Source organism: Pinus tabuliformis, chromosome 7 (genome assembly GCF_031772625.1).
Source record: "Pinus tabuliformis cultivar Carrire ecotype Pingquan chromosome 7, CPIR1, whole genome shotgun sequence".
NCBI lineage: Eukaryota > Viridiplantae > Streptophyta > Pinopsida > Pinales > Pinaceae > Pinus > Pinus tabuliformis.
This window is the reverse complement of record NC_142293.1, coordinates 2,077,804,052-2,077,876,140: the sequence shown is the minus strand read 5'-3', so window position 1 is coordinate 2,077,876,140 and position 72,089 is coordinate 2,077,804,052. Positions and strand designations below refer to the sequence as shown.

General features: G+C 39.3%; 2 protein-coding genes across 2 annotated transcripts; both read left to right on the top strand.

Moving 5' to 3' along the window:
- Window positions 1–37,846: 37,846 nt before the first annotated feature.
- LOC149256856 (putative leucine-rich repeat receptor-like serine/threonine-protein kinase At2g04300) lies at window positions 37,847–49,785 on the top strand. Its single transcript, XM_089455490.1, has 12 exons — window positions 37,847–37,937; window positions 39,346–39,877; window positions 40,051–40,532; window positions 47,068–47,200; window positions 47,298–47,369; window positions 48,089–48,157; window positions 48,251–48,319; window positions 48,446–48,514; window positions 48,605–48,673; window positions 48,818–48,889; window positions 49,132–49,391; window positions 49,502–49,785. The coding sequence occupies exons 1-12, from the start codon at window positions 37,847–37,849 to the stop codon at window positions 49,783–49,785; spliced, it is 2,202 nt and encodes a 733-aa protein (XP_089311616.1).
- A 32-nt stretch (window positions 49,786–49,817) lies between these two features.
- Window positions 49,818–52,050, top strand: LOC149256855 (putative LRR receptor-like serine/threonine-protein kinase At5g48740). The gene is made up of 5 exons (XM_089457518.1): window positions 49,818–49,938; window positions 50,028–50,096; window positions 51,188–51,377; window positions 51,474–51,606; window positions 51,704–52,050. Exons 1-5 carry the CDS (start codon window positions 49,887–49,889, stop codon window positions 52,028–52,030), a joined length of 771 nt encoding a protein of 256 aa, XP_089313644.1. The 5' UTR covers window positions 49,818–49,886; the 3' UTR covers window positions 52,031–52,050.
- The last annotated feature ends 20,039 nt before the right edge of the window (window positions 52,051–72,089 follow it).

Sequence of the window (72,089 nt, the reverse complement as noted above, 5' to 3'; positions counted from 1 at the left end):
AAAGGGCATATAAGCATTTCGGGTCCGCGACAGTTCGGAGGTTTTACATGTTGGGACCAATGGTCCGCCCCGATGCGATTAAGCACCAGCCGTTGGATCGGCCCGCGTCGGATCCAACGGCTATGATTTAATCTAATGAACAGTGATTGCTCCCGCCCTATTTTTGGTAAAATTTCATGTTTTAAAGCATTTTTGCCTTATAAAAGGAAAACGGCCATTTTTCACAGGGTTTCTTCTAGCGCCCGCGCCCGGCTCCAGTTAAAGAAATTCATGCATCCTTAAGCCATTATGGATTTCTCCAAAGCCCTGTTTAGCTCCGGAAGCCAGTCTCGGCCTCAGCACGATCAGCAGCATGCAATTCCTCCTTTTTTGCGGCATTTCTTCAGAGTTTAATACTATTTTGGATCGGTCAGCGCCGATAGCATTCCAAAGGCCACAGAAGTCTTTGCAGCAGTTATTTTTTCATTTAATTGGCAGATAAAGGGGCGATTAGACAATTTAAAGCATATAAAGGAAGGAAAAGGCCCAGTGTTGCGACAAAGTGTATCAGTGAAGGTGTTCAATGGAAACTTTGAACCCAAAGCAGGAAATCATTAAAGAGCCTCCCAGCAAAGTCAATAAAACATCTCTGAGCCATAAAGGCTCACCAACTCACAGTTTTGGCCACTTAAGGCCGCAGAACCACTTGCAGGCGCAGATGAATGAATTTAAAACACATTTATGGCTAAAAGAGCCAGCACAGAGCCATAAGGACAGATTTTGATCCATTTTTGAGGCAGCTGCCCCAGCGCAGCACTTAGATAAATGCTTTAAGCATTTACTTCAAGATAAAATATATTAAGGCACTCATTTTCCTCAGATTTGCCTAAGATCTGCTGTAATAGATATTTTGAGATGCCAGTTGCCCCAGCGCAGCTGTTAGATAGATATTTCTGCCATTTACTTCTGTACAAATTAGGTTAAAGGCATTTATTTGATGAGATCTGTCTCAGATCTGTTGTTTGTAGATATTTTTTCTATTTAAACCACCCTCTGTTATGAAAAAAGGGTTGGTTGGTCGATAACTTCCTCTCTAGACTTGCATTGTATTTTCTGAGAGTCTCTATAATCAAAGATCGCTGGAATGTTCGGGAGATGAACTGACTGTTGTGTTTTAATGACTGAAGAGTGACTATGGAATCCTAATGCTTCTACATAGCCCAATAATTGTTTCTTATCTCTGTTTACAGTTTATATGTGTTTATGCCATCATTGTTTCACTATCTAAATAGTAGAAAGAAAGAATAGTTCAGAGCTCACTTAGTTGTATTCTGTTCTCAATTTCTGTGATTTATCTATGTTTTCCTCTGAATTAGTCCTGAATATGAATACTGATTTTCTCATATTTACACTAGTTCCTTCATATATGAATGTTGTTTAGGAATCCTTTATTGCTCCTATATAAATGTTCATTCACCTTCCCTCTGTTAGCATAATGAGAGCTACTTAGTTACTTTTCATTCACTGACCTTCGTTCCATCTTTATTCCAGCTCGATATTGTTTTATGTGTAGCTATCCTGCTCTGTATTCCTCTTGTGGCCAAGAAAACACAACAGCAAGCCTAATCCATGACTCCATGCCCAATGGTTTGAACTTCTCACACTATGCATCCCAACTCTGTTTGAAAGAATCCTCCATCCCACCAAAATCAAAACAAAACCCAAGAAAATCATAACTAGCCTAAAATCAACCCAAAAAAAAGCTAAATTATAAAGAGAGAGCCCTCTCTGATTGCAGGTAGGCTAGGACCTGCAGTCCAAAGATTGGTTTGTGGTTACCTCGGCCGTATCCTTTAAGGATCTTTAAGGATAACCTGAGTGATAACATAATGGCGACTTCGCTGGGGACAATCCTCAGTTAATTTCACAAATCAAGTTGGAAAGCTCCATTGGGAAGGAAACAGACCGTCAAAAGTTTCTTTCTAACCCAGATATTCTTAGAAAAATCCCCAAAAAACAAGCTAGAAGCTGGCTCCCAAAAAGAATTTACGTTATACAAGGTCAAATCCAGACCCAAATCCCCCAGCAGCTTTTAAAAATCTGAATTTAATCCCAAGAAACCTCAGGAAGCTAGAGCGAAGAGAATATTTTGCTGATAATAGTCCTGAAGCAGTTCGCCCAAGCTGTGTTCCAACCCCTGTCAAAGTTTTATTTCGTTCAACCCCTAGTTCCCCTTGTTCTTCATCCACCTCTCAAAGCACTCCTTCCACACCTCCATTTACTACACATACTCCCATTACCACTATTATTGCCGTTGTTCCAGTCGTTCCATTTATCCCTGTTGTTCCGCTTATACCCGTTAATATGGCTAATAGATATGCACCCTTACAACTGCCTGCTAATCCTGGGGCTATGCCTCAGGATTACCAGACCAAGATAAATTATTTTGATGGCGCAAGTGCTTGCACAGCCCTTCAGCATACAAAGAAAATGCAGGATTACTTTGAAAGCTATGAGATTGATGATGAGGGTGTGAGAATGAAGATTTTTGTCCAAAGCTTGTCAGGTGATGTCAGGACTTGGTTTAGAGCACTCACAGCCAATTCCATAGCAGACCCAGAAGCCTTATACCAGTCATTTATCAACAGATGGGAGAAAAAGAAAGACCCCTTGCACATATTATCTGAATATGACACCATCAAAAGAGGCCCTTAGGAGGCTGTCTTGGACTATTGTGCAAGATTTAATAATGTTTATAATGCAATACCACAGAACTTAAGACCTCCACCTGATCTTGCTTTGTATAAATTTCCTGATGGTTTTGATACTGACATGGCTTATCAGTTAAGGGAAAGAGCCCCTCAAAGCCTTGCAGACATGCAAAATGTTGTTGTAAGCGTAGAGGCAAATCTAATTGCCAAAAGAAACAGAGCTAGAACTGAGAGAAGAACCACCTTCAAAGAAGAACCCTCAGCCTTAGACCAAAAGCTGGATGCTATTATCACTGGCATGCACAGGCTGGGAGACAGAGTAGAGAGTGTTGAGAGGAAATCATCATGGGAAGGACAACAGCCCAATACCATAAGGAACCCAAATTTCAGGAAAACTCAGAACTCAAACGCTGGTAGATCTAGCCCAGACCGTGATATAAGTCCTCCTTTCCAAGAAAACTATACAGAAGCATCCACATCCAATGATGCCATAGACGACACTCACATGAACTTGGTGGATTTGAAGGGTGAGCAACAAATTTTCCTAACTAAATGATCCGGATTTAGACAGGAACGCAATAGATTACAGAGATAACCATAAATACAGAGATGCAATAACCATAAACACAGAGATGCAGCGGAAATAATGCTTCATTTCATTAATGGAAAATACTGAAATATGCTTACAACCAGAAATGGAAAGAAACCAGCTAGGGCGATGGTAGCTTATCTCTGAGAAGAGATGTGCGGCTACATGCCTCTAAACTGTTCTAAAAAACTGAGTTACAATGAGGCTCGAAGGCCTATTTATTGTTGAGAAACAATGGAAAACCCTTCACATCCCGAAACCTAACCCTAGAAGATGAAACGCCAAATTGTGGGCCCCGTTTGGGTAAATTGGTACATCAATTTCCCGGGGTCGTAACTTTGGCATACGATCTCCGTTTGACGCGTATGATAGCTCGTTAGAAAGATCTATCCGAGTACTACCACTTTGGGAGACAACATCGGTCCATGGACCGATGTTGCCCATAATCCCAAAAAAACGTCATTTAGGGCCTCAAAACGGCTCCGGAAGTTCAGGACTCGAAAAACTGCTAAAAATAGTAAACTGTGCTACAATTAAGGAAACTGAAAAGACTGAAAGAGACAGTTGTGGGGGTCCAAATGGGTTGGTGGGTGGCCACCAACATCCACCTGGATCATTCCTCCCCCCTTAGGAAGCAATGGTCCCCATTGCGTTGAGTTCCTCCCTGAGATGAGGAAGCTTCTGCTGAGTTGGTTCTCTGGTGAGCTGTTCTGCAATCTCTGATGTGTCCAGAAATGGTGGAAAGCATGGTCGACGATGGTCCACATTGAATACTCGGTGCAAGCGAAGGAATGGAGGAATGCTGTGCTTCAAAGCATTGTTTCCCATAGCCTTGGTACTGCTGTGAGGACCATGTCAGAGTGGTCGGAGCTTCTGAAGGGCTCTTGTAAGGCGTTCTTTCTGCAGATGTAACCACACTTTGTTGCCCACCTGAAACTTATGTGCCACCCCTGTGGATGAGGAGAAGTTGTTCCTGTGTTCTGTCATGACCGTATCCCTTTGCTGCTGCTGCTGCGTGGAGGAACCCTTTGCAGGGGTCATGGATGTAGCAACGATCTTCCCCTTACTTTGGGAGTGAACCAGACAGATGAATTTCCTGGTCTGTGATATGAGCTTGCTGCCTTTCTTGGTAGTGATCAAAGATGTGGCGGTAGGTGGGGCTACCTCTGCTATCCTGTATAATGAATTACTCAAAGAAATAATGACAGCACGAGGCCTTTACTCATACACAGCATGTCGCCTCCACAAGTATGGTTGGCCTAATAATACATCGCAAACATCCAGAGGTGTAACATCACACAATACCTCGTCTTTGAAGGGCTTGATGCTGTAGGGAAGGCGGCACTGCTGGCGAACTTTGAGATCTCGTCCTTCATGAAGCCACCCGATACTGTACGGCTGTGGGTGTGGTGTAGTCGGTAGGCCCAACCGCTTCACGACCTCTGCTGAAACGAGGTTCTTTTGGTTGCCACTGTCGACAATGAATTGTAGCGGCGAACCCTTCACCCACATCTGTGAGTGGAAAAGACGCTCCCCTTCCTCTGGATTTTCGGGCTCATCTTTCTGGATCTTGGCGGTGGCAACAGTGGCGCTGGGATCCGCATCAATGATCTGCTTCCCTTTGCCATTCCCCTTGTCGGGTTCTGGCTCAGGGTCGGAACATGCATCTGATTCGGAAGCCTTCAACTCAGCCACCAGCGACTGCTTGGTCCGACACTCACTTGTGTTATGAGTGGGACTCTTCTGGAACTCACACCACTTTCCTGTGTCCTTCTTTGGCTTCGTGGTGTTGTTCTTTTCTTGCGACTTCGACGGGTTGTCTTGGGTCACCGCGCCTTGGCCTTGTCCTTTGGGCTTCGGATTTGCAGATCCAAAGTCTCGCTTCTTCTGTTTGAACTTTTGCTCGATTTTGGCAGCGTATCGGTATGCTGTGCCAAGTGAGGGGATGTTCAAGAACACCATCTCTTCCTGAATGTATTTGTGCAGGCAGCCACGGTATTTGAGTACCAGATGCAGCTCAGAATCTTTGATACCCAACTGTGTGCGAAGGGTATGAAAAATGTTTGTGAATTCTGACACATCTTGGTCTCGTCCCTGCCGCAGTGTGGTCCATTTGATGTATTTGTCCTCATAGCTTCCGACAGGGTAGTACTGCTCCTTGATGGCATCCCGGAAGTCATTCCAAGTGGGTGCGGCTGAAAATAGTGAGCCTGTACTTTCATCCTTTTGCTCGCAGTAGGTTTCCCACCAGTCCTTGACGTGGGGGGCTGCTTTGAGAAGAGAGAAAACAATCTTTTCCCGATTTGAAAATTCATGAACAGAAAAATACCCATCTAGCAGATTTAACCATTTATCTACGACATCTGCGTCTATTTGACCCTCGAATATGGGGATTTCAAAATTAAATTATACCTTGAAGGGTGTGGCATTTCCAGAGTCGTTGTTGGAAGCCGATGCGTTGCCTCTGGGTAGCCGCTGAAGAATCTGCGCAAAGCTATCCATCATCGCGTTCCTTTGCCGCTCGAGCGCTTCTTCGAGCAATATTTTGATAGGATCTCCTGCCCCCTCGTCTTTCTTCTCATCCGCCATGGGAGGCCGTCGGGATTTGCGAGGTTGGTCTTGCAAAGGTTCGACCAGTTCAAGCCCTAACTCCTTATATCCCGACCTCGTTGGGGACATGCAAAGAAAAACAGAGAAAAAGCAGACCGCTCTGATACCACTGATCCGGATTTAGACAGGAACGCAATAGATTACAGAGATAACCATAAATACAGAGACGCAATAACCATAAACACAGAGATGCAGCGGAAATAATGCTTCATTTCATTAATGGAAAATACTGAAATATGCTTACAACCAGAAATGGAAAGAAACCAGCTAGGGCGATGGTAGCTTATCTCTGAGAAGAGATGTGCGGCTACATGCCTCTGAACTGTTCTAAAAAACTGAGTTACAATGAGGCTCGAAGGCCTATTTATTGTTGAGAAACAATGGAAAACCCTTCACATCCCGAAACCTAACCCTAGAAGATGAAACACCAAATTGTGGGCCCCGTTTGGGTAAATTGGTACATCAATTTCTCGGGGTCGTAACTTTGGCATACGATCTCCGTTTGACGCGTATGATAGCTCGTTAGAAAGATCTATCCGAGTACTACCACTTTGGGAGGCAACATCGGTCCATGGAACCATGTTGCCCCAGAATCCCAAAAAAACGTCATTTAGGGCCTCAAAACGGCTCCGGAAGTTCAGGACCCGAAAAACTGCTAAAAATAGTAAATTGTGCTATAATTAAGGAAACTGAAAAGACTGAAAGAGACAGTTGTGGGGGTCCAAATGGGTTGGTGGGTGGCCACCAACATCCACCTGGATCACTAAACAAGACCAAGATGAGCATGACTTTAATCAATTTCAAACCCAGTCAGGTGAGTCTTTTGACTTCAAACAAGGTTATGATTTAGCTGTTTATGAAGTGCACAAACAATATAAATTAAGAACTAGAACAATTGATGTAACCGAGCCTGTCAAACAGAAGGAATCAAAGCAACCCAAGAAGATTAAGGACAGAGCTGCTTCCACAGAACCGACCAAACAAACAATCCCAGATTCGAAAGAAGTCACAATAGAGGATATAACAGACACACCAGACATGCAGCCCTCTAATGATCAGCCTCTGCTACCTTCATCCTCAAAGGAAAATGTAAATAGCACTCCTAAAAGCCTTCCCAAAATAGAAATACCGCAAGGTATCACTCAACATAACACTGATAATCAAGAGGAAAACATAGAAAATACACTTGAAAAGGGGAAATCTGCTATTGCCAACACAAAGACTTCATTGGAGAAACCATTCAACTTAGAAGCAGAAATAAGCAAACTTAAGATTTCCATCCCCTTATCTGAACTTGCAAAGCATGATGTGTATAGGAAACAAATCCAAAGATCACTGCAAATGCCAGGGAATAGGGATGATGTGAATGTTTTATATGATACACCTGAGTTGCTTTTTGGTCCAGAAGTTGATGGCAAATAAGCACATGGAGCTGTTCTACCCTTTTATATCAGTCTGCACATACATGATAAAGTTTTACATAATGCAATGTTTGATTCAGGTGCCTCACACAACCTTATGCCCAAAGCTGTAATGGAGAAGCTAAACCTTGATGTAACAAGACCATACAAAGATCTATTCTCCTTTGACTCAAGTCAAGTCAAATGTTTAGGCCTCATCAAAGACTTGTGTGTCTCCTTAGTCCAATACCCAAACAAGACAATCCTCATGGATGTGGTGGTTGCTGACATTCCACCAAAGTATGGCATGATGTTGTCAAGATCTTGGGGGGAAAAACTCCAAGGATATCTCCAATTAGACCTCTCCTATGCCACTATTTCAGTCTTTAGGCAACCAAAGAGACTGTATAGAGAAACACTGATGAAGTATGTGGTAAGTAGTGAGGAAAAGCCCCAGAATTTCCCTATCTATTCAATCCATTCTGATATGGATTCTTTTATTTTGTTTAATGATGAAACAGGTCCTCCAACTAATCAGAGGCCTTTGCCTTTAGAACAAGAAACATGCATCAATCAAGAATCGGTTGCCCATACCCAGGAAACTGTCAAAACAGTCAGTGCAACCAACATACAAGAAGAACCACATGAAGCACAAAACCTAGGTCTGCCCAATCCTAAAATGACTGAAACTCTTAATATTAACCACAAGCAAGAAATCACATGGTATTTAGAGTTTGATGGTTATGTTAATAAGCTAGGAGCAGGGGCAGGAATATGGATTCACAATACACATAATAGCCATGCAGAGGGTCATGCTTACAGACTTAACTTCAGATGTACCAACAACATGGCAGAGTATGAAGCTCTCCTTTTAGGCCTTAAACTGCTCAAAACTCTAGGAGCTACAAAGGTGTCCATTCTAGGTGACTCTGATTTAATCATACAACAAATGAAGGGCAACTTCGTTACCAATGATAGAAGGCTAAGAGCTTATAGGACTGCTGCCACTGCAATACTTGATACCTTCACGAAATCCAAACTTGCTAAGATTTCTAGAAGCAATAACATGCATGCTCACAGCCTAGCTACTTTTGCTAGCACTTGCAAGCTTCCTTTTGAGCCCAATCACCACTTTACTGCTGAGATAAAGCACAGGCCTGTTGTCCCTAACAATGTTAAGGATTGGCAAGTGTTTGAGGATGATGCTCAAATCAACAATTTTCTTACCTTACATCATGAGTTTTCAGGCCTAAACATTGATATGGATGCCATGGATGATCCACTGCAGGCAATAAACCAAATCCAACAAACTGTAACAGCTGAAACAGCTAGAAAATTGCTACAGCCAACCATCTTTGATGAAGAAAACATAGAAGAGCTGAAACAGATGCATTTGGAGGAAATAGCCAAAACAGAGGCCGAAATCATTTATTTAAAGGATAACTTTCTGCTTGCTGGCCTCACTCCATTAGAAGATAAGTTTTATGCTAATGATGTCCCTAAAAAGCCAAAAATGCAGCCCTTAAACGCTGCCATAGAAGAACACAACATTGGGACAACAGAGAAGCCCAAAATGATTAAATTGTCCAAACATTTGCGTGTTGATCAAAAACCAAAATATGTTGACGTGTTCAAAGAATTCCAAGATGTATTTGCTTGGAGTTATGAGGACTTGAAGTCCTATGACACCTCAATTATTCAACATACCATTCCCTTAAAGCCAAATCAAAACCCCTTCAAACAGAAACTAGGGAGAATCAATCATGTGCTTCTCCCTTTAATTGAGAAAGAAGTGAAAAGAATGTTTGAAGCATGTATCATAGCACCCATTAGATTTTCAGAATGGGTATCCAATCTTGTTCCCACAATAAAGAAAACAGGTGAGATTAGGCTTTGTGTAGATTTGAGAAACTTAAACCAAGTCTCCCTTAAAGACCACTACCCATTGCCCAAAATGGACCACATCCTACAAAGAGTAGTGGGGTCATCTAGAATCTCTTTGCTAGATGGATTTTCAGGTTTTAATCAAATACTGGTTCACCCAGATGATCAAGGCAAGACAGCCTTTACAACACCGTGGGGAACATTTAAATATGTGAAAATGCCTTTCAGCCTAAAGAACGCAGGTGCCACCTTTCAAAGGGCCATGGACATTGCATTTTCCAAGGAAATCCATGATTTCCTAGTTGTCTATCTTGATGATATTACCCCTTTCTCCAAATCTGATCAAGAGCACCTAAGACATTTGAGACAAGTGTTCCTAACATGTAGGAAATATGGCATTTCCTTGAACCCCAAGAAGTCTTTATTTGGCCTTGAAGAAGGAAAATTACTTGGACATATCATTTCAAAAGACGGGATTAGAATTGATCCGGAAAGGATCCAAGCCATTCTCCAAATCCCATATCCAAGAAACATAAAAGAGCTGCAAGCATTCCTAGGAAAGATCAATTTCCTAAGGAGATTTATCCCAAATCTAGCCGAGCTGATAAGACTGTTGAGAAACATGTTAAAGAAGGATGCCAAGGTAAAATGGTCTCTTGAAACCAAGCAAGCATTTGAGAGTATCAAAGTTGCCTTAACTCAAGCCCCAGTCCTCACAAGTCCTCAATTTGATAGGGATTTTATCATATTTTCATTTGCATCTGATAATACCATAGTTGTTGTCCTATTGCAAAAGGATTATCAAGGAAATGAAAAGCCAATTTCATTTTCCAGCCGAGCCTTAAGAGATGCCCCTTTGAAGTACCAAATCATGGAGAAGCAGGCCTATGCCCTTGTTAAAGCAATCAAAGACTTCAGAATTTATATTTCATATTCACATGTGATTGCTTATGTCCCAAATGTTGTTGTAAAAGACATATTAAACCAAGAGGGGTTAGAAGGCAAAAGAGGCAAGTGGATTGCTAACATTCTTGAGTATGACATAGAAATAAAACCAACCAAGCTAATAAAGGGACAAGGTTTAGCCAAACTGATGTCCGAAACAAACTTTCAAGCCTTAGACATCAACCAACTGGACAATGAACAGGAGCTGAAGGTAAAATTGTTGAATTTTCACCTCATGATGTTGTAATCAAGGATCTAAAAGATCCTAAATAGATTCTAGCTACTGGTCTTGCTGATGATTCCACAAGGTTGTATAAGTTTCACAACTTTGGGTCATCAAATCTTCCCTCAGTATTTGTTGCTCATAATGATGAAGTGAGCAAACTTTCGCATGAGCGATTTGGTCACTTAAACTATCGCTCCCTTCAGCATCTATGTAAAGAAAATATGGTGACAGGTCTTCCTATGGTATCTTGCAGAGATGGTGTTTGTTCCGGATGTGTACTCAGAAAACATCATCGGGACAGTTTTGACAAACTTGCCTCTTGGCACGCCTCAGCCCCTGTACAGCTTGTGCACAGTGATTTATGTGGTCCTCTTCCTGTTGCTTCATTCTCTGGCTGCAAGTGCTTCTTAACTTTCATTGATGATTTCTCCAGACGCACTTGGGTATACTTCTTAAAACTCAAGAGCGAAGTATTTAACACATTTTTGGCCTTCAAAGCCTTTGTTGAAAAACAATCTGGACATCAAATTCTTAAGCTAAGAATTGATAATGGTGGAGAATATGTTAAAAACACATTCATCAACTTTTGCACCGAAAATGGAATTCAAATGCAACATACTGTTCCATACACTCCACAACAAAATGGTGTAGCTGAAAGGAAAAATCACACCTTAAAGGAAATGGCTAATTGTATGCTGCAATCTAAAGGACTCAGTCTTAGTTTTTGGGCCGAAGCAATTAATTCTGCAAATTATATAATCAATCGCAGTCCTACTAAGGTTCTAGAGAATATCACTCCAGAAGAAGCTTGGAGTTCCATTAAACCAGATGTAAGTCACTTTCGTGTTTTTGGAAGTGAAGCATGGGCCCATATTCCAGATGAAAAGCATAAAGCTTTAGAACCTAAGAGTGAGAAATGTACTTTTGTTGGATATTCTGAAGATGTAAAAGGTTATAGACTTATTCCATTTAAGTCCAAAAATGTTATCATTAGAAGAGATGTAAAATTTGATGAAAATAAATCGGCCTGCGAGCCTAGTCCGGCGGATGTGCCACCTCTTCCTATCTCTTCTACTTTTGAAAACATTTCTTCTTCAGATGATGAAAGTGAGGATGATAATCCTCCCCCACCTTCTCAGGATCCTCAACTTCCAAGATGGGTCCGTGCTACTCGGGATGCAGCAGGTGATCTTGCCAGTGATCCTACAGATCAGCGACGTACACGTTCTCAGTTTGAAAGAGCCTCTTCTTTACTGGCTCAAGCTCCAGTAAATCATGATCCTGACACTTTTGCAGAAGCTTCAGGCCATCCACATTGGGAAGCAGCTATGAATGAAGAATATCATTCATTGTTGACAAATGATACATGGGATCTTGTTCCTCTACCAAAGGGACACAAACTTGTAAGATGTAAATGGGTTTACAGAACCAAGTATGGACCAGATGGGAAAATTGATAAACATAAAGCTCATCTTGTTGCTAAGGGTTTTTCACAGGTTGAAGGCATTGACTACACTGAAACCTTCTCCCCTATTTCCAAAATGAACTCTATCCGCCTTGTTTTTTCCCTTGCTGCCTCTTTAAAATGGGAAGTCCATAAGATGGATGTTAAATCTGCCTTCTTGCATGGGGACTTGCAGGAAGAAATATATATGGAACAACCCATTGGCTTCATACAAACAGACTCCAACCTTGTTTGTCGACTTAAGAAATCCCTTTATGGTCTCAAGCAAGCTCCTCGAGCTTGGTATGCCAAAATGGATAGCTTTCTTTTAGAATCTGGCTTTTCTAGGTGTCATTTTGACAATACTGTCTACACCAAGAAAGTGGGCAACTCTCTTATCATCCTTGTTCTTTATGTTGATGATCTTATTCTTACTGGCAGTGATCCCAACCTTATAAACCATGTGAAGTCCAGCCTTAAAAAGAAATTTGAAATGACAGACTTAGGACACTTACACTATTTTCTCGGTCTTCAAGTCTTGCAATCCAAGGAGGGTATTTTCCTTTCCCAGTCCAAGTATGCTTGTGATATTCTTCGTCATTTTCACATGGAAGACTGTAAGCCAGCCCCTTCTCCCTTTCAGTCTGGAGTCAAACTTTCAGTCTCTTGTACTTCTCCTGAAGTTGATGCTACCTTATACCGTCAACTTGTAGGAAAACTCTTGTATTTAACCCATACTCGTCCTGATCTTTCCTTTGCTGTTGGCCTTGTTGCTCGTTTTATGCAAAACCCCCGTGAAAGTCATTGGAAATCAGCTAAAAGAATACTTCGTTATGTTCGAGGTACAGTACAGTTTGGGATTCATTATAGTGCCAAAGCAGCTCCTCTATTAGTTGGTTTCACTGATTCTGATTGGGCTGGTGACCCTGATGATCGGAAGTCTACTGCCGGTTATGTCTTCACTCTTGGTTCAGGACCTATTACATGGGCTTGTAAGAAACAGGCTGCCATTTCTCTTTCGTCAGCAGAAGCAGAGTATCGTGGTGCCGTGGAAGCTAGTAAGGAAGCCTTGTGGCTCCGTCAGATCCTATCAGAGTTTGGCTTTGAGCAGCAGCATCCAACCACACTTTGGTGTGATAATCAAAGTGCCATTCAGCTATGCAAAGATCCAGTCCAGCATCATCACAACAAACACATTGAACTACACATGCACTTCATCGGAAAGCTCATTCATGACCATGTTCTTGAAGTGCAATATTGTCCAACAGATGATCAGGTTGCAGACATCTTCACAAAGGCTCTCACAGAGGCGAAGTTCACTAAACTTCGATATATGCTTGGAGTTCAGGAAGTTGTCACTAAGGGGGGATAGGCTCTAGTGCCTCCTTCCTTCTCCTATTGTGTCATATTTGTAAATCCTTCAATCCTATCCCAAGTTGTTCTTAAGGGGGGATGTTAGGATATTCCGACACATAGGATATAGTTAAGTTCAACTTGGTCTAGTATAGAGTTAGGTATAGAGTTAGGTAAAGTGTCTTTCTTTACCGTTGTACATTTTGTAACTTACAATCCGACGGTCACAATATGTAGTGATCCGACGGTTCACTCTCACCTCGGTATTACCGACACTTGATCCGTGGCTTGACACCCGATTGGTCCATGAGTTCTATTTAAAGCGCATGGAGGGTCATTGTTCGGGTAATCCGTGCATGAGAGAAGCTTATGTAAATTTTCATTCTTTGATTAATAAATTTCCTGTAGTACCCACGTTGGGACAGGCCGTGGACTGTTTCCCTCCTTGCACTTTGAGGGTTTTAACCACGTCAAAAATACTGGTGTATTGATTTGAGATTTGGTTGTGAGCGGTGTCCTTTTGGTGTTCTTTCTGAGGAACTTACCCTGTAAATTCCTACAAAAGAAAGCTGTTGCCCTTGCCTCTTAAGCCCATCTCAACCGAAAATCCTTTTCAACAATGGTGTCTTGACTTCATTGGAGAAATCCATCCCTTTTCCTCAGGCCAGCATAAGTGGATCTTAACAGCTACCGACTATTTCACTAAGTGGATTGAGGCCATCCCATGTAGGCAAGCCAATGACACCACCATTATCCAATTCCTTGAGTGCAATATCCTTTCTAGATTTGGCTGCCCTGAGAAGATCATCATTGACAATGCCGCTGCTTTCAAATCCAAAAAGATGATTAATTTTTGCCATAAATTCCATATCACTTTAGGCCATTCCACAGCCTATTACCCTCAAGGTAATGGCTTAGCCGATTAATCTAACAAGAGCCTGATCAGTATTATCAAGAAGATCTTAGAAGAAAACAAGAAGAATTGGCATAGAAAGCTCACAAATGCCCTATGGGCAGACAGATTATCAACCAAGAAATCCATTGGGATGAGCCCTTATGAGCTAGTATATGGCATGGAGGCCAGATTTTCCTTCATCACTGGGCATTCCTATTATCAAGCTGTTGCAAGAGATTCAAGCTGAGCCAAATAATATACAAAGGAGGATAAACCAAACAATTCATTTGCAGTAGACAAGAGAGCAGGTCTATGACAAAGCTCAAATTATGCAAGAGAAGCTCAAAAGGATGTTTGATAAGAGGACTAAGGCTGAGAATTTCTGTGTTGGCAACAAAATTCTAAGGTGGGGCTCACGAAGAGAAGACAAGGGAAAACATGCAAAATTTGATTTCCTTTGGAGAGGGCCATTTGTTATTTCTGTTGTTCAGGGAAATAACACATATTTCCTCAAATCTATAGAGGGCAACACTGCTGAAGAAGGCCCTGTAAATGGCCGTATGCTGAAGCATTATCATGATCCCTTTTGTTGAACATAATGCAGCTTTGTATATATCTCTTTGTACATTGATATTTGTATATATCAGCACTTTTTTTTTTATTTTGTATAAATAGTCTGATTGTTAGAGGAGCAGCAACAAAGTTTGTGAAGACACAGCCAATGCAAGTCCTCTATTTTTAAGCTCTGTCTCTGCAGTAATCTCAGCAAAGCAGCAGAGCAGAACTGTCATATCACAGTGAATTATGTTAAAGAGAAGCTGTTTGCATCTTGTAGTCTTCAAGTCAACAATATCGAAAAGAAAGGAGGATTTTCAGTTTACTTCAGCACCCTTTCAAAGACAAGAAAAGAAGAGCTCCAGTTTTATTCCCTTTTTGTGTTTTTTTCACAAGGCAGTGCTCAAGCAAAAGTGTATGCAATATCAAGCATGCAGAAGAAAGCAGACGATGCTTTAGTTTTCATAGTGTTTCAGTTGAGGAGGAGTGCTGCATTCAGAAGTTAAAGTTCTAATCATTCAGCAGTTAGCACAGAAGAAATTTTCAATTAAGAGCAACTGCAAAGGATCAAGGCATTCTGACCTGCTGTTCTTGGCTTGTCACAAGGAAAAGCCATCCCCAAGTGGAGCCACTGTTAGCCTCCTACTGCAGCAGGTTAATCATCTTTCATGATCGACATTTTTACATGCCAAATATGTCATACTTTGCTTGCTGCAATGCTCCATATTTGCTACAGATGGCCAGAGAAGTATCCATGAGAGTGTGCTCGTCTAAATGCCACTGCTGTGTTCCATTTTTGATGAGTTGATCCATTTTGATGAGTTTTCAGCTAAGGGAGGTCCAAACAGCTTAATCTTGGTCTCCCTAGGTTTCAGTTTCCTGTTTTAGAATATAGAGAATAAACATCTGTCCAAACTATTCAATCTTGGCAGATCTGTAGATAGGTAGAGAAACAAGGGTGCTCAACAGCTTAATCTGAGCCCCTGGATGCAATAAGTGTGGATTTAGATAGGAGGACAGCAAGAAGAAAAGAATGAAAAGTTTGGTATGCTAGTTTAAGTGCACCCAAACCAAAAAGAAGAGAAAATGCTAGGTGAGTAGGCCGGGTAGGTAGCTTTGTGGTTGCAGAATCATGACTTGTGATCCATTTCAGACTTTCAAGTGTCATATCTATTCATATCACAAGTTTGAGGCAGTTTTACATTTGATCAGCTCAAGCGAGGCATGTCTAACCCCCTCCTTCTTTTTATTCCCCAAATCATTCACTAACCTCCCCAAAGAGGTCAAGATATGCTTGATATCTCTTAAATCCATCATTTTTCATTACATTTCCGTAAGAAAAGGTTTACTTTGCTTAGGAATACTCTTATTCACTCTTTGAGTCACTTTCCCCTTTATATAGCCTAAGATCTCAAACTTAGCGCTTTCTCATCACATTTCATATTAACTACTAACTCTATTATGTAATTCCTTATTTTTTCCCCTCCCCCTACTAAAACAATGTTGATAACTCCCCTATATACATATCCCCTCCCCCTGGTTGAAAAATAACCATAAGTGTGCTTGGGAATTACTAAGTTTGCCTGAAACTTAGTAAGAACCCTCATTTTCCTCCTTAATCATCTTCCAAATGCATTAGGACTCATTCCTAAGCATAAAATCCCCCTCCAAATGTATAAAATCCATCTTTTGGCCTTGTTTTACCTTTTCCAAGGCACAAACCCCTTTCTAGCCTTAAACCCTTCTCAAAGTATATAAAATTCCTCTTAAATGCTTTCGGACTCCTTCCAAGCATTAAAACCCATCTTTTAAAGCTATCAGACCCCTTCTCATGCCTTAGAATCCCTTCAAAATATTAAAAGGGCCCCTCCGATTCCACAAAAGCCTCCCTTTAGTGTTAAAACCCTCCTCCGAATTCATTTGCTCCCCTCTGACGCGATATCGCTGTCGAAGGTCGCAGCGCGCATTGTAGGCCCCCTTTTATATACCTCCGATCCATCCCTCGCCGATGCGATTTCGCAATCGGCGTATCGCAACTCATATGTGCACATATATATGCCCCCGACCCCTCCGCTGATGCGATATCACTATCGGGAGCTCTCCGCATCGCAATTTCACATTTTACCGCATATATCACATTTTACTGCATAAACCTAAGTTTTTCATAAAACTTAAGTTTATCACAAAAAACCACATTTTCACCTATCGCAAGTCTTATCGCGATATTGCCGATGGTAAAGCAGCACCCAAATCATAACCGTCCATCATCCCACCTAGATCAACGGTCCACATCGTTTCAGCGATCGCCCATTTCGGCGATCGCACATATGTGTATACCCGCTGCCCCGCCGATTGCCGAAGTGCCGATTTAATCTCAGCCGCCCATTCGGGCCCGCTGATCAACGGCTCATATTGATTCGCAGCAACCCCATATATGGCTCCGACCAGCGGAGCCGAAAAGTAATATAGGTGCGGCGCATAAGGATTTCGGGTCCGAAAGGAGCCCGTTACACAGCGAAGAGGGATTGCTCCGATATGGCGGAGCCGAAATAACAAATGCAACAGAGTTTAAAGGATTTCGGGTCCGCGGACCCGTTCCATTGTAAATCCGCCGATATGAAATCACCGACGAACCGGACCCGATCTCCATAAAGAAAGGGCATATAAGCATTTCGGGTTCGCGGCAGTTCAGAGGTTTTACATGTTGGGACCAATGGTCCGCCCCGATGCGATTTAGCGCCAGTCGTTGGATCGGCCTGCGTCGGATCCAATGGCTATGATTTAATCTAATGAACAATGATCGCTCCCGCCCTAGTTTTGGTAAAATTTCATGCTTTAAAGCATTTTTGCCTTATAAAAGGAAAACGGCCATTTTTCACAGGGTTTCTTCTAGCGCCCGCGCCCGGCTCCAGTTAAAGAAATTCATGCATCCTTAAGCCATTATGGATTGCTCCAAAGCCCTGTTTAGCTCCAAAAGCCAGTCTCGGCCTCAGCACGATCAACAACATGCAATTCCTCCTTTTTGCGGCATTTCTTCAGAGTTTAATACTATTTTGGATCGGCCAGCGCCGACAGCATCCCAAAGGCCACGGAAGTCTTTGCAGCAGTTATTTTTGCATTTAATTGGCAGATAAAGGGGCGACTAGACAGTTTAAAGCATATAAAGGAAGGAAAAGGCCCAGTGTTGCGGCAAAGTGTGTCAGTGAAGGTGTTCAATGGAAACTTTGAACCCAAAGCAAGAAATCATTAAAGAGCCTCCCAGCAAAGTCAATAAAACAGCTCTGAGCCATAAAGGCTCACCAACTCACAGTTTTGGCCACTTAAGGCAGCAGAACCACTTGTAGGCACAGATGAATGAATTTATAGCACATTTATGGCTAAAAGAGCCAGCACAGAGCCATAAGGACAGATTTTGATCCATTTTTGAGGCAGTTGCCCCAACGCAGCACTTAGATAAATGCTTTAAGCATTTACTTCAAGATAAAATAGATTAAGGCACTCATTTTCCTCAGATTTTCCTAAGATCTGCTGTAATAGATATTTTGAGATGCCAGTTGCCCCAGCGCAGCTGTTAGATAGATATTTCTGCCATTTACTTCTGTAAAAATTAGGTTAAAGGAATTTATTTGATGAGATCTGTCTCAGATCTGTTGTTTGTAGATATTTTTTCTATTTAAACCACCCTCTATTATGAAAAAAAGGGTTGGTTGGTCGATAACTTCCTCTCTAGACTTGCATTGTATTTTCTGAGAGTCTCTATAATCAAATATCGCTGGAATGTTCGGGAGATGAACTGATTGTTGTGTTTTAATGACTGAAGAGTGACTATGGAATCCTAATGCTTCTACATAGCCCAATAAGTGTTTCTTATCTGTGTTTACAGTTTATATGTGTTTATGCCATCATTGTTTCACTATCTAAATAGCAGAAAGAAAGAATAGTTCAGAGCTCACTTAGTTGTATTCTGTTCTCAATTTATATGATTTATCTATGTTTTCCTCTGAATTAGTCCTGAATATGAATACTGATTTGCTCATATTTACACTAGTTCCTTCATATATGAATGTTGTTTAGGAATCCTTGATTTCTCCTATATAAATGTTCATTCACCTACCATCTGTTAGCATAATGAGAGCTACTTAGTTACCTTTCATTCACTGACCTTCGTTCCATCTTTATTCCAGCTCGATATTGTTTTATGTGTAGCTATCATGCTCTGTATTCCTCTTGTGGCCAAGAAAACGCAACAACAAGCCTAATCCACGACTCCATGCCCAATGGTTTGAAATTCTCACACTATGCATCCCAACTCTGTTTGAAAGAATCCTCCATCCCACCAAAATCAAAACAAAACCCAAGAAAATCATAACTAGCCTAAAATCAACGCAAAACAAAGCTAAATTATAAAGAGAGAGCCCTCTCCGATTGCAGGTAGGCTAGGACCTGCAGTCCAAAGATTGGTTTGTGGTTACCTCGGCCGTATCCTTTAAGGAGCTTTAAGGACAACCTGAGTGATAACGGACACCATATCAGGGAAATCTTCTTGCTTCCATATGAACCTATAGTATAAAAAACCGGAAGTTAGAAGCAAGGGCTATGAAAACTTTTAATACACATTAACTCTTTCTGATTCCTTGATGCCTAGAATATAAGGGGAAACTTTTAACTCTAGGAATCTCGTTATCATGTTTAAGCTTTGTCAAGAGTCCCTTTGAGGGGGGGTTTTGATCCTTGGAACCCTCACCCTTTGCGTAGACATCATCTCCATTTCATGATGATAGAAGTGTTAGTTCTATAGTGCCAAACAGTGCCCCACCGTCCCAAATTAAAATTTTTGAGGGGCCTCTCTATTGTTACCATGGAGATAGTTCTTGCCTGCTAGGAAACTAGTGCCCAAGACATCTACAAGATTGTTGAATATTTTAAAATATTTGGCTGGAGAAAAAGGCCATGAAAGCTGTAATGATTAGTCTAGTTCAAAAACCTATCATTAAAACTAGACTGGCCAAGAAAAATGAGGATTGCAGCGTTTAGGGTTTCAAGATATTCTTAGAAGAAAAATCAAGAAAACTAAACTTAATAACCGAGGCACTTAATAATCTCAATTTTTTACCTTGCAGAGGAAATTATGTAAAGAGCAAGAGACATGGGTGAATTCCTGATATGGCAGAGCACCCATTAAAGTATTCAAACCAAACACACAAGTATCATTAATTCCAAGTAAATTCATAAATATAATTTATATCAACCTACTACTACATTACACTCATATCCGTAGAAGAAAAACCCAATTTAATGATAACAAACTTGAAAGGAAAATTAATTTTGCAATTTACCTCGAGAACTGGAATCAAAATTGGCTTCTATTATTCTGTTATTGAGAGATTTATCTAGTACATCATGTCATGATTTGCAAACTCCGAACCCCCACAAAATGTTGATCCATCCTTTTTATTTTTTCCCTAGCCCAACTATTCGTCAATCGGTTGCAAAAATGATTTCAAATAGTTATAAAACTGTTTACTTTTTTAGGGAATTTGATGAAAAGAAAAAATTTACAAATGATACACACACACACACACACACACACACACACACACACACACACACACACACAGAGGGAGAGAGAGAGAGAGAGAGAGAGAGAGAGAGAGAGAGAGAGAGATCATATATAATATTAAAAACATTTTTTTACTTACAAACTGAATCCCAACCCTTTTTCAAAATGAAACCATATTTCCTTTTACAAAGCATATAAAATATGGCCTTGGGGTATTTATTAACACACATAAATAAATTCTATAGTAGCATATTAGAAATGAGGTGTCCATGGGTTGAATGTTGTCTTTATACTCATGTTAGGGGTGAAGTGGAAAGTGTTATAGGCCCAACTATCATCATGCATGTGTAGAAAAGATATGCAGTTTTGTTGCAAATTGGAAACCATTCTCCCATAGGTGCCTTCACAGTTCCTGGAAATATAGGGGTACTATCAGAGTGAATGTGGACATTATACCATGATATGGATGGTTTTGCAATTCAACGTTTTCTGATGGATGCCCATTATGTTATTTTCCGTGCACTTTACCCTGTTGGAATCTTGTTGGATCTAGGCATGAACGTTGTGAACCATTGATTTGTTTAGTAATTGCATGAGTGATAACCTTTTGTTTTACACCCAATGGTATCTAATAAGTAGCTTTGGTCACAATGTTTAAAATTCATATACTCATATTGTGAATGATGGTGAAAACATTGGATTACGAGAACCCAATGATGGAAAAACCCAAGGTAGGCCTTTAACCCTTTATGAACATGATCCAATCACTTTTATAATATTACTCTATTGTCCTCATTCTTTGGTTGTGTGACTATACTCAATTATGGTTCATTTCCTTACTTGCGCTACTTTTACCATGCATGCATGTGATATATCCCACGTGTACACAGTCATGATGTAATATACATTGTATAATATCTATTGCATACAATTCCATTTGAAGCATTGTGCACAACACAATACTCTTCTCTCCCAACTATGGGCTCCTCCCTTTGTTTGGTGCCTTGTATTGAGCTTCCTAGTGACTCGTTCTTGATATTCAATGGCATATGTGACATAGAATGGGGCTTAGAGATTGGGCCTCAACCCAATAATTTTAATAAAAATACTTCTCTGCATAAGAGTTTGAGATCACCAATAACATTATAAAACCAAATTTACAACATAAAATTTGAGATAAGCTCCAATGGGAATATTGTTCTCCCTGTAATCACCTTGAATAAGATGCTTTCTTAACCACTTACCCACCATATTTCTCATTTGCGACATTTAATTTGTCATAGAACATGAATAGGCAATGTTATTTAAAATAATATAGCATCGCCAAAGCCATGAAAACTGTTCAATATATTTGGAAAACCATCATTGTCATTTTCCCTTTAATTTGATTTTTGGAGCTTGTTTGAATTTATTTTTAGAAATATGAATGTGAAAAATTGAGCTACAATATTGGCTCCAACTGGGGCAGTGTCTTATATGGAAAGATACTAAGAAATATAGGCCACTAGCCTTGTTCACCATGAGGACAAAATCTTAAATCTGAAAACTCTATAGTTTGAAATATCTCAAAACCCGTTTCAACTGAAATTGTTTCCCTTATTCAACAAAAAAAACACTAAACTAAAAGCTGTGAAAAAAGTAATTGAAATGCTCACTACTTGAGCTTATTTATGTACAATATTCCTAACTATAAACAAAACTGATCTCATCAAGTGAAATCTGATTTCTAATGGTACAAATCTAGCATATGAGTATTGGACCTTATACCATTGTGCCCCTGAACTTTGAAAATAATAATAGGCATGTAGCGTATAAATTCTTTAGATGAAAAATTTAATACATACCCCCAAATTGATAGTTTTTGTTGACTATATCACCAAAAAATTGATCATCTAGCTTAATTTACTAGATGGATCGAAGTACACCATGTAAAGCCAATTTTACCATATTAAAATTGCTTTCGCTCTGAGAAATTACTTAATAAACCACCTTTGCTAAGTAATTTATAGTTAAACCCATGAAGAATAATTAAATAAATCAATATTTATTTGATTTTCTTCTAGGAATAATTAATTTAACCATTGTTTTATTATTATTCCTTGTCATATTTGATCCAATCATGAAAAATAAACAGATAAATCATTAATTATCTTATTTTTCTCTAAGAATAATTAATTAGTCACTAATTAATTATTATTCTTTGTCAGATTTGACTACATCCATTAGGAATAATTGAATAAATCCTTATTTGTTTATTATTCCTTAACTAATTCCTTAAGATGATAAATAAATCATTTATTTAGTTATTATTTCTAAATAAAAGTTTAATACTTTTTCCCTCCTAAACAAATATAAAAAGATATTCCAAGTGGCTATTCGAAGAATGGGATCAATAATGCTTTATTATTTCTCATTATTCGAGGATAACTCAATATTTTGTTATAAATAGAAGGCTTTTCCATTCATTATTCACTTTTGATTATTTTCATTGTTGCACTCACTATTGTAACTCTTACTATTTTCATTATCACACACCATATTTTTGTTGAGTTTACACATTATAGAGGAGAGAGACTCTACACAAGCTTAAGATGTTTGAGGATAGCCAAGAACCCATCCCATACAGGGGACCTATAACATCTATTTTTTTCCCTTCACGTGTTATAATAAAACTATTTTTTGTATATCTAGTTTCCATTGGATGATTGGAGTTATTACTCTTTCTTTTTGTTGTTTAACAATGTTTGTGGCATAGATCCGGACTTTGACAGGTTTTGTTTCTATCAGTTGTTGCAGATCTACATTGTTTAGCAGCCATTTATATTGTTGAGATTGTTTGTCATCCACAATCTTAAGTGGGTTCTTTTCGTACATCATTGAGAAGAAAACACTACAACAAAATTGGAAACTCCACTGGGTTTATACTTCAGATCCAGAAACCTACGTGACCTTCGATTTTTAGCTTAGGGTTTCTTGTTTTTCAATTCTCTTAATGTTTCCTAGTTTTTTAACCCTAGATCTGATAAATTTCTGACTTCAACAAGCTTTTTTGGTTGTTTTTGCGGGGCACAAGAACTAGCTGCGACAAAGTCAACACCTTTTTATGAGATTTTCCAACAGTATCCACAGAGCAAAAATCACACTTTTTGGCCCAAAAAGTGTGATCCCTACTAGAAAATAGGTAAGTACCTGCGATTTCTGGGTTTTAGGGTTTTTATCAGATCTGTTTTTGGGTTTTGCAAAGAGATTTCTATTGGGTTGTCTGACCTCTGTCTCATCCCACTTAGGCCTTGATCCACTCTGATTTACCCATTGAAGTCGAATTTACCCTCCAATAGGGCTTTTAGTACGCTTCCACCTTTCTAGAAGGAGTCTAGGTGAGTGTCTAATATGAGTTTCTACAGTGCTTTCAACCACATTTTCCATATTTGTACCCTTCTGTTTCAGATTTTTTAAGATAGTTTGATATCATCCATAGTCCACATTTAAACTTGTTTGGTAATTTTCCTTAGGGTCCCATTGGTTTCCCTAGGTATTCCACCCATCTCCCTATCTTTTTGCAGTGATATTCCTCTTTGACTTGTTGTTGTTGCTGCACCACTTTCCAGAAGCTTGGTGTCAGTTGATCCCAGTCACATAGGCATTTAGTTCTCTTGATCGTTTCAATGTATTTTCCATTGATTTAGCCATCAACCAACACAGTGTTTGCAAACCTAGTTTGGGTGGGGTTTAGTTAATTGTTTTGTTGTTCATTTTCTATTATTAATTTCAGTTTATTTTCAGCAAGATTTTTTCTTTTTTACAAACACAATCTGGGCTTAATCAATTAATACACTTGCACACACAAGCACACCTTAAGCAAAGGGTGCTTGGTTTACACTACCAAGCCAAGACTTAACATAATAAATTTATCTCCCCTCATCGAGACAAAGATATATTGTTGATCTCCCTTCACCATTTCTGTGTCACATGTGTCCTACCACCATTGCACCATTGCACCACCAAAGGGTTTGTCATGGAGGCTATTAGGCCTTCACCCCCAGTTTTCGCTTGGGCATATTACGCCTCCCAATTGGGTTCGAGTTGATAGCCCTCCGAGTCCCCATACTGACTCTTCTCTTGGTTCGTTTGATTCCTCATCTAATTTCGAGCCTCCTTCATTGTATATCGTCACCATGCCAGGACCCATAACTGGTATAGGAACCCAACTTGGTGTTCATTGACCTGGGAAGAATAGTGACAGTTGATCATAATGCTAAGGAGATTATAATGTTGGTTTCAAAAGCAGGATTGTGAAAATTGTTTGCACTAGTTCTTATTTTGGTCATATTTACTACCAAATTTGTGTCTTGCTGTTTTTTTACATTTGTAATGACCTTGTGCAAAGTTGGTTTGAAGAGCTCGATGTTAAAGCGAGAAGACTCTCTACAAACCACAATGACTACATTGTCTTGGATGGCCAATGCTTGGAGGGCACTCGATGTTCTTGGTGTTGCTGAGTCTCTTTGCTCGAAGCATCAATGGATACAATGGTATCGCCATAACATCACTTAATTTTATCCTCTTTACCAATCTCCTAATATCGTTTCAATACATCAAATTGTTCTGTTTTCATGGAATTCAGAGATACATCATTAATGTTATTTTGTCTTGGAAATACTAAATTATTTTGTTCTGATATCACCCAGTTTGAGTTGTTCATTGCAGCCACCACTTGATCCTTTAACAAGCATTTGAAATTCAAAGCGTAATAAAGCTCTTTTAGTTTCTTTCCACAAGAAGATTGCTACAAGCCAATGAATATTATTGTGATTAAACTAGATGTTGCAATTGGTACCATAGGCCTTGTAATAGGGTTGTACTCCATTTTAGTCTATGGTAGTAGACTGATTTCTAACTACTCCACGTACCCACATATGATATAATATGTTACCCACATAACTATAACACTTTGAAATCAGTTCTATATTCTTTATTTCGTCAGGTGAAAGAAAATTACAATTATCCTTTTTCATTTTTGGCTCGCTAAATATACAAAGAGAAAATTGCTTAATAATATTGCTTAATTTGACAATAGTTTTACTTTTATCTGATACAAGAGTGGAGGTAGTCTTATATTTTACCTATTTCTCAGTAGTTTTTCTCCTTCGGCAACAACATCATCCTTCAAAAAATACATTCCAGCTTGTACAAAGGAATGTTGATGTTTAGTAGAGGGCCCATAAGAGATCCTCTAATGGACGTGCAATAGTTTAGTAGGATCACTAGATGAGGCACATGTGTGAATGTATTATCTTCAATTAGGAAGGCACAATTACCCATCCAGGGGAGGGCATGCTTGAATGTCTATTCTATGAATGGTGTAGTTTTCTAAGTGTGTTGGGTGCATGAGTTCATGCATTCAGTCTACTCTACTGGGTCTTGTATTTGAAGCAGTGTTATCCACACATGATGGTGATATCCACTATGTGCATTAGGGTTAGGGTTAGGGTTAGGGATATCCAATGAAGCCAGATTCAATGGTTCAAGTCCTATAAAAGCTAGATTGAATAATTGCAAAGAAATGATTGGACACACATCTCACTCAAAAACGACGACTCAAAATCCCTATGGAACCTTGCGATATGTTGTTATCGATAGTGCTTACCTATGAATTTATACCTCTACAACTTCAGCCGAGTTCTGTAGGGGGAATTATAATTTTCCCTAGAGCTAATTTCCCCTACTACTTGACCTCATGGAAGATCTACTTAGATAGTGGAGCACGAGGCTTGAGGTGAGGTGAGGTGATTTTTATGCACACATGTGAACCCTTAAAAATGTCATTCCTAGGCTAGGGTGGAACACTGTATCTAGAATAGGTTTCTTGCTAGTTTTACACACTTACCTGATGCAGAGCTAGTACTTTAACCCAACAATCATGTAAGGTTAACACTAAACCCTGGTGTATAACCTAGGTTAATGCTCTGATTCTAGGTGATTAATCATTAATATATTACTATGGGTTAAAAAAAAACCCCTCTTCAACCTTACTCCCGATTCTCATCAATCAATTCTATAAGCGGAAACTTTTCCTCTAAATTAATTTTATTAAACGAAATATTCCGCAACCCTTTTCTATGTGGCTTGTGGGACCTCTCGGCATGAATACCCATAATATAACTTTATACCATAAATTAAGCGTAACACGTGTCCCCCTCTTTATTCTGGCGCCACGATCTCCACCTTTGGTTCAGTTCTGATCCAATGACTATCATGTCGTCTGCTCGCCAAGTAGCCCGGACGATCTCCACCATCGATGTGACCCATCCAATCGAACGACTATCGCGCAATCTCACACAGATTCTAGCGCGATCGATATTTAGTCGAGAGCACATGAGAAAAGTGGCTTTCCTTTTCCATCGTGTGCTACGTGTCACTCACTTAGCCTAATCGCGTGAAATTTAGAAATACCGGTTACCACTTTCTTACCCACGCGAGATACCACTTACCATAAACGTCACTGACTGCTGACTTGTGAAGTGTTGACCGATTTAACATGCGATATGCGCTTTAATCTGAGGCCTTAAACGACGTTTTGAGGCCCTTCTCTCTTTCTCCTGGATGCCAAACTATGTGTTGTGGATGTCCTTTTTCTCTGTTGTCATAAGCATATCCTTTGCATAATGTTTTGGTGCTGATATCCCACATAAACAACTCCTCAAACAATATAAATTTATGTTCCTTTGTCTGTTGTTGTCTTGTCATCATCTCAATATAATTGAGCTCCAACTTTATGTACTTTCCACCATCTTGTACCTGACTATTCATTTTGATTTCTACCCCAATCACATCATCCTCTTTTGTCTATAAACCATTTTCTTTATGTTGTCCCGTATATCCTTCCATCTTTCCTTAACTTGCTGACTTTGACAATTCTGCATGCTCATGATCTAGGTGGATATTGGTGGCCACCCACCAATTCCACTTCGACCCCCACCATTGCCTCTTTTAGTTTTTCAGTTTCCTTAATTGTAACACAATTTACTATTTTTAGCAGTTTTTCGGGTCCTAAACTTCCGGAGCTGTTTTGAGGCCCTAAACGACGTTTTTTTGGAAATCTACCGCAAACAATTTGTTGGCTAAAATCATCTTTTTTTCGCAGTCCTCGGAGAGATCTTTCCAATGGGTTATCATGCGCATCAAACAGAGATAATATGACAAAGTTGCGACAACGTGAAGTTGGTTGTCCAACCCACCCAATGGGGCCCATAAACTCTTGGTGTTACATCTCCTCGAGTTAGGGTTTTGGTTGTTTAGGGTTTGCTCTTATTGTTCAATAATAAAAATTCCCTTGAGCCTCATTGTAAGGCAGTCGAGAGGCATGTAGCCGCCACATCTCTTCTCAGAGATAAGCTACCATCACCCTAGCTGGTTTTTTCCCATTTTTGTTTGTAAGCATATTTCAGTATTTTACATTAATGAAATGAAGTATTATTTCTGCTGCATATTTGTATTTATGGTTATCTCTGTAATTTTTTGTGTTCCTGTTTAAATCTGGATCAGCTCATCACCTTTGTAGTTTTCATCACCCACCTATCCAATATCTTGAGTAGAATCCTCTCAATCTCAAAAGAAAATTGTTTCTTATTTGATACAAAAACATATAACCTTTCAACCACATACTGTCCACCAGCTGCAAATATTTTAGTTATTGAACCTTGTTCAATTTCCTCCATATTCCTATTAAATTTAACTAAACTATTCATCCCAATTTTCAATTGCAAATTCAAAATAAACTCTCGATATTCCAATCTTCTTTGGATTAAAAACAAGATCTGTTTGTGGACTGTACTTTCACATCCTCTGTAATTTTCTTTCTCTTCTGCAATGACTTGTTTAAGATCTATGCCAACTCTCCTTCCTTCATCCAGAACTTCTGAGTCAACTATTTTCTTACTCTCATCTTCTTGTTTCCATAAGGAAAATTGTCTTTCTGCAATTCTGGAACTTACATACTCCTTCATGTTTACTTGTGCAAACATATCTCCAAGAGTAGTTTGTCCTTCATCCTGAAAACCACATTCAATAATTAATAATTCAAAATCAGAAAATACATTACATTTTCCGCTAACTCTGCTACAAGTTTTCTCTGATTTGTCATCCTCTTGATATGCATATGCATATGACATGCCAAACTTGTCATATCCTCCTCCATATTGTCTTGTCTCGAAAAAGTGTTCTTTGTTTCTATTTTGCCCCTTAATGCTGTCTAATTTCTAAATTTTGTTTTCTGCTCTTCTCTTTGGCCTTCCTTCCTTTCACACTCCTTTTCATTCTTCATGTTTCTTCCTTACAAATCTGTAAGCCACTATGTTGCCTTTTCCATGCCCCTTCCTTTTCAACCAAAATCTGCCAATCTCTGATTTTAGAACCTAAAGTTCTCTTTGTTTCTATACAGGAAGAAAAATCACCATATACAACAAATTTTCCATTCCACTGCAAAGTCCCTTTTACAACAGTAAAAATTACCATTAACACCATGAATATCACATTCCATTGAACTCCTTTTTTGCTCACATCAAATGCATAGTTCATGAAAGCATCCTTTCCTTCACCCTTTGAGATTGCCTACCTCTTTCCAAGTTGTTGATTACATTCACCCTTACTCTTTTTGCAATTTGTACAAATAACACTGTCTTCAATTTTCTATTTTGCATCAATCTCTACCAACCTCTCTTTAAGTTCCTGATTGTCCTCTTTTACTTTCTACTTCACAACCTTTTCTGGACTAATTGTTCCTCCTTGGGCTGAGTTCTCTTTATAAATCTTTGTTCTACTATCTTCCATAGTACACTATTTAGTAAGAGTCCTTTCCATTAATGTTCCACTATGTCCTTCCAAGAAAATTTCTTGTCCATTAACTATCAATACATGTTCATAATTTTTGAATAAAAATTGAAGAGATAATTCCATTACCTCAAGTGTTTGTACTGCACATACACTCTTGCTTGCTCCTGTCATAAGGTTATCTTCATACCTCTCTTCTACTTCTCCTTTTGCAATCTGCAATTTCCTTTTGTCTTTAGACTGTCTGCCATCTTTTTGCCAAGTCTTACTAGATTCATCATCCTCAACCTCCTTAGTAGTCTTCAACATTTGTCCATCTTTAGTGTCTTTGAACACATGTTCAATTAAAAACTATTCTATTATGACCATCTCTTTTAACAACTTCATTTCTTCTGCAACCTGCATAAACATATCTTCTAAAGGTTGTTCACTACCTTCATACATACACAAATCATCAGTTTCAAAAATACTAGGTTCCTCTTTCGTTGATGTTTCAATCATCATATCTCTCTGCTGATCCGAACTTGTCCAACTGTTTAGAAAATCATTCATAATTCTTTCCTCAACAAGGTAATCTTCTTGCTCAGGTCTATAATAGTCATCTTCCATCTCTAACTCAGATGCTCTGAGTTCTTCTCTTAATTTGATATACATTCTCCTCTTTATCTATTTCTGCAACAACTTCCACTTTATCTTCTTTATTTTCATAGTCCAACCATAACTTTGGTCCTTTTCACATTTTTCTAGCAGCATTATTATGACATCCACACTTGCTTTCAATTCTGCAATGTCTCTGTCAAATATATCTTGACTCATCTCCTCTCCTTTGCCATTTTCCTTGGCATATTTCTTTCTTCCATTGTGGCTTCTCTTTGAACCCCTGCTATGACTATCAGTAGTCATTTTCTCATCTCACTCTATGAGTTCCTCACTCACTATGGGATGCACTAAGCCTCTACAACAACAAGTCCTCCTTGCTGTCACTTACCTCACCAATCCCCTTCTCTAGACTTGGTCTTTTGGTAAGCATTAGTCCTCTATCTCTGGAACCTCTTAAGTACTCTCTTCTTCTCTCTTTAGGCTTATATCCTCAACTCATCTTCTCTTGAGAACAGTTTAATTGTCCTGCCTGTACAACTTTTAGTTGGAAAATTTAGGTTCACTGCCACTAAGACAACTCCTCTCTTTCTTTACATAGTCTACTACTGTGTGTTGCTGCTATCATTCTCTTTCCCTATAAAAACAATTCAAATGAACCAACATCAAAATACAACTCATACTTGATGATCTATCTCTTTAACCTTTCACTGGCTTGGAAATACACATGCTGCTTTACTTTTCATTGTCTGCACTTCAATTCTTCTTTCAACTGAATTTATGTTCTTGTTGAGTACATCCATATTCAATTTATTTCCTTATAGTATCTCTGCTGCAATTCCTTCACTTGCTCCTTTGTCACAACTACCTGGTTGAAACTTCATTACCTGCTACTTGCATTCACCTACATACATCATTGAAGTTTTAAAACCTACAAGATCCTTCTTGATCCTGTCTTCCTCAAATCCCTTTTCCACAGTCTATCTTGAATGAACTGACTAAAGTCTTCATTGCCTGTAACATTTCAAAATTCTTCTCTGCATAAAATCTTGTGTTCTGATCTCCCAACACCAATTCCTTTCAGATCATATCCCTCTATATCTGAATCTATTACCAATGCAATTCTACACATTTTGAGAATAAAATTCAATCTTTCAACCAATCTCCACAAAGCATTAGTCTCTGCTCTGATACCAAAATGATGCAGAGCTAGTACTTTAACCCAAAAATCATGTAAGGTTAACACTAAACCCCACTGTATAACCTAGGTTAATGCTCTGATTCTAGGTGATTAATCATTAATATATTACTATGGGTTAAAAAAAAGCCTCTCTTCAACCTTACTCCCAATTCTCATCAATCAATTCTATAAGCAGAGACTTTTCCTATAAATTAATTTTATTAAATGCAATATTTGCAACCCTTTTCTATGTGGCTTGTGGGACCTCTCGGCATGAATACCCATAATATAACTTTATACCATAAATTAAGCATTAAGCCAACACGTTTCCCCCTCTTTATTCTAGTGCCACAATCTCCACTGTTGGTTCAGTGCTAATCCAATGACTATCATGTCGTCTGCTCGCCAAGTAGCCCAGACGATCTCCACCATCGATGTGACCCATCCAATCGAACAACTATCGTGTAATCTCGTGTAGATTCTAGCACGATTGATATTTATTTGAGAGCACGCGAAAAAAGTGGTTTTCCTTTTCCATCATGTGCTACGTGTCACTCACTTAGGCTAATCGCCTGAAATTTAGAAATATCGGTTACCACTTTCTTACCCACATGAGATACCACTTACCATAAATGTCGCTGACTACTGACTTGTGAAGTGTTGACCGGTTTAACAAGCGATCTATGCTTTAATCTAAGTTGTCCATCCTCCATTTTCAATGATGTGACTTAATCTCCATTATTCTTTTGCCCTTCACTGTCTCTTTACAATCCTTTAGGAAGTTGAGAAAAAAGCCTGCGTCCTTCACTATAGAAGACAATTGTCAATCTTCCCCTATCTACTGTGAAAACCAATTGCACTCACTTCTAGCTAATCCCCTCGTCCATTTAAAATGGAAATCCTGATCTCTACATGCCTTTACATAGGCTTTATTAGACAATTAAATACTAATCTCGTAAAGAAAATTTCGTCAGTCATTCATGCTATTCAACACAAAAATTCTACAGTGTTTCTCAGATTCACAGTTAATGCACCATAAGGCTATTAAGACACATATAGACACAAATTACCACACATGATATATAAAAATCCACATTGTTTTGGTATTTTTATTAAATATTTACAAGGAAAACAGTCACATTCGACTGTTTCAGTTCTTTGCCATAAAATCCATCTACTGCTCTTCCTAACTCCTCACTCTTGCTCTTACTATCCTCTAGCTCTCTAACCCCCAGCTAGCCTCTATCTAACCTTGGCTAACCTCTAAAATTATTCAAAAGATCACAATTTATACAAAAATGGATTCATGAACCAATTTAGTTCAGATCCAACAATCTCTCACTCTCTCCCAAAGTATCTCTCCAGCTCCACTCTTTTCTCAAAAAGAATCCCAAATTAATTAGTTAAATCCCTCAAATCGTCACTCTTCCTAGGATTACTCAACTGTCTCTAAGATCTCTACATTCACGACATATTCTCCATAAATAAATTTACAATTAAAATCCCCTCAACTCAACTAAACTTAGGAAAATAAATAAAATGATTAAGGGAACCCACTCCCTTTAGTAAATGTTAACTAAGACTAATGAGTCTTATAAGTATTGAAGAATTTTCCTTCATCATTACCTCATGCTGTTCTTAGCCTGAGCTGCCATTCTAATTCAAACAAGAATCTCCCACATATATTTCATTGCATGTATATCCTAATATTGGACGTTTCCGTTAAGTATATTGCATGTATCATAATATTGGATTTCACACTCCTACTCAAGTAAAATCAGCATGAGTGCAACTTGTCTTCCCACGAGATTTCATTGTTTATCTTATGCATCTATTCACTTTATTAAAAAGGGAAATGAGTGACATCCATGGAGGACTAGTGCTCTACCCTCTAATCAAGATGTTTATCAGCAGATTTCTCTGGTTATTAAAGGAAAACAACAATTATTGAGGGAGGGATGTGCTTTAGAATAGCCTACTTTTAGCATGTGGTTGTAATTATTATTGGAAATCAGTGTAGGTAATTGCCAACAGGTTTGTGATCATAACTAGAAAGAAGCCGATACTTTAGAAAGGTTGCGCTCTAATAGAGGTTGTTTCAGTTTACTGCCAATTGGTTTAGAGCATGCATAGAATGATACTATCATTGTAAAATCAACTTGGACCATGGTTAACGCATGCAAGATAAAAGCAACAATGTGAGGATAGGTGCACTCCACATGAGGGTATTTTGAGCAAATTTCATACTTCTAGCATGCAATTAAGTTTGTTTATCTTGGATAAAGGAAGAGTATCAAGGGGGTGAGGGAGGTGATGGGCGAGTTACAATCATGCATAAAAGGAAATTAGTTCGCCATGTAGAGAATATTCTACTTAAGTTTGGATTCTACTTTAGTTTGATCCCTTTTTTTCCAACACACTCTAGTCCAAGAAAATTTTTCTTTGATTAGCTTTTGTTCTCTAGCCACCAGATCTCGTCTAGTCCAAGAACAATTTTCAAATCGATGTGAATAACACCTATCAAAGTGGAACAAATTTTGGCTGCTATGTGAGTGTTTCTTAAAATGAGAGCATCCTTACACAATATAGATTATTCCAAGTGGATTGCTGCAACTACTCATAAATAGGCTCTTTTTCTACCATTGTCAATAGATCCAAGCCCATGACTAGTATTGCTTAAAATGTTGGCATGATACCTTTTCTGTTGGTCGAAGTATAATTACAAAAATTTCTTAACGAAGGTTTCGAAGTGAGGTATACATATGGCTTCCTTAGTGTTGTTAGTAGCTGTTTCTATCTCCTGGAAAGAGTTTCCAAAGTGTTTCCATAATCCAATCCTCAAACCACTACATAGTCATCATTTGAAAGTAGATCACTTGGTGCTCGTGTGGAGGGCTGAGCTGTTATATAAGATTAGGGAATACTGCTAGTAACTTTAAAGGATATAAGTGCTTTTCCTCATGCCAATGTCACCTTCAAATTCATTTTCACAAAGTTCTCACAGAGTACTATTCAAGGGGCCTCACTACTGGAATAATATGTGATGCTACTATAGGTTTCGTTTGAAACATATCCTCAAAATAAAATAGGCTAAAACCGATAAATGTTGCTCCATTCTAGTCGTAATTCAAGTTGCCTTGCATCACCTTCCAGACTTTAGGGACAAAGTGATGTCATAAATAGCTTGAAAGACTAATCTAGAGCAATATCAAATATGCACAAGAGTGAGGAATCTACAACAAGGCCGAATCATCAATATGTTGTATTGTTGCAGTGAAGAAGCCATAAAATTCACCTTAGACAAGCATATAAATACTTTTCATATTAAAGATGAAGAGAAGTTGGCCCTAATTTCTCCATTGGAAACATGCCAGGTCTATTAGAAATGAGTTTATTTCAATGTTTTGATTTTTTAGACTAATGTAGATTTACAAAAATAGGGCATTGATGTTTTCCATTTATCAAAAATTGGAAAGAAACGATATTACAACTATAGTAGACACCTTGATCTATGTAGAAAAGTTTGCAACAGTCGCCCTTTCTTATAGTTTTCTTAATGTAGAATTAAGAAATGTTCCAAGGTCTTTTGCCTTGTATTCGAAAAGGTACAACTAAAATTCGTTAATATACATCATAAAATATTTTGCACAACTGTTGCAAAAGTTGTACTTAATAATAACTCAAGAAGGGCCTCAGAAAAGAAAATCAGGGAAAAATTATAAAAACCAGCAAGCAATTGAAATAAAAAACCAGAAAACCTATAAAAGAGAAAATTTATGCTTATATGAAAAGTAGGAGCTTGAAACCCATGAGGTGAGGGAAAACTTGATTTTGCATAAGTTTGAGGCTTTGTCAACACAAGAGTGAAGACTGTGACAACAATATGGTCATCAAGAGCTGAATGTGTCACTTGTGGGAATTGCTCTTGGGTTGGAAGGTTAAGACGCCTCACAACCACCCAGCCTAGCCCCAATATACAATTTTTTTCTGAATATATATCCTAGCACTTCCTCTCATTCTGAGGATGGTATCTAGGGTAAATCCAAATTCTTTGGGGCTCGGGGAAATCAAAAAGACATTCATTAAGAGGTCAACATGTCACTTGTGAGAATTGGTCCTGGGTGTGGAGGGATAACATTCTTCGTCAATTTCCTGGGCTAGACCCAATTGACTAAAATTCTTTTTGCAAAATATATCCCGAGAAAACCCAGGGAACTTTGCCTCATTCTGAGGATGGCACCCGGGCTTAAGCAAATTCCTTAGGGCCAAAGGCCATATCAACATGTCATTGGCGGGAATAGAACCATTGTAGGGAGGATAACAATCATTCCAACTAACCAGTGGAGCTAGACCCAATTGACATTATATGTGTTTGCAGTTTGACAAAGGTGTAGGAACTTTGGAAATGAGTTTTTTGGTGTTTTTGGACAGTCAAATATTTCTCTTATTTTGGTTGTTTTCCAGTATGTTGGAAAATATCAGTTGTTTCTTTTTCCTTTTTACTTGAAACTTGAAAGGATCTTAAAAAATAGTTCAATAATGATAGATGGCCCTTAGTACGCTAGCTAAACAAAACAAAGTCTTACTAACTTAAAACTTCTCCAGGAGGTCCCACCTTGCCGATTTTCAAAAAGGTGCAGTCCAGGAGTCCTAGAAGAGCTTATCCATCCACTTGACTTTCAATGCTTGTTCCAAGTGACAAATGAAATAATATTCTACTAGTAAATTGTTCCATAAATAGAGCAATGACTATGAGGGGCATGTTGGGCTTCTAGTTCATTTGAACTTCACACAAGTCTGCTGCTCCTAGTGTTATTTTCCATGTTTGATGCATATGTGAGTTGCATGTTGTCCCATTTGAATGCAAATAATGGAATTTCTACACTACATTAAATGATGATTTCCTAAATTATTTGCTAGTCCCCTGTTAGAAAGGTTAGAAGAGGTATTCTTGATAGGATTAATGATTAAGATGATGTGTCACATTTTGGGCCTTATACAAGGTGAAACTGCAAGATCTTCAGAAGTGAGGGAAGTTGGGGTGAAGTTATGGGCTTGAAGAGAGGGAAGTTAGGGTTCCATTGTATTGCATAACTTTTGCAAAACACTTGGCAGGGATCGTAATTTGGCCAAGCATAATTGATCTTAATTAGCTCTATGATTATTCTTGCATATAGATCATCCCATCAATAACATTTTATTTTTTTATATTGAACTTAGTGGACATTCAAGTTTTATTTCCATTTGAAATACATATGGGAGACACGGTGATATTGATGCATGATTTAAAACTTTCTTCACTTGTTTTGCATTCAACAGGATTTGGCAACTGTGGTTCCAGGTCTTGAGCCAGCAAGAATTGATCTTCTCTCGGTGAGGACAAACATTATCTTTGTTCTTTGGAATATTATCAAAGGATGTTAGGTAACAATTTTTCTTAATGCTGACAACTTTTTTGTTTGTTTCTTTGTTTTTCTGCCCCCATGTTCCCTCCCAGAAAATGCTATGCCTGCAGCCTAATAGACGCATCACTGCTCGTAGTGCTCAGGAGCACAAGTATTTCAAAGATCTAGGTTGTGTACCCTGACGTGTATATTAGATGTGGGGATAAAAATATTATTGGCCTGTTGTAGCATAGCCTGCATCATCTCACCAATGAGTTGCTCTTTGGAGACTGGTAAACTAGATGGAAACCTGTATAAGTAACATGATCAAGTATACCATGTTTAAAAAACAAATGTTTTGTCACATTTGTTGAGGATTTGCACCATTGGTGTCACTGGATTGTTGGTGGTTCTAGTTCTTCAAGACTATTGAACAAAACTTTATTTGGAAATTAAGATACTCAATTTCATTTTGTTAGAGAAAAGGTTCAGCGCAAAGAGATTTTTCTTGAATATTGTAACACTTGGGAAAATGTGCAGGTGATATCTTCACCAAGCCTCTTGAGAAGATTAAATTTGAATTGTTTAGGGAGAACTTAGGTGTGCAAGTGAATCCTTTCTCCATTAAAGGGGGAGAGTCAAAATTAATGGAGAAAGTTTGTTTCACGATTGGGTGTGTGTCTTAGATTAAAGTTAATTCCTATTTTGTAGGAGATAGTTTTGATTTCCCTAAATTGAATGTAAATTTATATATTTCTGATTTGATGATTCACGAACCTCACTGTTTAGTCAATCTCTGAATGTAGCTTGCTCACCTGCGAGGTGCTAGTTTCAGTTTGTAAATTTCATTCTAATTTATCTTTCCATTTTTTAACAATTAGTTAAAAAACACCTTTTTTTAGTCACACATAAAATCGTTCAGGTTGTACAATGCCTTTCCAAGAAAAAAAATTCCAATGGTTTATTTGAAGTCAATGCATCAAATAGGGATGGCCTTGGATTCTCCCATCGGTGCAATGAAGTGCCATTGTTCAACTATATCTGCTCCGACTTTAAGCCGAGCAAGATCGATTGAGATCTCTTCCTCTTTTTGACGAATTCTACACAACTAAATCCAAGGAGTCCTCTCATTTCAGCTGTAGATCGATCTCGTCTGCTCAATATCGAATCCTGGTACAATGAAGGTTATTGCCAGAATGAAAGTGGCTAAACGTAACGAAGGTTAACTAGGATCATGCTTTTGTTCAGTGGGTACCAATAATGGATTTGACAGTCGACCGTGATACTTAACAAGTCTGTAAAAAGAAAAGTCAAAGTCAATACGTGTCTTACGTTGATTCGATCACCACAATCGACAAAAGGTCGAAGTTTCCTAACCCCTTAAAAACACCTTGGGTATAATAAAGACACCCTCATTGGAATAATTCGCTGTGGTGAGGTCTCATACAGGAGGGATAGCAACACAGTGGGGAGAAAAGGCCCAGTGGAATAATTCGCTCTTGTGAGGTCTCACACAGGAGGGATAGGAACACAGCGGGGAGAAAAGGCCGAGAGTGGAATAATTCGCTCTTGTGAGGTCTCACACAGGAGGGATAGGAACACAGCGGGGAGAAAAGGCCGAGCGGAAAAGCATATGTTAAAAAAACTTCAACTTCAAACAGCCATCAGTCCAAATCCTTCTGCTGTGCAAAAAATTGGTGGACAGATGGACAAATTAAGGTATGGCAAATGGGGTGGTTGGATAGCCACAGTGGGTGTGCTCTTGTGTTTATTAGCTACCATTACTGCCCAACCAGGTATGTAATGGAACATTCTAACTTCAACAAAAGGGTCACTAAGTGCGCTCTTACCTGTTGCGTTGGAGTATTTCCCTTTCGTCACTTTTAGCATCGTCCCTTTTATAACCGTCGTTTGATATCCTGTTTTTTTATTTTTTGTAAGAATGAAAAAAAAAGCTTTTATATATAAAAGAGAGTACAGGTTACATAGTTGTTTTTTCTGATCAGATCATGCTGTTCCAAGTAGATACATGAAAATCTAGAAACATATAAAAAAACAGCAAATATATGCTTTGAAAATAAAATAGCTTATCTGATCAAAAAGCTAATCCTTCAGCAGATATCGATCAACCATAGATAATGTATATGAAACTGTAAATGAGGAATAGATGACCAAAAATACAGATGTCTGTTCAAAAACTGAAGTAAAAAAATCAAAGAGAGCAGATTCTAGGAAGCAAGTATACTGCCAGAATCAGTCCTGAAATCATGATTAAAGGCAGCAGAGTGAATGGCCCCTGGAGCTGAATCAACTCCTCTTTTCGAAAGCATATCCGTGATGAGGTTCTGTTCCTGTAGATGTGATTGAAGGAGATGTGCTGAAAGGTTCGCTTCACTGTGCGAGCTTCATCCAATTTTCCAACAAGGGAGGGTGGAATCCGGAGAGCCCTCTGACCCAATCGATGGAGCCTTTAGAATTCCAGGAAACCTGAAGATCGTTGATGTTGAGCCAGTTTGCAGTGAAGAGAACACCCCATAATGCAATGATTTCGGTCTTATTGTTGGTACCCCATTTCCCTCCCACCAAAAATGATAATAGCAGCCAGGCTTGGTGACTATGAAAATACCACAACAGCATTGTCTATTAAAACAGGCACCATAGGAAAAACCAACCAGAAACTTTTGCCACACATCCTCTCTTTTAATCTTCTTCGGTTTCTGAACAGTTTTACTGGGACCAATTTATAAGAAATAGACCACAATCCCCAACAGTGCAGTCCTTACATCCACCCTTATATGTTCAAATATCTTACTATTCCTACAATACTAAATACCCTATATGATATAAAATGGTAATGTTCATAATTCATTATATGTCTCAAAACAGAGTTTGAGACATTTCTCCAATGAATCATTATTCCAATCCATGTAAGACTGTGTCCCATACTTCTGTAGCAATTGGGCACCTCAATCTCCAAGGTATGTAAGACTGTGTTCCATACTTCTGTAACAATTGGGCACCGCAATAAAAGGTGTATCACATCCTTCTGTAACAATTGGGCACCTCAATAAAAGGTGTATCACATCTCCGAATGCTGCATACAAAGGGGTCATATCCTGTTTTTATAATGTTCAACGAACATATTTTCTCATATTTTGTCAGCAAGATGTTGGTTTGTTCATTACTCTTTTTGGTGGTGTGCAGGATTTCTGAGTATCAGTTGTGGAGCAAAAACTAATTACACTGGGGAAAACAATATAACATGGATACCTGATGCTCATTACATAGACATCGGTCAGTCAGGGAACGTTACTAGTGAAGAAACCTATGGTTCTTACTTGGATACAATGCGTTATTTCCCAAAGCCTCTTAACAAGTCTTGCTATCAGTTGCCTGTGGCCCCTGATGTGCCTCACCTCTTAAGATTATGGTTTGCCAGGAGAAATGTCAGTGAATATGTTGGGCATATTGGATTCGCTGTCTCTATTGAGACAGTGGATATGCTGGCTTCACGAAACGTATCAGTATTTGATATTCCAATTTTTCACGAACATATATTGGTTACTGAAGGCAGAATGTTGTACATTTGCCTTGTTAGAACCTCCGAGTTTATTGATCCCTGTATCTCTGCTATCGAGATTAGGAGGCTCCAACATGGCATGTATAGAGAAGCTCAGCCAGGAACAATCTTCTTTGCATTGTCAAAATACAATACTGGTGGAAATTCGATGGTCAGGTGAACATTTTGAAACTTGTTTATATTTACCTATAGAAATCAAGGCAGAAGAATAAATTGTAATAAATTTAAATCTCGCTCTTCTACCTGCAATAAGACTTCAATACAGTTGAGTAGTTGTCATTTTTTCGGTTAATGATTGACCTGCATAGCTTTTGTGGTTGATTGAGCAGGTATCCTCACGACAATTTCGACCGCATCTGGACACCAATGGACGCATTTATGTTAGATTCTTATCCATATGAGAATGTAACTTCAAAAAGACCTATTTCAACAAACAATACCAAAGACTTTCCTCCAACTGCTGTCTTGCAAACTGCGTGGGTCATAGACAGCTCGAACGCCTCCATTCCATTGCAAGGGGAATTCAATTCGGGTCAAACAGACCGAACATTATTGCTGTTATATTTTGCAGAGCTCGAGACGCTGAATATGCATGAATCGAGATCATTTTCAGTCAAGATAAATGGTGAAGAGTCTGAAATCATTACTTTGGTGCGAAATTATTCAGCCCAAGAGGTTACAATCCAATCCTCTGCTGTATCAAAATATTTTAGTTTGATTGAGGGAAGTGAGTCTACCCTTCCTCCTATAATCAACGCTTTCGAGTATTACCAGCTACTTCAATCACACCAGCCAACATATTCTCAAGAAAGTAAGAGACTTGCCCTCACTAAATTTCTCACAAGTAAATTACCGATTTTACAACTCAATGCCTAACGAGCTTCTCAAACTGCAGTTGACGCTCTTAACCGTATCAAAAGAAGATTTGACATAAAAGATTGGATTTCTGCTGATCCTTGCTATTTGGTAACCTGGGACGGAATTGGCTGTGATGATAGCACCTCCTTGGGAGTTGTTGGAATGTTAATTCCAACTGCAGCCAAGCTCGTGGACGCAGCATGGACAACGGCGGCATCAGGACTGTGCACCCAAAACCTCAGCAGCGCGGTGGATTGACCGGAATTCGGCACCGGATTCTCTCGGGCCAGCTTTCCGACGAGGGAATAAACCGGCAAGGAGCTCCGAGAAAATTTGGAGCCGCCACGTGTCATTGCCCTGACGTAACGCAACGTCATTTTCTCGGGGGTTAAAGTCCTGCTGCAAACTGCCCTCCGATATTGTTGTCAGCCGTCCGATGGGGTTCTTCATCCTCCACCGTCGATCTCCGAAGATGCAGTCAGCCCGCATCAAATCAAGTTACGTGGAGTGTAAGGTTTCAGTTTGACCGCCGTGGAGGAAACACAGTGGCCTTTAATGCATTTACGAAGTTTTGGTGAGACCCTTTTAATATGGGTATGGGCACATTTTATTACATGTCCTTTTATATATGTTTTTTTATACGGTATGTATTAAAAACATAAATAGTATGTAATAAGTTTTAGTTTTACGTGTTGACCATTTTTTTTTTGGGGGCAATGGTATGTAAAAAGAATATAGACTCAAGTTAAAAAAAAGAGATGAACGAGCCAAAAAAAAGATATATGCTCGTGGGTTGTAATATGCACAGTGCATTTTTTTATGAGAGCTTGGGGGAGCGAAAAGAATAGTGTGCACAGCAGTGCATGAAAAAGAGCAGAAGTGGAGCATATATGTTATGCAATGTTATTGTTGCATATGAGAGTGGTGTAACCCGCAGCGGCGAAAGAGAAGGGAGTGCTCAGAATGAAGACCAGCACATGAAGCAGGTGAAGACATTGCACGGTAGTGCATAGATTTTAATCTATTGGGTATGCATTGAAATGCAGGAGAAAAGAACGCACAGGTATCTTTGAAATTGTGAATGTAATTTACTGCATATGTAAAAGTTTGTTTTACAGCAGTATGTGTAAAAATAGTTTTACACCAGTAAAGTGAAAAGGGGTTTTACTGCAGTAAACCCAGCACAGTAATTTCTCAGGTGAAAACAGAGTTTTGATGGGTGAATGAAAGTTTTTGGAAAATCCCTCTCAGCAAAGAGGATGAATGTGTATCAGGCATGTATTTGTATCAGGCATGTATTTAAATCAATAGAAGTTTTTTTTGTGACTGTGTAATGGCCTGTTATGAGAATATTTGTTTTTAAAAGCTTCCCTGTGCATAAAGACCCTGGAACAGATGAAACAGAGCATTGTCTCTGTGGTGGTTATTTTGTTGGTTTTGGTATTTTCCCGTTTAAAATACCTAACAGTGGTATCAGAGCTAGTCCAGGCTCCTTGATGGTGACAGAGCTGGTTCAGGCTCTTTAAAAGTGTCAAGGAAGCTGAAAGAAGGTGTTGTTGCAGCAGTCAAACCTCTCCAGCAGTGTGAAGCCACAGCCAAAAGGGATTAAGGTATTTCTCAAAGCTTTTCTTTGTGTTACTGTTGAAGGAACAGTCAGTGATTTTAAAAGAAAACACAGTCAAGTATTTAAAGCCTAGATAAGAATGGCAAGGTCAAAGAAGAAAGCCTCCAGGGCCGTTAAAAATGTGTCTCCCTCCTCTACTAAAATAGAAGGCAATCCATTAGAATACATTCTATTTGAAACCCCAAAGTTTGATGGAAACTTTGATGTATGGGAAATAATGATGAGGGCTTTCCTAATGTCTGAGGGGATTGAAGTCTGGGAGTCAGTGATTGATGACAGCAAGATGGATAAAGAATCCATGGAGTATGATGCACAAGCAGCAAAACTAATCTTGGATGGACTCCCTGATTCTGTAAAGAGGAATCTAGGAAAATATACATCGGCAAAGGATATATGGGACAGACTGCATGACCTTCATGCAAAGGGAGCACTGACCATGACAATGAGTCAAGAAGAACCCATCATAGAAGCTGAAAATGAAAAGCTTGAACTTATCAAGTTTCAAGTAAGAGAAAGGGATGAAGAGCTTGCCAAGCTTAAGAAGGAGCTTGACCAATGCAAGAGGAAACATCATGAAGAAGTCATATCCATGACAAATCAGCTGAATAATGCAAAGAAGCAAGCAGATGTCTTGACAAGTGAACTTGAACAAAGACAAAAGAGAGTGAACAAGCTTGTAGAAGAGATTGGACAGTACAAGGTAGAGGTCTCCTCCCTTAAGTCCGAACTACAAGAAGCCAAGAAGCAGGCACAAGGAGATGAGAAGAAAATGAAGAGCGGTCAGGCAAAAGATGAAGAAATATCCAAAATGAAGACAGAGATTATCTCCTTCAAAATAGTAGCAGCTGAAGCTACTCGTAGCAAGGAAGAAACTGAGGGACAACTAGCAAAGAAAAATAATGTATGTGAAAAGTTGGAAGAAGAGATTGTTCTCCTCAGGAAGAAGGTTGAAGGGATGAACAAAATCATGAAGAGCTCTCAAGCTCTGGATGACATGCTCAGCTATCATAGATCTCCATTTGATAAATCAGGACTTGGGTATGTAGCTGAATCCTCAAACAAGGATGAGGATGCTTTAAGCAGAGGAGATGTGAAGAAGCCAGAAAGAGATGGTGATGCTCCTAGTTCCAGCAAAGGCAAGGAGAAAAATGAAGGCAGCAATAGAAGAAATCCTGCTCCAAGCAGAAAATCAGCTCCAAGAAGAAATGTAGCTGATGGCAAAGAGGCAAGAGGCAATGGTGATCATCAAAGGATCTCAAGGCAGCAAGGCTTCAGAAGTACATCAAGGAAACCTCCATCTCCCAGGTACCAAAGTTCATTTTATGGTTATTGTTATGCTTGCTCAAACTTTGGTCATATGGCAAAAGACTGTAGAGCATTTCATGGAGATAGATGTTGTGGTCCCCGACAATCTCCAAGAAATAATTTCACAAGAAGAAATCATGAATTTTTATTCATGAATGAAGTTGAATGCTTCAAGTGTCATAACATTGGGCATATGGCACGTGACTGTAACTTAAGATGGGCTGCTATGCAAGCCAGACCCATGCAAAAGAAGAATGTTACACAAGTATGGAGAAGAAAAGAAATACAGTGTGAAAGCCCCTTAAGCAACGCAGCTGATCTAAGTTTGTTTTGAGAAAACCTTGCTGAAAGAAGACAAGCATACATTAAAGGGGAGCTTATAATTTTTTTGTTGCTGAACTGTTTTAACAGTCACTCTTAGATGAAGACCTTTTCATAAGGGAAAGATATGAAGTTAAATCTGCCATAGAAGCAGAGAAGAAAAAGGGGCAGCGCTCAAATGTAAAGTACAGCAGCGCAATAAGAAGTATGCAAAGCAAGAAGACCCTCACAGCAGTGGGAAGACAGAACATAAAACAGCAGTTTGAGAATTTTTTTTTGGAGCACATGGATTAGAATGAACAACAGTTTGAAATTTTTTTTGTGGTGCACATGCATTGAAATGCATAGCAATGGAAGGTAGTTTCCTTTTATGTAGTATGAGAGAATATACTCACAGCAGATTGAAATGTTTTGTATTGGGAATGAAAATGCAAAGCAATGAGAAGAAAATGAGAAGAAGGCAAAACGCAGCAGAGCGTAAATGCCCAGTGGCTGAGAATGCAATGAAATTTTTCATACAACAGTGAAAAATGTAATGTTTTTTTTGTATGCAATGCAACATGCAAAGAAGTGCATAAAGAAAAACAGGGACAGCTGATTTTTAATGCACATGGGTGAATGATAATGTGTGGCAGCAGAAAAATGAAAGGAATTGCACAGCAGTGCATTGTGTTAAAAAAATGAAACTGAAGATTGTGTAAAGCAAGGGTGCAATAAGAAAAGGCAACAGCCCGTGTTTTTTGTGGAGAATGAAGTGCCAAGAGTATGGGCACACAACAGTATGATGAAACAAAAGGCAGCGACAGTGCAAATTGCAGAGGCAATGCAGCAGCAAGTGTATGGACATAAGTGAATATAAAAAAAAAAATTGCAGCAGAAAGTGTATGGACAGCAGCAGCTTGAAAAAAGTTTTTCCCATCGTGAAGAAGGAGAAGCACACAGCAATGCAAATGTGAAAAATGCAGCAACAAGAAGTTTTGAACAGCAGCACATGCAAAAGAAATTTTCCTTTCAGCAGTAAAGGTAAATGTAATGAATTTGTTGATCATTGAGTTGAAATGCAATATATGCAACAGCAGTGAATGTTTACACACAGCAGTGTAAATTTGTAAGTTGGGACAGTGTAATTGTTCCAGAAAAGACAGAGTATTTTGTCTTTGAAAAGTGCACAAGCAGTGCAAGTGTAGACACAGCAGTGTGGGATAGACACAGCAAAGAAGATGGCACAACAGTGCAGAAGAGAATATGCAGCAGCATAAAAGAACAATGTAATGAGTTTGCACACACAGCAGTGCAATGATTGTTTGTTTTGGAACTACATTTTCAGCACAGTCATTTGGTGAAACCCTCTATTAAAGAGGAAGGTGCTTTTCAGCACAGTGTCGTGGTGAATCCCTCTATCAAGAGGATGATGCTTTTCAGCATTGTTTGGTAAATCCCTCTGTCATGAGGAAGGTGCTCTTAAGCACAGTTTCAGGTTAATCCCTCTATTAAGAGGAAGACAAATTTGTTGTTTGTGAACTGCATCAGAAGCAGTTGGTGAATCCCTCTATGCGAGGAAGATTGGTGAACCCCTCTATGTGAGGATGATATCTTTGTAACAGCAGTGTTGGTGAATCCCTCGATCTGAGGAAGTGCTTGGGTATGTTTGAATGCCCAGCAGTTGAAATTAAAGGGGAGTGTTGGAATGTTAATTCCAACTGCAGCCAAGCTCGTGGACGCAGCATGGACAACGGCGGCATCAGGACTGCGCACCCAAAACCTCAGCAGCGCGGTGGATTGACCGGAATTCGGCACCGGATTCTCTCGGGCCAGCTTTCCGACGAGGGAATAAACCGGCAAGGAGCTCCGAGAAAATTTGGAGCCGCCACGTGTCATTGCCCTGACGTAACGCAACGTCATTTTCTCGGGGGTTAAAGTCCTGCTGCAAACTGCCCTCCGATATTGTTGTCAGCCGTCCGATGGGGTTCTTCATCCTCCACCGTCGATCTCCGAAGATGCAGTCAGCCCGCATCAAATCAAGTTACGTGGAGTGTAAGGTTTCAGTTTGACCGCCGTGGAGGAAACACAGTGGCCTTTAATGCATTTACGAAGTTTTGGTGAGACCCTTTTAATATGGGTATGGGCACATTTTATTACATGTCCTTTTATATATGTTTTTTTATATGGTATGTATTAAAAACATAAATAGTATGTAATAAGTTTTAGTTTTACGTGTTGACCATTTTTTTTTGGGGGCAATGGTATGTAAAAAGAATATAGACTCAAGTTAAAAAAAAGAGATGAACGAGCCAAAAAAAAGATATATGCTCGTGGGTTGTAATATGCACAGTGCATTTTTTTATGAGAGCTTGGGGGAGCGAAAAGAATAGTGTGCACAGCAGTGCATGAAAAAGAGCAGAAGTGGAGCATATATGTTATGCAATGTTATTGTTGCATATGAGAGTGGTGTAACGCGCAGCGGCGAAAGAGCAGGGAGTGCTCAGAATGAAGACCAGCACATGAAGCAGGTGAAGACATTGCACGGTAGTGCATAGATTTTAATCTATTGGGTATGCATTGAAATGCAGGAGAAAAGAACGCACAGGTATCTTTGAAATTGTGAATGTAATTTACTGCATATGTAAAAGTTTGTTTTACAGCAGTATGTGTAAAAATAGTTTTACACCAGTAAAGTGAAAAGGGGTTTTACTGCAGTAAACCCAGCACAGTAATTTCTCAGGTGAAAACAGAGTTTTGATGGGTGAATGAAAGTTTTTGGAAAATCCCTCTCAGCAAAGAGGATGAATGTGTATCAGGCATGTATTTGTATCAGGCATGTATCTAAATCAATAGAAGTTTTTTTTGTGACTGTGTAATGGCCTGTTATGAGAATATTTGTTTTTAAAAGCTTCCTTGTGCATAAAGACCCTGGAACAGATGAAACAGAGCATTGTCTCTGTGGTGGTTATTTTGTTGGTTTTGGTATTTTCCCGTTTAAAATACCTAACTTTGGTGCCAAATTATTCAGCCCAAGAGATTAGAATCCAATCCTCTGCTGTATCAAAATATTTTAGTTTGATTGAGGGAAGTGAGTCTACCCTTCCTCCTATAATCAACGCTTTCGAGTATTACCAGCTACTTCAATCACACCAGCCAACATATTCTCAAGACAGTAAGAGACTTGCCCTCACTAAATTTCTCACAAGTAAATTACCGATTTTACAACTCAATGCCTAACGAGCTTCTCAAACTGCAGTTGACGCTCTTAACCGTATCAAAAGAAGATTTGACATAAAAGATTGGATTTCTGCTGATCCTTGCTATTTGGTACCCTGGGACGGAATTGGCTGTGATGATAGCACCTCCTTGGGAGTAACAATTTCTGAAATGTAAGTTAAATTCTCCGATTTGTTTACAGCAGAAATCGTGAAATCATGAGGCATATAGGCCAAATCTAACATGCCACGAGGATACTATTGTTGCCAGAGATTTGTCGGGAAGGAATCTTACAGGACCGGTGCCTTCCGATTTTGGAAATTTCACTGCATTGCTTAATCTGTAAGCAAAAACTGGACCTCTATTTTATCTGTGTGTAACCTCTAACTATCCCTTCTGAGAATACCACAAATATTAATAGTCATTATAAACTGTGCCCATGTCTTGGTGTTTGATAATAGAAACATGAATATTCTTGATGGCGTTAAAAGTATTCAGTGTTTATAAGTCTTCCACATGGGAATATAGAACTCTGGTTTGGCTTTTCGAGGGAACATAATTTGCGTTTGAATATTATATGAGGCACCAATCATCTGTGCAGCATTTACCTATTCGTTTGAATATGATACCACCCAATAATCATATGTGCTGCATTTACCATTTTGTGTTGGAATTAGCAGGTCACTTCACCATAATCACTTAACCGGAGGAGCACTGCTCGATTTGGGCAATCTAACCGTTTTGGAGGGACTGTAAGTTTCTTTGGGCACTCTAACTTCCATTTTGTAGGTTCTTGTGTTCCTATACATTTTCACTCTACAAAAATTTACTTTGGCTACTTTGCAGATATTTACAAAACAATAACTTTAATGGTGATCTTAAGTGGCTACTTCATCAAAGCGTTAATCTTCGAGAATTGTACGCTTGCCCCTTTTCTCTGTTTTCTATTTAACCTTTTTTATTTTATTTTTCTTCGAAGTTAAATGAAACTAATTAGTAAAATTCGTACTTTGTGAACATTCATCTGTGCAACATTTACCTATTTGTGTTGAAATTAACAGGTCACTTGACCATAATAACTTCACAGGAACAGTGCCAAATTTGGCCAATCTAATATTTTTGGAGCGATTGTAAGTTACTTTCCCACACAACTTTCATGTAATAGGTTATTTTGTGGCTATACATTTTCATTAAGCAAGAAATTTACTTTGGTTACTATGCAGATATTTACAAAACAATAACCTATCTGGTACTCTCGAGTGGCTATCTCAGCTAATATCTCTGCAAGAATTGTACGCGTACTTTTTTCTCTTCAATTTTTTTTTTCCAACTCAAAATTAAATAGAATTAATTACTAAATTTGTAAATATTTTGCAGTAATCATCTATGCATTTGCCTATTTGTGTTAAAATTAACAGGTCACTCGACGATAATGATTTCACTGGACCAATGCCAAATTTGACCAATCTAGCCAGATTAGAGCGACTGTAAATATCTTTGAAACAAAACTCTCGTTTTGTAGATTATTTTGGCTTTACGTTTTCACAAAACTAAAATTGACTTTGATGACTCTGCAGATATTTACAAAATAATAAACTGAATGGTAATGTTGACTGGCTATTGGATTTAAAAAATCTTCAAGAATTGTGCGTCTCTCTCTTTTCTCTATTTGATTTTTAAGGTTTTTTCCCAAAATAAAATACAAATTATCAAAACAAATTCAAGATAAAATACAATTAACCAATAAATATTTCCTCAATGGTTTTAACGTTTAAACGTTTTCTATGCAGAAATATAGAAAACAATAATTTCAGCGGTGTATTTCCTGCTCAACTTCTCCTTAATTGTTCGCTGAAACTCAAGTAATAATATCCGATTTTATATTTCTCATGCTCAGACACAACTTGTTTTAAAATTTACAGCTTCAATATTTATTTTCATTCATATTTTCTATACTATAAATTGCCACATATGATAACAGTGAATCGAATTCAATCTCTAATTAACTTGAAATTTTACAGAAAATGACAATGAATCAACTTAAAATTTTAATTTATTGAACTGCATGATGTTTATGGAAAAATATGTTTTTTCTGGTGTGCAGTTACTCAGGAAACCCCTACCTACGGATGGGTACGAGGGAATGTAATCTCAAGAAGAAAAACAAGGATGAAAACACGGATAAAGACAAGAATGAAAACACGGATAAAGACAAGAATGAAAACACGAAATTGATAGTTGTACTCGGAATTCTATTCATCGCGTTGATAGTAGATCAATATATAAAATTGACCATAAAAAAAGAGCGTGTAGCTACCAAAAGCAGTGCGGCCCAAAAGGATCCAAAACATTTCTTGTATAAGGGTAAGTATTACAAATATCATTATTATAATATGGACATAGTTAGAGTGTACGCCATAAATGAAACATGGTCGTATTTTTACTATTATTAACTGTACCTTGCATGAACGCAGACCACTCGATGAATCTGGTGCCAAATGCAACAAAGTCACGTGCCTTCACTCTAGATGAGATGATAGCTGCCACACAAGGCTTTAGTCAGGCGATCGGACGAGGGGGCTTTGGATCGGTCTTCTTTGGCAAATTACCCCAAGGAAAGCTGATCGCTGTGAAAGTGCTTTCACTGTTCTCCCGACAAGGAATTCAAGAATTCTTCAATGAAGTAATTCTCAGACAGAATATGGTTATCTTTGTGTCCAATCTAGGAATCTCAGTGTTAGGTTGGTCTGCACCCTAACTATTATATATGCATCTCGTGAACAGGTTGATCTTCTTTCTAAAATAAACCATAGGAACTTGGTATCTTTATTGGGCTACTGTAACGAAACCGATGAAGTTATGCTGGTCTACGAGCACATGTCAGGAGGGTCCCTAAGAGACCACCTTTATGGTAAATTATATTACTCTAAAATATGTTTGTTTCATTCAATAGAATAGCCAAGGTAACCAACAAGCATTTGGTTCTTGTATTCTTTCCAGGTCCCCGTGCAGAAAATTCAGATCTAAATTGGAAAAGAAGGCTCAAAATAGCTTTAGATGCAGCGCAGGGTAACTATTTCTTTTAACGCTCATTGTTTACAGTATTGATTACGAAAATAGGAGTAAATGTTGGGAAATTTTTGATGGGGAAAATACCAAAAACCAAATATTCAAACACACATAGGCAATGCTCTGTTTCTTTTGCTCCAAGATCTTTTGTGCACACAGAAGACTTAAAAGAAATTTCACTGAGAGACAGAGTATTTCACCACCATTAAAACATTCTATTCATTAAGACCTGATGCAAAGATTTACCACTGTAAAATCCCTTTTATATTCACTGCTGTGAAAAAACAACAACTTACTGCTGTAATAAAAGTTTACATAAGTTTACTGCTGTGAAAAGAAATTTACACAGAGTTACAAAAATCGCTCCACCATTTCCTTTCTGCACTGCTGTGCAAAACCACACATGGTTTTTGCTATTCCAAAAGGTTACATCACCTGGTTCTTCTCATTTTACACACTGCTGTGTGTTTTTCTTTTACTGCTCCATCATTCTTTTTCACTGCTGTGAAGAATAAATTTTTTTTTTTTGTTCCTCCCGTGTGCAATACATAACATTTTTAAAAGTCAAAACAAAAAACATTAAACTTATTACATACGATTTCCTATTTAATACATGCCGTATATAAATATATATAAAAACATATATTATAACATGCCCATGCTCATATTAAAAGAGCCTCACCAAAATCTTGTACCAATCATTAAATTCTTTTACCTACGGCGGTCAACCATAAACCTTTTACTCCACGCAAAACATTGAATTGATGTGGGTTCGTATGCAGCTCCAGGTGATCAACGGCGGAGAACACGGGAGCAAATCCAACGGTGGAGAACAATATCGGAAGACCAACAAGTGCTGAAAGTTAACCTCCGAGATTCTTACGTTGCGTTACGTCAGGGGTCAACCACGCGTCAGCTCCATATTTTCTCGGAGCTCCTTCCCGGATTATTCCTTCGTCGGCAAATAGCTCCGAGAAAATCCGGTGAACGGTTTCTGGCTTGGTTCACGGTTTTTCTTGGTCTGCGTTGAAATTAGATTTCAACAGTAAATCAATAAGTAACAGTATATCTAATTGGATTTCTATGCAAAGGCCTGGAATACTTGCACGTGGGTTGCAACCCGAAGATAATTCACAGGGACGTCAAGACCGCCAACATCCTTTTGGACAGCAATTTGAATGGAAAATTGGCGGATTTCGGCCTTTCAAAGATGACAATTGATGGGGAGGCTACTCATGTTACCACTGTAGTGAAAGGAACATTCGGATATCTGGATCCAGAGTATGTAACTTACTCTCTTTGCAACAATATTTTTTATTAAGAGTAGAGGCAATCGTACTGTATTTGTTAATTTTTGTTGGTGACAAACTTTCACAGGTATTTCAACACTCAAATGTTGACGGAGAAGAGTGATGTGTATAGCTTTGGAGTGGTGTTGTTAGAGATATTATCCGGTAGGGCACCCATAGATACAAATTTACCTGAAGAAGAACTAAACATTGTTCGATGGGTAAGGAACCTTATTATCAATCATCCAAAATATAAATATTTAACAACACTTGCAACGGAATAGACTAACAATAAGTATTGGCGTGACATATTTACAGGTGACACCGTATCTACTATACACTGATGAAAATGGTGGCGGCAAAATAATAGACGTGATAGACCAGAGGTTGTGTGGAGATTACGACATGAAATCTGTGAGCAATGTTGCCAAAATAGCGATGAGATGTGTTCAGGCTTTACCGTCACGTAGGCCGACTGTAAGTGAGGTAGTGGCGGAGCTCAAAGAGGCTATTAAAGTTGAGGAGGATAACCACTGTATCTCAATTGCAGAGGAGAATGGCATCCAAAATGGGGATGTATCAACTAAACGCGAAGGAATGGAGTGGAGCGATAACAGTTGCAACATGTCAAATGTAGGAAGATAACTTCGCATATACCCATTTAATCAGAGAGGCGAACATAATACTAAAACGTCTTAACCAGACTGTCTATATTATGCTTAAATTTTAGTAAATTTCTCCCATTGTTTGTCACTTTTGTAATCATGATATTGAATTTCTTAATCTCTTAGGTTATGAACAGAATTGCAGACTTAGATGTCCCAATGAGGTTGAGTAATCATTTAGAATATGAAATCAACTTATTTAAATTTGTACACATATATATAAAAAATAAAACACGGTTAATGTGTGAGTTAAAAATAGCTGTAAATTTCATATATTAATTGAACCATTAAGTACATTATTATATAGTAAAATTATTACTAAAATGATTAACAATCAATTCTGAAACAAATTTACTGACATTACAGCTAATTTCAATCACTGACCATCCTAACAATTTGCTGCCGTAATTTTGAATAGAACACAAAATCTGCTAACTAATTTGTCAGCAATTTACATAACTAATTAAACATTATTCCTAATACTCCCCATTAATGATTAATGAGGATTTACTATCTTATCTTGTGGTGCCAAAAATTGATTTTTTGCAACTTCTTTGGTGAAGATATCTGATTCAATATCTTTCTTCTGCACCAAATCTCTATTGAAGTGATATTTCATGTCAAAATGATTTGCCCTGCTATGATGAATTGAATTCTTTGCTAACTTGATGACACTTACATTTTCACAATAAATCACTGTAGGCTGAATTTGTTTTTCTCCAATTTCTTCCAAAAATTTTCTGAGCCAAAGAGCTTGTGTACCTGCTGAGATAACTGCAACATACTACGCTGCAACATACTCTGCTGTGGATGAGAGGGAAACAATTCTTTTTTTTTTAGCTCCATGTCATCAAACTAGAACCAAAAGAGAAGCAATTTCTAGATGTGGACTTACGGTCATCAAGACTACCTCCCCAATCTGAATCACTAAATCCAACAAGATTGAACTTTTCACAAGAGTAGTAATGAATACCAAAATTTAGAGTGTCTTTCACATACCTTAAAATCCTCTTGGATGCCTTCATATGTATTTCAGATGGATTTGTCATATACCTTGAAACAAGTGAAACTGAATATGTAATATCAGGCCTTGTGTGGGTTAGAAATATAAAGGTCCCCACAATACTTCTGTAAGTTTTCTCATCAACTAAATCAGCACCATCATCTCTACATAACACCTCTCCATGAGCACTTGGAGTAGGGGATGGATTACAATCAAGCATATCATGTGCATACTTTGTATGAAAAATGAAAATCTTATCCTTACTTTGATAAACTTTCATTCCTAGAAAATATTTCATGATGCCTAGATCTTTCATCTCAAATTCATTCATCATAGAAACCTTGAATTTATCATTCATCTTAGAACTACCCATAAACAATAGATCATCAACATACAAACTTATGATTAGAATATCAATACCTTCTTGTTTGTAGTAAAGGGTAGGATCACTCTTACTTCTCTCGAAGCCATTTTCCTGAAAGTATCCATCAATCCTAGCATACCATGCTCTTGGTGCTTGCTTGAGACCATACAAAGCCTTCTTCAACTTGTAGACATTATTCTCCTTTCCTTCCACTTCAAAACCTTGTGGCTACTCCACATATACTTCCTCTTCTAAGTACCCATTCAAGAAGGCACTTTTCACGTCCATATGATGTATGCTCCACTTTTTCTGAGCTGCTAATGAAATCAACATTCTAATGGTCTCCTGTCTTGCTACTGGTGCAAATGTCTCTTCATAATCAATTCCATACTTCTGTGTGAATCCTTTAGCAACTAATCATGCTTTGTGTCTTTCAACACTCCCATCACTGTTAAAATTAGTCCTATAGGCCTATTTGGTTCTAATCTTTTTCTTGTCATGTGGAAGCTCTGTCAACTTCCAAGTGTCATTCCTCTGAATGGAATCCGTCTCTTCTTGCATGGCTCGCATCCAACCTCATTAGTACATGCATCTTCAAAACATGATGGTTCAAAATCAACCTTGACTAATAAAGAAAAATTGACTATCTCACCTATTGGGCTTTCTTCATGCGCTTGATTTGCACTCCTTTGATAAATATCACTTGATCTTCTTACCTTCCTTGTAGAACTTGGAGAATAATTTGGACTTGAACTTGATGTTGAAAAGATTGATGAAGGGCTACTTGGTGGAGTTAAGCCACTAGTTACAGAAAAATTAGTTGGATGCTCATGATCATTATCAACAATTATATCATCATTCAAAACAGATTTTGTCTTCTCAACATGGCCTTTTTTATGACCATAAACTCCCCCTTCATAAAAAATTACATCTCTTGAGACAATAATCTTGTTATTTAGAGGATTATACAATTTATAAGCCTTGCTTGTCTCACTATACGCAATAAAAATACATAACTCACTCTTTGCATCTAATTTTTTTCTATTATGATCAGGTACATGCACATAAGCCAAACAACCAAAAACTTTGAAATGATTAACATTAGGCCTTTTTCCATACCAAGCTTCATAAGAAGTCATCTTTTCCAATGCACTGGTGGGGCTACGGTTGAGGATGTACACTGTTGTAGCATCTGCATCTCCCCAATAAGAGTTGCTCAATCCCTTAGTTTGTAACATGCATCTTGCCATTTCAACCACAGTATGATTTTTTCTTTCAGCTATGCCATTATGTTGGGTGTGTATGCTGTAGTATGCTGCCTCCTGATGCCATTCATATCACAATAAATCTGGAAAGCTTTTGAGCAGAATACTCCTCCACGGTCAGTCCGCAAACATTTGATCTTGTACCCTCTCTCATTTTATACAACGGCTTTGAACTTCTTGAATGTATCCAGGGCTTCACTTTTGGCCTTCAAAAAATATACCCAACAATTTCGTGAGTAATCATCAATAAAAGTGATGAAATATGATGACTTACCCAAACTCTTAGTCTGCATAGGACCACATATGTCTGAATGAACAAGCTGAAGTGGGTGATGAGCCCTCCATGCAGTTCCCTTTGGAAACCTTTCCCTTGCATGCTTTCCTTTAGCACATCCTTCACAAACCTCCTTATGCTCTTCTACCTTGGGCAAACCAGAAACTAATGCATGGGAGGTTAGAAACTTCAAACTATTATGAAACCACCTCACAAAAAGATAGAAAAGATAGATCAATGCCTTAGAATTCAGCCTCTTCGAGGGGACAACCTCCTTTACATTACACAAATGAATGATTCCTTGATGATTCAAATGACAAAACCTCCTTTCTATATATAGGAGTCTAAGGATTCACAATATAACCCTGCCGATCTAACAATAATAATATAAAGGCACAAAAATAACAATAGAGGGATTCTATGGGGCATAGTAATAACAATATGGGGAAAATAGGGGCACAACAATATTAATAAGGGATAAAACTACAATAGTAATAGGGTAATCACTAGTATTATAGGGACCTAACATGCCCCTCTCCTTCAAAAAATTGTTGTCCTCAACGCTTGAGTAGTTTTGGATGCTTCTGTATAAAATTCTCATCCTCCCATGTGGAATCTTCAGCGGATAAGTTCTTCCACTTGATGAGATACTCTGAAATTGATCGATTTCGTAGCTGTCGAGTTCTTGTTTCTGTGACTACTTCCGGTTCCAATATAATGTTTCCTTCCTCGTCAAGTTTTGGAAATATTGTTTGAACTGGGAGCTTGTCTCCTATAACCTTCTTTAAACACGAAACATGGAAGACTGGGTGCAATCGAGAAGCTGCAAGAAGCTCCAATTTGTATGCCATAGTACCAATCTTTTGCAACACCTTGTACGGACCAAATACTTTGGTGATAATTTATTATCCTTCTTAGCTTGCTTGAGGGACATTTGTTTATATGGTTGTAGCTATAGGAATACCCAATCACCTACATCAAAACTTTTTTCACTGCGATGTTGATCTGCCTGTTGTTTCATTCTATTCTGCGCCAACAAGAGGTTATCCTTTAAGAGTTGGAGGACTTGTTGTTGATGCTCGATGTGATTTTCCACTGCTTGAACCTTAGAATTTTCTTTTAAATATGATGTGATGGATGGTGGCTAATATCCATAAAGTGCCATAAATGGGGTCATTTTTGCTGCTGTATGGAAGGAAGTGTTATACCACCATTCAGCTAGAGGCAACCATTTGATCCATTGTGTATGTTTATTAGATACAAAGCAACAAAGATATCCTTCCAAACATATGTTTCCTATCTCAGTTTTTCCATCAAATTAAGGATGATAAGATGAGCTATGAGCTAACTGAGTACCGAGACAAGAAAATAATTCTGTCCAAAAATTTCCAATGAAAATGGGATCTCTGTCACTTACAATAATCTTTGGGTTTCCATGTAGCTTTTGAATTGTTTCCATAAATGCAGTAGAAATTGTACTGACTCTAAATGGATGTGATAATACACAAAAGTGTGCATACTTAGTCAGTTTGTCAACTACCACCATGATGACACTCTTTCCCTCAGACTTGGGTAAACCTATGATAAAATCCATTGAAACCTCCTCCCAACGTTGTCTTGGAAGGGATAAAGGTTGTAATAGACCTGGGGTCTTAATTGTTTCAACTTTATTTTGTTGGCAAACCAAACATTCCGCCACAAACTTTTGAATATCCCATTTAAGGCCATCCCAAAAAAAATTCTTCTTTACCCTGTGGTAAGTTTTTAAAAACCCTGAGTGCCCTCCTAAGGGATGTTACACTAAAAAATGTCACCTTGACTACTTACAGTTAGTATGGCTCAAATCAACAGTCATGCTACCCTCTTAGGCAAGTCTCATGCCTCTGTTATCCATCTCAAACTCAAAAAGAGAGAAAGTCTTGTAAAAATCATGTTTATCTCTGGGGTCGCAGGTTCTCTCTAGTCTTACCTGCGGGGACGCGGACCTTGTTCACCAAAACTGCGTCCATGGACGCTCTGTATGTAAAGGGACAGGTGCGTCCCTCTGTAAAAGACAAAATGCGCGAATTTTATCTTGAAAAAGTTACTTGTGGTTACTTCTAGAACATTCTAGAGGTCGGTTTGATGAAATGGATGCGCCTCCAGTTGGTTCATGTATCTCTATTAAGGGGAAGCTTATCCCATCAATAAGGGAGTTATCCCACCCAAAGAGGGGGATGATCCCATTGATGGTGGACCAGAATAACCTCTTTACAGCACTATAAATAAAGGCATTGAGCCAGAAGGAGGAGAGGTTGGAGCTATACATTTTCTTTGGGTAAATGCTGCAGGATTTAGGTCTTCCATTAGAGCCTTTGTGAGGAGAGATTGTCTTCACTAGATTCTACTTGGGAGAGGGTGAGCTTTGTCAAAGTAGAGGAAAACCCTTGATGGACCCTGGGAGGAACTTGCACAACACCAAGGCCAGGTTGTAAGAGTTTCTTTGTTTCGTTATTAATACAAACTGGTTTATTTTTCTCAATAGCTTGTGTTAATGAGTTATTTCATGTGTTCCTTGGTCTGCATGTTGGATATATGTTTTATTATATGAAATGCAAGTGCTTGGTAATTGTTTGATTGTTTGTGGTTGCAGGAATTGACTTGAAGGAGGAGCTCATCCGGATCGTCAAGAACGGACTTCAACAACAGCGTTTTGGAATAAGGTAAGCCTAAACACTTGTAGTTTTCATGTTATAAAAGGTGTATTTAGAGAAAGATCACTCCTTTTTGTCTTGTTTGTCATTAGAATGTCTTAGACTTCTAGGAAGGTCAGTCGTGTCCGCACCCTTGACAGATTCCGTGTGACAAATTGGCGACTCCGCTGGGGAATCCATTAATGAGAGAGTCTTTTCCTTTATATGAACTTTGCTTTGAGAAAATCATTTTTGTTTTCTGGTTTTTGACTGTGCGAATTAGTATTTGGGTGGCTTAGCTTTAGATTTCGTTAGATTTGGTTTTTCTTTATTTTTCCAGACGGACGCACCCTCTTAGTACTGCACAGTGCGTCTTTGGACGCGTTGTTGTCGTCTGCACAGAGCGGGGCCGCACCTGTGACAACGGGTTGCCTGCGTCTTCCTGTAAAACTTGAGAAAATTCCATTTTTGCTTCAAATTGCTTTTAGATTTTGTTTTTCCTTAGTGTTTTCCGCCCAGATCCTTTAGTACCCTGTCAAGAATTTTCACCTAAACTAGTTTTGTGAGCTTTGAGTGTTTTAGTGGTTTTCAACGAAGTTTTGACCTAGGGTTTGATTTTTGGAAAGGCTTTGTAGTGACTTTGCTATTAGAAAGTTGTCCAGCCTTAGATATCTCTGGTTAGTCAACCTTCTTAGAAGTCTGGCCTGTCGTAAAGTCTCCTTTTGTGAGCAACTTGCCATTTGAGTTGTTTTGGGTCAAATTTCGAATTACTTGTTTATAAAGTATTGATTTCCATTTTAAAAAAGAACAAAAAGATTAGAATTTTGTTTTGGCTAGTTTTTGATTCTGCAATAAGCTAGCCCTTGATTTGATTGTAATCAAGTAAAACACCTTAGAAATAATCATTGTTAGTTTTGGCCTCATTAAGATTGCTTAGAGTAAATTTACCTTTAGTTTGCTTATGAGTGCATTTTCATAGATTTTAGGAGTTGTTACGATTGATTTTTTGTTTAAATTAGATTTACTTGCTTTATTAAAAGAAAAATACAAAAACATCTTCTTAAAAGTCTTGTTTCAAGTAGCTTTTTGTTTTCAAAAGAAGAAAAGAGTTTTTTCGTGCATGTAAAGAGAAGTTATGTTTTTATGCTTGGAAAAGACAAACGAATTGTTTCTTTGATTGTTTTCAATTAAAAGGTTGCTTTTATAAAGATTGCATTCTCTCAACTTTTAGTTAAAACAATTCATCGAAAAGTAAAGTAGTGGATAAATCATTCTAGGTGCATTTTGTAGTGGTTTCGAGTCGAGTCAACACACCACTAGTTTCACTTCCATCACCTTTTGACTTAAGAAACAACCTTAAAAGTAACGCTTAAATTAAAATCAATCTAGTAATCTTTATTTTTCTAGGGCTCTGAAGCACCAACATAGCTTAGGCTAGGGTCTTGGAGTAGGTGAGTACTTAACTCTCAAAGACTACAAAACCAAACAGATAGTCTATCTTGAGTAGAACAAATCCAATTGTTTCAGTTACATTCTGGGAAAGCTCCTCTTAAAGGAGAAGCACGAGCTCGTGTCCGAACCAGTGAGGGGATCATTCCTCCCTCGTTGGGAACGACGCCAGACAGTACGTATTACAAACGGTAAACCTCGGATTAACCATTGTCGAGGAGCCAGGGGTCACTTATCGGTAAACCTTGGATTGTTGTCAAGGAGCCGGTAAGGGGATTGGAGCTTGCTACTCTGCCCTTGCGTGCTGTTGGAGCCTAGACTGTTCCCCCAGGTGTAATTGTTGTGATTGGTAACCTTAGTGGCTATAATATCTAGGATTCTACCCAAGGTGACGGTGGAGGGAAGGTCCCACTGTACCTGGAGCAGACGTCGGTTATACTCACTTGGATTTTCTGGGGGGTTCGCTTCACTTCGAGACGGTTAAAGTGGAGGAACTTGGTCCAGTCTATTCATTAAGCAGGTTGCCGGGGTAACTGTTCCACCCACTATTTCTGTACTGAATCCTGCGACGTTGGGCTTAATCACCAACTAGCGTTTTTGGTCCGGAAGACTACTGTTTGTGTATGGTTTGACGCTCTAGATTATTTAGGCGTGTGCTTCAAATTGATTGGTTCTTTAGAAGACTTTAGGTGGTTTGATTTGAACTTTTTTATTTTGTTTTCGTGTGTTGTAGTTAAAATCTTTAATTGTGGCGGAATCACCGAGAAGGTCCCGTCGAATTGCGGGCCAGTCTCCTGAAGTTGTGTCTGTGGCCGAATTGTTGAGAAGATCCCGTAGACTTGGGGGATCCCCTCCTCGAGACGACCCAGGTAATTTAGAAGGGTTAAAGGTCCTTGTAACTCCTCCTAGTGGCAGTAGAGTAGGATCACCTGAAGAAGGAGAATCTTCCTTGGTAGTCCATCCGTATTACCAAAGTTTAGAAACAGGTTACAATCCCGAAGCTGTTGCAGTTTCCGAGCTTGCTGGTAGTTTTTCATCTGCCAGTGAAACAGGCGAAGAACCTGAAATTTCAGAACCTGTTACTCCAACTCCTAGTGTTCCTGATTCACCAAGAATAGAAAGAATTATCACCGAAAATCTTCCTGTTGGATTAATTGCCATAGAAGAACTTGTTCCAGAGGAAGAAATAGGTGTTTCTAATTCTGAAGATCTAATTACCCTTGATTTAAGGGAGCGTGAATCCATCTTTTACAGTCCTCCTAGAAGTGAATCTTGGTACCTTGCATTAACCAATTTTTTAGACAACTCAGTAGGTTTTTCTACACCTCGTACTCCGGTTCCACCTAGAGGAATTCATTCTCCTGTAAATATGTCTGGTCAGTCATCTGTGTTTTCACAAAGTCCTGAATCATTTTTACATGGCGGTCCTTCTGTTCCTACTGGGTATCAATCACTTTCTGGTACCTTTGCGGGAGCATCTCCTCAACCTGTTGATCATGGGTTATTAGTTGGAAATAGTGGTAATGTACCATTGAGTATAGGTGACGTTTATATGATGTCAGGTTCAACTCCCATTAACCAACCTCAAGGTGGCCAATTACCGCCTGGGGGGCAACCTTCGTTTATACCTGGGGGGCAACCTCAAGGTACTTCATTCGTGACTGGGGGGCAACCTCAAGGGTATCAACCCCAAGGGTATCAACCCCAGCCTCAATATGTACCCCAAAGTCAACCTCAGTATCAGTATCCACCTCAAGGATGGCAACCTCAAGGATGGCAACCCCAAGGGTATCAACCCCAAGGGTATCAACCTCAAGGATACCAACCTCAAGGTCAAGGTCAACCCCAGTATTCGTATTTACCTCAAGGTTATCAACCTACGGGTCAATACCCTAGTCAAGGTTATCAACCACCTCAAGGGCAATCATATGGGACTGCACCTTACAATTATCAACCCTATCCTCAATATGGCTATGGGTCTCAGTATCCTCAACCTGTTACGAGTCAATACCCTGGAATGTTAACATGGGATCCGTCACAGGGTCAACAGGTGTTGCAACCAAGTATGCAGTCGGTACCTCAAGTAGGACAACCTGCAGTTCCTGGTCCATCCCAGCAACCGCAACCTGTCCAGTCAAGTGTTCAGACCCCTGTAACTTCTGTAGTTACTCAGCCGCCAATTGCACCAGGTACTCCACCTCACACGGCTGTAGCAACTACCGCTTCATCTACCATGTTTACTTCTGGAGTATCGGCAGCTCCAGTTCCTACTGTCCCTGTAACCACTCCTCAGATATCTGTACCGTTGTCTGGACCCACGGTTCAAACTACAGTCCAGATGCCTGTAGGCCAACCTGGTACTAGTACGGTTGTTACTACTCAACCTCAATTTATTCAACCTCCGTACCAGGGACAGTATCAACCTGGGCAAGCTGCCCAACAACCGGTTTACCAGTATCAACCGTATCCTGGGTACAATTATCAACCACCTCAACAACCCCAGTACGGTCCGGTTAATCCTGGTTTTCCAGGAGGATATAATATCCCCAATGCGAATCCTGTTCCTAGTTATCCTGGATATCCTCCTCCTGGGGCTGGTATTGTGACTCAGAGTTTCAGAGATCCTAACCGGCAGTTACCATTCATTGCAACTTTAGATTTACCCGACTTGACGCGCCTAACGAACGATCCAATTCAATATCTTCCGTTTTGGCCGCCAATGCCAAATAAGTTGCCCAGCGATATACCCAAGTTCGAAGGGAAGTCTGGAGAGGATCCGTCTAATCACGTGATGACTTACCACCTCTGGTGTGCATCAAATTCCATCATAGATGATTCTATCCTCTTACGTCTTTTCCAGCGTACACTCATTGGTCTCGCGGCCAAGTGGTACATTGAGTTACCACGGGGCTCTTTTTACAACTTTAGTCAGTTAGCTACCTCGTTCTTAACTCATTTTCAGTTACCAGTCAGATACGATAATGGTACAGAGTTATTAACTTCGCTAAAACAATCGACATCCACGTACATTTCTGATCACATCCATGAGTGGAGACGTCGAAGGAGATTAGTGAAAGTTTTTATCCCAGACCAAATCTTAGCTGAATGGTTTGTCAAATCGTTATTACCAAGAATTACTGAAGATGTCGCTAAGGCCGGAGTAGTTACTGAGGAGCAAGTAAATGGCTTTCCAAATTCCAGTGATAGTCAAAAACAGGCCTATTCATCGGACTGTGATTGATGAGGGAGCTTCTACGTGTATTATGTCGATTCAATGTTGGAGATCGCTTGGTTCTCCTACATTGAACCAATCCCCCACCATCCTTAAGGCCTTTGATGGCCGTGGGTTCCGTCCGTTTGGTATTCTACAAGAATTGCCTATAGGGGTCGAAGGTAAAACCGTTAGTCTGGACGTGGAAGTGGTTGATGCCCCTCTAGACTACAACCTTCTTTTGGGTCGAAGTTGGTCATATGCTATGACAGCGATCGTTTCATCGGTCTTCAGAGTCATTAAGTTTCCACATAACGGTAAGATCGTGACTATTGATCAGCTGACATACTTTTCATCTGACCCAACCTCTTTAGAAACTATCCAGCATGTCGGTAAAACGACAATCCCTTATAGGGACATTGGTGTAGGTTTAGTTAAGGATTCCGGTTTACTGGGAACTTTTCCTCTCCCTCCACTCAATGTAGACCCTTCGTTCGCAACAATTCATATGATCACGTCAGAAAACATTATTTATGATGATCCTTGGTATGTTCCCTCTGACTCTGAGCTAGACTCACTCGGTGATGTTATGCCGTTGAGTCCGTATGAGATTGCTTATGAAGCTCTTATGTCTTTTACCAACTTTCATTCAACCGACCAAATGAATGTGGTCAGTGAAGAGTCACGTTTCACTTCACCCTTAGAACGGATAACGTTTCCCGAAGAAGTGTCATCTGACGAACAACTTCGCGAAATCCTAAGTGTAGATGATCTACCATGGGAAGATCTCCATCATAGATCTTCGTTTTTACCTAAGGATGATGCATTTGAAAATGATTTTTCATCTATCTTTACCGTTGAATATGTCAAAGACGCTCAGGATCCAACGAAACATTCTGATTCAGAGCTGAATTTAGGGAATATTTCTCGTACAATTCCCATTGATATTTCAGTGAAACCCGGAATCGAGGAGAACATTCATATAGGTGCCGCTTGTACTGAAACGGAAATCCAAATTTACAAGGCCCTATTCCAAGAATTCCGCGACGTGTTTGCCTGGTCTTACGAGGAAATGCCAGGAATTGATCCTGCCATTGTTGTTCATGAAATCAAAACCTACCCGGATGCTAAACCCATTCGGCAACGGTTGCGTCAGATCCACCCTCGGAAAGCGGCTGCAATCAAAGCAGAAGTCGAAAAGCTGTTGAAAGCAGGTTTCATTTATCCGATCCCGTTAACGGATTGGGTATCGAATATTGTTCCCGTCAATAAAAAACAAGGAACAATAAGAATCTGTATCGATTATAGGGATATCAATCGGGCTTGTCCGAAAGACAACTATCCTACGCCTTATATCGATCAAATCATTGATGATTGTGCCGGAAGTGAGATGTTTTCCTTCATGGATGGTTTCTCAGGCTATAATCAAATCAATATTCTACCTGCCGATCAACCAAAAACGGCATTCATTTGTCCATGGGGGACATTTGCTTATTGCAAATTACCTTTTGGACTTAAGAATGCCGGGGCCACTTTTCAACGGGCGATGTCTTATGCATTTCATGACATCAAGCACATTGTGCAACCCTATCTCGATGATTTGCCTGCTCATTCTTTGCAACGAGCTGATCACCTTGTCCACCTACGAGCAATCTTTATGAGGTGTAGGCATTATCGAATTCGGTTGAATCCTCACAAATGTGTTTTCTGTATAGAAACAGGTCGATTGCTGGGATTTGTTGTTTCAAAAACCGGCATTCGCGTCGATCCCTCGAAAGTCGAGGCTATCATCAAATTGCCTCCTCCTTCGAGTTTGCGCCAACTCCAAAGTTTGCAAGGGAAAGCAAACTTTTTACGCCGATTCATCCCGAACTACGCCGAGGTCACTAAAGGTTTTACACGGTTGTTGAAACAGAACGCACAGTTCTTTTGGGACGAGATTGCCCAACAATCTTTTGATGCACTGAAACACGCGTTGACCCATGCACCGTTATTGCATCCTCCCAACTACAACCAGGACTACTTCTTATACCTCGCAGCTTTGCATTCCACCATTGGAATGGTGTTAGTTCAAGAAGATGAATTCAAAACAGAGCATGTGATATATTATCTTAGTAGAACCTTAAACCCAACTGAGTTAAAATATTCGCATGTGGAGAAATTGGCCCTGGCAGCCGTTCAAGTTGTCCAGCGTTTTCGTCACTACATTCTTCTCCGCAAGACTACCGTTATTTCGGATTGCAACCCTATGATTTATATTTTGACAAAACAACTGCTAGGGGGCAAGTACTCTAAATGGATTGTTATCCTGCAAGAGTTCGACTTGGAGTTCGAGAAGTCCAAGTCTAAGAAATCTTTAGTTTTTGCGGAATTAATGTGTGATTTCCCGAGTGCTGACATAGAGACTGTGGCAGAGGAGTCCATCGTGGACGAATCTTTGTTTCTTATTATCACTTTAGATCCGTGGTATGGGGATATAATCACCTATCTCCAAACCCAAACCTTTCGGCCTGAAGCTTCCAAGGAAGACCGTCGAAAAATTCGGTTTCGATCCCAGCAATACATAATTATTGGAGATACACTTTATCGCCGGGGGGCAGACTTAGTTTTTCGACGTTGTTTAACTCACGAAGAGGCTGAGAGAGTTTTGAATGACTGTCACTCTGGAGCATGTGGCGGTCATATGTCTGGGTATGCCACAACTCAGAAGGTGTTGCGCGCTGGCTATTTCTGGCCGTCTATGTTTAAAGATTGTATCCTTGCTGTCAGAACGTGCCACAACTGTCAAGTATTTGATCGAAAGATGCGCGCTCCACCTGCTCCTCTCCACCCTATAATTGCCGCTGGTCCATTCGCAAAATGGGGCATTGACTTTATTACTTGTAACCCTCACTCGGCCGGGGGGCATGCGTATATCATCCTCGCGGTTGATTATTTTACAAAATGGGCCGAGGCGATGCCTACATTCGACGCAAGCGGCAAGACAGCTGCAGTTTTCGTATTCAATCATATCATAACTAGGTTTGGTGTCCCACAAGCAATCATTACTGACCATGGGAGCCATTTTCGAAATGTCATGATGACTGAGCTTACAAGCCAGCTTGGTTTGCGCCACGATAGCTCTACTCCTTATTATCCGCAAGCCAACGGTTTGGTTGAGTCAATCAACAAAGTTCTAGTCGTCATGATTCGGCGGATCATTGGTATCCATCGAACGAATTGGCATAACATGTTATTTTCGGCGCTATGGGCATATCGAACTTCAGTGAAAAATTCAACAGGTTTCACCCCTTTTCAGCTAGTTTATGGCTTAGAAGCTGTGTTACCTATTGAATGCGAAATCCCATCACTTCAAATGGCTGTCGAATTACTTCCAGCTACTTCCGCAGAGGAGAAACGGTTATTATACTTGGCTAAATTAGATGAGACTCGACGTGACGCTACTTTAGCTATCGAGACTCACGCGAAACGAATGAAAGCTCAATACGATAAAAATGTAACCCCTCGAAGTTTTTTGGAAGGAGACCTAGTATTATTATATGATCAAGCTAACGATAAGCTAGGTGCCGGAAAGTTCGTTCCTATGTGGCATGGGCCCTACATTGTAAAGCGCAAGCTAGCAAAAGGGGCTTATGAGTTAGTTGATTTTGATGGGGACTCTTTGGGTAAACCCAGAAATGGACTTTACCTAAAGAGGTATTATGCTTAAAATGATGGGTATGGAGAAATTTTTAGATAGGTTAGATTTTCTTTCTAGCTAGCAAGTGTGTTAGTTTAGTCAGTGTGCTTAGTTTAGCAAGTGTGGTTTTTCGTCATTATTTTGGCTCATCTTGGTTTTACTCTTGATATTGTAGATGTCGACGTCTCTCCAAACATACATTGGATTTGCTGATGGTGCTTGTCGTAGTACACGGAATATCTCTTCCGCAGCTTGGGTTATCTATTCGCCCTCTGACGAGTTAGTTTCTATGCATGGGGTAAGCCTCGGTCAAACAACGAATAACATTGCAGAATACAGTGCAGTGGTTGAATTATTATCCGAATCTATTTCATTTGGAATTCGACGTTTGATAGTAAGGTTAGATTCTGAACTTGTTGTATTACAGCTTAATAGAGTTTATGCCATTAGAAATCCTGTGTTATTAAGGTTGTTTTTGAGAGTGCGTCTCTTGGAACGTGAATTTGATTACATTGAATATCAACATATTCCAAGGTCTTTGAATACATTAGCAGATGCAATTGCTTCTCGAATGTTGGACAGACATTTACGATAATCATGCAAGTAAATTTAAAAAAACATTCCATCACATATGTTAAACAAGATAAGCCGGTAAAATAGTGATATATATAGATAGAAGTGTGTCAAAAAATATATACATCGTCTTCGATCATAGGTTTAAAACACCTTATGATCGGCAAAATGATAGTACAAAAATCAAAATGTCACATGTGACTACAAAAGTGACTAGTCAATCACTGGTGGTGCTCTCTGTACGACACCACTGCGCGGGCTACCTTACGCAAAAAACCCCTAAATGGTCCAGGGACCGCGACCACGAAGCGCTGAAGCCTCATTGGAATATCATCCATAGTAGTCTCAGGTATATCTGCCGTGAGACGCTCTAGATCATGCTCCAAATCGGCTAGTACTTCTGCTGTCGCATCCTGTGGGGCCGGTACCGGTGCAGCTGGATGTAGTCTATCATAAGGCCGGAGGTTGGCTGGACGCTGTGGCCCAACATCTGCATTTTGAAAGATTTACTATTAGTTTTGAGACGATATATATAAAAAATAAAATCAATACATGACTAGAAAACTTGTGAAAATAAAAAGTACCTCTGTCGTCCCATTGTTCTCCCTGTGGAAGAACCATGTCCGGATCACCTCTGAAATCTGTTCCGGCATACGGAAAATCCTGTATCACAAAAAGCTGGCCCTCTAACCAGTCAAAATAACTATCTGAGAATCGAACTACTGTCGAGCCCTCGTCAGGATGCCGGGCCATTACCGCAACCCATCGTATCAGCTTTGGCTGCTGAGGACCCAAGATATCAACAGTGAGTTGCTGAGGGATCAGCATTGGAATTCTCTCCAAGGCAAAGCTCACGACTATAGGCCCATATCCAAAAGTCTTTAGTCGTCCGTTCCTTGCCTTGGTCAGTTGGCTCTTCATATGAGCCGACACAGCTTCACACCAGTTGAAAATGGTGCCTCGGTAACAGTCAATTGCCATCCGCATTTGGGATCCGGAAGCAATGTGTAAAGCGGCCGCGCCGCAAATTCTGGTAACCGTGAACGCTATGACTTTGAGTTCCGGCAGAGTGATGTGTTTTATCTCTATGCCTTTTGAATGGTGAGCTCCAGGTGTGCACCAAGTCTCGCGGAGACTATCAAGGGATTGGCCACCCGGCCTAGTCCCCGCAAGGTTGAGTTGCTCACCTCTGTTTGGCAAGCCAGTGAGAAAGTATACATCCGAGGGCTCTATCTCGAGCTGGTGCCCTCCTATGTAAAAGCATTGTTCCTGTACGTTCCATCGCTCAACCAGCCATTCCAAGAATCTTACCTGGCCCCTCATGCCCGGTATGGTCCAATATTTGTACAATCCGCATGCTCTTAGGGCATCCAGAGAAGGTTGATGATTTATTGCAGCTTCATCTTCCTCTACGTGCTCTCTTTCTCTCCAGTCTAACATGATTAGTGCCTGCATATCAAAAAATAGCATTAGAAATTAATTTGGGAATTTTTGGTGGTTTTTTGAGAGAGTTGGGGTTTTGAAATGCGCGTTTCTCGGAGGACGCACCCCGGCTTTGTTGCACAGGGTGCCCGGACGCAGCTGGCCTGAAGGCGGGCTGCGTCTTCCGACCGTTTTCCCGTAAGAGAAAAAGTCGGGGGACGCAGGTCACCCAAAGGGCACCTGCGTCCGCCGAGAGGCGCATTCCAAAACCAAAACCCCCCCAAAAAATAAAACTAAAACCTAAAAATTGATTCTAAACGGATAGAAATGCAGAGTAGGATGTGTAAAATACCTGGATGAGACGGCGTTCGATTCCAACGGTCAGATTTTCCGCAGCGACCACGGGAAGTTTTCTTGTCAAAAGCCCTTTTTTCAACCTCAACAGTGAAACGGTAAAAATGACATGGTAAAAGGTCTTTTTATAGGTTTTTTGGATGAATTAGTTCATTTTTTACCATGAAAAGATGTTTTTGAATGTATTTTTGCCTATTTTAAACAGGTATGAGTAATGTGTCGCTTTTGTGCAGGACAAAGGGATTTCGAGGGAAATTGTAAATTTTTCACAAACAAAATTTCAGAGTCATCTTTTAAGCCCTTTTCTGACTCCTAAAAAATGAAAAGATCGCCGAGTGTTTCTTTTTCACTCGTTAAAACGGAATTAAAAGACGGTCCCCTTTTAGCTCTTTTCTGACCGCAAAATCAGGAAAAGATTGCCGGGTTTTTGTCGTTTCGAACTCGATAAGGAAATAAAACGACGTGTCCTTGATCGCTTTTTACTTTTCAGATTAACGACACTAATATGAAAGTACTCCTTGGTCGTAAGATCAAGCGGTTCCCCCAGGTATTATTTTATACTTTTTCGGGCTTGAGGGACACAAATATACGAAAAAGTTCAACGTGGAGTCTCCTTTAGTTTTTTCAGACTCTCTAAAAATGAAAAACGCCGAGTTTCTCCTATACTGGGCTCGTTAAATTTTTACAGTAGAGGACCTGTTCAATTACAAACAGGAACGAACCACTCCTTCCTAGGGTTCGAATTTAAACTAGGTTGGACTCGTCCGAAGGATGAGCTTACAATCAAGCATATGTTATCCTCCTCAAGCTTGTTAAAAATAAAGAGGTACTTGCCAGAAATGGTGGGGGAAAAAAGAGAAGAATGAACCTATTTGTCACCTTTTGTCTCAGAAGAAACTTTATTACCGCTCTTGAACACGACACTTTTCATTCACCTGGGTTGGGAAATCTTTTACCTCACAGTTGACCAAGTCACTTTGAAAGTCTTTAACCAGGTTTCGGGGATTAACTTTGAGTTATTCGTCACCAAGCCATCTATTGTGTCGTTATGTGTTCAAGAGGTCTGCAAGCAAAAAACTTTCATCTGCAAAATACTTGTCATCCATTTGACCATCCCTGAGTCAGTCCTTACAGCAACATTTCTTCAACTTGAACAATGATTTCGTGTTGCGGGCTTGCCTGCAGCGGGTCGCTTTCTATCGACATCGACACATTATCTAGAAAGATGACTTAGGAAACGACAGTACCTTGAAGTCTGCATGCATCAATGGCAGGTTTCTCGCCTTTGACGTCAGTTTACATCATTGACTTTCGATCAGAGGATTCCGTGAAGTGTTCGACATCAAAACATCTATTCACATTTCACGGGTTGTGCTTGGTACTTTGAGGACCATTGACATTACTGGTGGTTTCTCTCACGCTTGTTAACAGTTTACATCATTGACTGGTAATCAAGTGGTTTCTACCATGTTCGACATCGAATCATTTAATCACATGGCTAGAATCGTACCAATTCGAGAAGTAGAGGTGAAGACCCTGGATCTAGTTTCTACCATCCAGGCTGCGAGGAGTTTTGTATTCATTATCTCTGTAGGCTCATCATAAACAGATGGCTGCGTCCATACTGTGTCTACAAAAGTCTATAAAAATGATGTACTGCAAGATCATTCCTGTATCAGAGTAGTTAGTCCATTAGTTAAAGTTTTGAATCTGAGTATGGGAATGCCTACCTCAGTGATGATATAATCTTATCCATGTATTTTGTGTTGAAAATTGCAGGTTCCAATCAGGCCATCCACAAGGTAATCCTTGAAATGATAAAGCGCTTCACCCTTCCTAGAATTACAAAACCCTATTCTATTTCAGGCTTCGCACTTTAGGGGGCAATCTGTTACACTAAAAAATGTCACCTTGACTACTTACAGTTAGTATGGCTCAAATCAACAGTCATGCTACCCTCTTAGGCAAGTCTCATGCCTCTGTTATCCATCTCAAACTCAAAAAGAGAGAAAGTCTTGTAAAAATCATGTTTATCTCTGGGGTCGCAGGTTCTCTCTAGTCTTACCTGCGGGGACGCGGACCTTGTTCACCAAAACTGCGTCCATGGACGCTCTGTATGTAAAGGGACAGGTGCGTCCCTCTGTAAAAGACAAAATGCGCGAATTTTATCTTGAAAAAGTTACTTGTGGTTACTTCTAGAACATTCTAGAGGTCGGTTTGATGAAATGGATGCGCCTCCAGTTGGTTCATGTATCTCTATTAAGGGGAAGCTTATCCCATCAATAAGGGAGTTATCCCACCCAAAGAGGGGGATGATCCCATTGATGGTGGACCAGAATAACCTCTTTACAGCACTATAAATAAAGGCATTGAGCCAGAAGGAGGAGAGGTTGGAGCTATACATTTTCTTTGGGTAAATGCTGCAGGATTTAGGTCTTCCATTAGAGCCTTTGTGAGGAGAGATTGTCTTCACTAGATTCTACTTGGGAGAGGGTGAGCTTTGTCAAAGTAGAGGAAAACCCTTGATGGACCCTGGGAGGAACTTGCACAACACCAAGGCCAGGTTGTAAGAGTTTCTTTGTTTCGTTATTAATACAAACTGGTTTATTTTTCTCAATAGCTTGTGTTAATGAGTTATTTCATGTGTTCCTTGGTCTGCATGTTGGATATATGTTTTATTATATGAAATGCAAGTGCTTGGTAATTGTTTGATTGTTTGTGGTTGCAGGAATTGACTTGAAGGAGGAGCTCATCCGGATCGTCAAGAACGGACTTCAACAACAGCGTTTTGGAATAAGGTAAGCCTAAACACTTGTAGTTTTCATGTTATAAAAGGTGTATTTAGAGAAAGATCACTCCTTTTTGTCTTGTTTGTCATTAGAATGTCTTAGACTTCTAGGAAGGTCAGTCGTGTCCGCACCCTTGACAGATTCTGTGTGACAAGGGAGAAGTGTGCAATTCCATAAGAATCTTTTGCTTGAGTTGGGAATTCTTATAGAGGTATAAGCGATCTTTGTACCATAACGAATCATTTTTCTAGCTAAATGTATTAGATGTACTGGAATCTTGTTGTAAATTTCAAATAAGTGCCCACACTTCTTCATCATTCTTCCATTCCCCCCTTGCTTCGTTTATCCAATCTGATTGGATAATAGAAATGACGCACAACAATGCTTCCACATCCTCATCCTTTCTTGAGAGTGCATCTGCCACCACATTTTTCTTCCCTTTTTTGTAGATGATTTCAAAGTCATAACCCAACATATTTGTGACCCACTTTTGTTGCTCTTCAGAGGATAATCTTTGTTCTAAAAATTATTTAAGGCTATCATGATCCGTTTTTACCATGAAGTGCCTTCCCATTAGGTAGGGTTGCCATTTCTTAAGTGCATGTAGTATTGCCAACATTTCCTTCTCATAAATAGCTTTGTGTAAAAACTTTCCCTTGGTTGGACGACTTTCAAAAGCACTGGGTCTCTCATCTTGCATTAAAACAACACCAATTCCATTTCCTGAAGCATCACATTCCACAATAAAGGTTTTTGTGAAATCCGATGTAGCTAAGACCGGTGCTTGGCACATTTCCTCTTTAAAATGTTCAAAGGCCTTTGTTGCTTCTAGAGTCCATGAAAATGCATCTTTCTTCAATAATGTTGTTAGAGGTGGTGCTATTCTCCCATAATTCTTAACAAACTTGCAATAATACCCTATCAACCCGAGAAATCCTCACAGATGCTTTATGGATGTGGGGATTTTCCATTCCTTAATGGCTT

Bases quoted from the DNA above. Each gene is read 5' to 3' on its own strand.
- LOC149256855 (XM_089457518.1), top strand. From the start codon at position 49,887: ATGCTGGTCTACGAGCACATGTCAGGAGGGTCCCTAAGAGACCACCTT. The intron at 50,097-51,187 runs GTAACTATTTCT...TTCTATGCAAAG, and splicing joins AGCTTTAGATGCAGCGCAGG to GCCTGGAATACTTGCACGTG. The intron at 51,607-51,703 runs GTAAGGAACCTT...ACATATTTACAG, and splicing joins AACTAAACATTGTTCGATGG to GTGACACCGTATCTACTATA.
- LOC149256856 (XM_089455490.1), top strand. From the start codon at position 37,847: ATGGACAAATTAAGGTATGGCAAATGGGGTGGTTGGATAGCCACAGTG. The intron at 48,320-48,445 runs GTACGCGTACTT...TAAAATTAACAG, and splicing joins CTAATATCTCTGCAAGAATT to GTCACTCGACGATAATGATT. The intron at 49,392-49,501 runs GTAAGTATTACA...GCATGAACGCAG, and splicing joins AAAACATTTCTTGTATAAGG to ACCACTCGATGAATCTGGTG.